Source organism: Eptesicus fuscus, chromosome 21 (assembly GCF_027574615.1).
Source record: "Eptesicus fuscus isolate TK198812 chromosome 21, DD_ASM_mEF_20220401, whole genome shotgun sequence".
In the NCBI taxonomy this organism is placed as follows: Eukaryota; Metazoa; Chordata; class Mammalia; order Chiroptera; family Vespertilionidae; genus Eptesicus; species Eptesicus fuscus.
This window is the reverse complement of record NC_072493.1, coordinates 49,469,898-49,532,886: the sequence shown is the minus strand read 5'-3', so window position 1 is coordinate 49,532,886 and position 62,989 is coordinate 49,469,898. Positions and strand designations below refer to the sequence as shown.

The following is a 62,989-nucleotide window of genomic DNA, read 5'->3' as shown; positions in this document are numbered from 1 at the left end:
AGAGAGAGAGAGAGAGAGAGAGAGAAATATCAATGTTGAAAGAGAATCATTGATCGGCTGCCTCCTGTACACCCCCTACTGGGGATTGAGCCACAACATATGCATGTGCCCTTAAATAAATAAAAAATTATTAACCATTGCATGTGCCCTTAAATAAATAAATAAAATTATTAACAATTGCAACACAGAATAGTAGAATTGTGACTATCTGACTGAATGACTTGCATACAATAGAAATCAATTAGAAAACAAAAAAAATAAATAAAAAGGCAAGAAGTTTGAGCAGAATTTCCAAAAATCACAAGATTTTTAGCCCTAGAAGACTTGTTTCACATTGGTGATTATGAAATTGTTATTTAAAACTTCAGGGCAGTTGGGAGGAACCAGGCCTGCAAGGGAGGGCAGTTGGGGGAGATCAAGCCTGCAAGGGAGAACAGTTAGGGGCCCTCACTGGTTTGGCACAGTGGATAGAGTGTTGGCCTGAGGACTGAAGGGTCCCGGTTTCGATTCTGGTCAAGGGCATGTACATCAATTGCAGGCTCCTCGCCGGCACGGGCCCTGGTCGGGGCGTGTGCAGGAGGCAACCAATCGATGTGTTTCTCTCACATGGATATTTTTCTATCTTTTCCCTCTCTCTAAAAGTCAATGGAAAAATATCCTCAGGTGAGGATTTTAAATAATAATATTTAAAATAAATGTAGGTACTCTGCCAAAAGCAGCCAATCGATGTGTCTCACACACAAAGGTGTTTCTCTTCCTGCCTTCCACATCTTTGGGTGAGGATGAACAAAATATATATGACCGCTGATGGCGCACTACTGATCATTCCACAAGAGGAACTCTTGACAAATAATATCTTACTTCTCCAAATAAAAAGTGTATTCTCTTCAAGGGAAAATAAATTAACAGGTATATTATTTTTATTCTTTGTGATGAATAAAAATATTTTCCTCCATTGCTTCTTTTCTCAATGTTGAGATTATGACTTTGTGTGGGTGTAATTTTAATCTTTTTTTTCACTTTCATTGAGACATAATTGACAAACCTGTAAGATATTTATAATATAATAGAGACCTGGTGCACGGGAGGGGGTGTCCCTCAGCCCGGCCTGCACCCTCTCCAATCTGGGACCCCTCGGGGGATGTCCAACTACCAGTCCTACAGGGATCAGGCCTAAATCGGCAGTTGGACATCCTTCTTGCAATCCAGGCCCGCTAGCTCCTAACTGCTAGCCTGCCTGCCTGCCTGATTGCCCCTAACTGCTAGCCTGCCCGCTGGCCTGATTCCCCTAACTGTTCCCCTGCAAGCCTGATTGCCCCCTATCTGCTCCGCTGCTGGCCTGATTGCCCCTAACTGCCCTCCCCTACCGACCTGATCGCCCCTAACCACCTCTGCCTTGGCCCCTGCCACTGTAGCTTTGTCCAGAAGGATGTCTGGTCTAATTAGCCTATTGCCCTTTTATTAGTATAGATATGCTGTGTTTTGATACACATATACATTATAAAAGGAAGATTAAAACTTTTGATTTGGGGGTTTTGGCTTCTTGGCAGGTTAAGCCTATCTAATAAAAAAGTAATATGCAAATTAACCATCACTCTGTTACACCCACCAGCCAACCAGGAGCAAGTATGCAAATTAACCCAACCAAGATGGCTGCGACCATGGAGAGAGCAGGAGGGAGGCTTGGGTTTCCCCGGCGATGGAGGAAGCCAAGCTTTTGGCACACCATGGCCAGCTCAGGCCTCCGCTTAAGGCTACAAAGTTTCGATTTTAGAAGATAAATAAATCCCAACAAAATGGCGGCTGCCACGGAGTTGGAGAGAGCAGGCTAGGGTTGCCCCCGGCGATGAAGCCAAGCTTCTGCAGTCCTGGCCAGCTTTGGCCTCCGCTTAAGGCTACAAAGTTTCAATTATAGAAGATAAATAAATCCCAACAGAAATGGCTGCTGCCACGGAACGAGCAGAAGGCTTGGCTCTGCTCCAGGCCACAAAGTTTCAGTTGTAGAGGATAAATAAATCCCAGATACCAGGGCCTCTGCTTGGGTCGCTGGGGGGCGTGGCTGGCCTGAAAACCACCACAGGCCCCTTGCCCAGGCCGCCCCACGCCTCAAGGGAACCCGCACCCTGATCAGGGACATCCTTCAGGGCAAACCAGCTGGCCCTCACCCATGTATCAGGCCTCTATCCTATCTAATAAAAGAGTAATATGCAGATTTACCATTACTCCAACACACAAGATGGCTGCCCCCATGTGGTCAAAGATCCTGCCCCCATGTGGACACAAGATGGCCAGCAGGGGAGGGCAGTTGGGAGGAACCAGGCCTGCAAGGGAGGGCAGTTGGGGGAGATTAAGCCTGCAAGGGAGAGCAGTTAGGGGTGACCAGGCCTGCAGGCGAGGGCTGTTAGGTCAATCAGGCTGGCAGGGGAGCAGTTAGATATCAATCAGGTTGGCAGAAGAGTTGTTAGGGGGTGATCAGGCTGGCAGGCAGAAGCGGTTAGGGGCAATCAGGAAGGCAGGCAGGTGAGCAGTTGGGAGCCAGCAGTCCTGATTGTGAGAGGGATGTCCGACTGCCCATTTAGGCCCAATCCCAGTAGGATCGGGCCTAAACGGGCAGTCGGACATCCCTCGAGGGGTCCCAGATTGGAGAGGGTGCAGGCTGGGCTGAGGGACAAGCCCCCCGCCCTGTGCACGAATTTCGTGCACCAGGCCTCTAGTAATTTTATAAAAAGACTGAAAGAAAGTGGAATTCATGAACTGCTAAAGTTGCAACTATGAAAGGCCAATGTTCTATTTATCTGGCAAACTTAGAAGGGTCTCATTAGAAGTCAGAGGAGTAGGAAGTATAGTTTTTACACATGTCTGTTTTGTAGACATTTGGATTATTCAGGGACAACTCGAGATTTTATATTACACAAGAAATATTGAACCAACTATATAAAACATTAACACTTTAATAAGCCATCTTTCAGTGAGCACAGAGGTGAGTGCTACACATAGGTCAATAGACTTAAACACACACCATCTAATAAAAGCCACACAAGTAACGCTTGTCGGCTGGTTTGGGTCCATTCTCTAGTCGGAGTGAAAGGAATGAGGATGCTGTCAAGCAGAAATAACAGAGGGCCCTGGCCAGTGTTGTTCAGTGGACAGAGCATCGGCCTGTGAACTGAAGGGTCCTGGGTTCAATCCCAGTCAAGGGCACATGCCCCAGTTGCAGGCTCGATCCCCAGTAGGGGGTGTGCAGGAGGCAGCCGATACAAGATTCTCTCTCATCACTGATGTTTCTATCTCCCTCCTCCTTCCTCTTTGAAATCTTTAGCCACAAAAATTGACATCAATCCGGTATTAGCCCTGGGCAGCTTAGAGAGTGCAATGCAGCTCATTAAAGGCGCACTAGTGCCCAGCCAGTGTCTCAGTGGTTAAGCATTGACCTGTGCACCAGGTAGAAATCTGACCTCGGAGGTCAGGGCACATGCCCAGGTGGCTGGCTGGATCCCCTGAAACTGTTGAGAAATCCAACACATTGTATGTTCCACTAAAAAATGTTTAAATTCAGATGAAGAGTTCTCAAAGTTTCCTCCAGTGTTGCTCCACTGAGTGAGGAAATATAACATCCTCAGCACATTTAAGGATTTTCTCCACTCTGAGCCCTCTGGTGTTTAAAGAGGTGGGATTTGCAGCAAAAATATCTCCCACATACACTACACTCATAAGGTCTTTTCTCCAGTGTGAACTCCCTGGTGTTGAGGGAAGCCCGACCTCTAGTTAAAACATTTGCCACACTCAGCATTTTCTGCCAAATGAACTCGGTAGTGTCAAACAAGGCAGGGGTGTTCTCTAAAGAATTTCCCACATTCACCCCCTTCATATGGCCTTTCCCCAGTACGAATGCTCTGGTGAAGAGCGAGGTCAGATTTCCACCTAAAACCTTTCCCACAAACACTGCACATATGCAGCTGCTCTGCAGTGTGTACTCTCTGGTGTTCAATGAGTCTAGTGCTTCGGATGAAGGACTTATTACAAAATTGACACTCAAGGCTTTTCTCTAGTGTGAACTCTCAGATGCCTAATGAAGTGACATTTGTAGCTAAAAGATTTCCCACATTCACTACACTGATAAGGCCTTTCTGTAGAGTGCACACTCAGGTGTTGAAGGAAGCTGGAGGTACTGCTGAAAGACTTCACACACTTGCCACACTCATAAGGCTTCTCTTCAGAATGAACGCGGAGGTGTTGAATAAGGTGGGAGTGTTGTCTGAATGGTTTTCTACACGTACTACACTCGTACGGCTTTTCTCCAGTGTGAACTCTCTGGTGATTAATGAGGATACATTTGTTGCTAAAGCATCTCCCACAATCACTACACTCATACGGCTTTTCTCCAGTATGAACTCTCTGGTGTTGAGTGAGGGCAGAGCGTTGGTGGAAGGACTTCCCACAATCACTACACTCGTAAGGTTTTTCTCCAGTGTGAACCCTCTGGTGTTTAACGAGGTTAGAGCTTTGGCTGAAAGAGTTCCCACAGTGACTACACTCGTATGGCTTTTCTCCAGTGTGAACTCTCTGGTGTTTAATGAGGGCAGAGCTTTCTCTAAAGTACTTCCCACAATCACTACACTCATATGGCTTTTCTCCAGTGTGAACTCTCTGGTGTCTAAGGAGGTCAGATTTGCAGCTAAAATATTTCCCACATTCACTACACCCATAAGGTATTTTTCTACTGTGTTGAAGGAAGCTGGAGGTATCGCTGAAGGACTTCCCAGATTCACCCCATTCATACGGCTCTGCTTCAGAATGAACGCGAAGGTGCTGAATAAGGTGGGAGCGTCGTCTGAACGATTTGCTACACTTACTGCACTCATATGGCTTTTCTCCAGTGTGGATTTTCTGGTGATTAACGAGGATACATTTGTAGGTAAAGCATCTCCCACAATCACTACACTCATATGGCTTTTCACCAGTGTGAATTTTCTGGTGTTTAAAAAGGGCAGAGCTTTGGCTAAAGGACTTCCCACAATCCCTACACTCATAAGGCTTTTCTCCAGTGTGAATTCTCTGGTGTATGAGGAGGTAACATTTGAAGCGAAAAGACTTCCTACATTCACCGCACTCAAAAGCATTTTTTCCAGAGTGAAGTCTTTGGTGTTGAATAAGGTTCGTGCGCTGTCTAAAGCATTTCCCACAAGTACTGCACTCATACGGCTCCTCTTCAGTGCGCTCTGTCTGGTGTTCAGGGAGGTCAGAGTTGTTGCTGAAGGACTTCCCATAACCCCTACACTCCTGAGACTTTTCTTCGGTGTGAACCCTTCTGTGCTGAAGGTTAAAGATGTGTCTAAAGGCTTTTTGACACTGGCTGCTCTCGTGAAGCCCTCTTCTAGAACAGTCGCTTTGACGTTGAACAAGGTTCTGGTGTGGGCTGGCAGCTTTTTCACATTCACCTGAATGGAGACGATTTTCTCCACTGGGAAAGGCCTGCCCGCTCTCACTACCATCGTGTGGCTCTTCAGTATCACAAGGGGCCTGGTGCTGATGAAGGCCTGAGGTGGCCGGGAAGCCCTCCCCAACCTTCCCACGGGCGGAAGGTGGCCCTGATACGCAGAAGCTGCACCGGGTCACACGCGAGGGCCTGTCCACGGCCTCTTCCCAGGGCTCCTCGGCACCGGCTTCCCTCTGCTGCCGGTGAGGGTTTGCAGGGAAACAGCAGCCTCTCACACGTGCTTCACTGGAGAAGGCTCTCTGCTCAAGGTTGGCTGCTTGGCACTCAGTCAGGCGCAGAACAGCTTTCAAGGCTGGGACACAGCGCTCACAGGGGCGGGTCCTCTGGGCTGCTGGAGCCGTCTCAGACGCCCTGACCTGTGACTGTCCTTCTACAGACACACTCTGCTCAGAAGGGGTCTCGCCATCTTCCGTCTTATGCCCACAACCTGAAAGCAGACAAGTGCTGGAAATGGTTGTGGACTTTGGTCTGAGGGGCAAGTCCCACTGCAAGATGTTAGACGTAACACGCTGGTTCCATGGGACAGTCTAAAAGTAAGGGCCCTGCCCGACCTACATGGCTCAGTGGCTGAGCACTGACCTATGAACCAGGAATAGTTCAATTGCTGGTTGTGGGCTCAGTCCCCAGAGGGGGGAGTGCAGGAGGCAGCCCGTCAGTGATTCTCTCATTGTTTATATCTCCCTCTCCCTCTCCCTTCCTCTCTGAAATCAATAAATATATATTTTTAAAAAACCAAAAGGCCTAGAAACAGGTTGAAAAAGAGGCTACTGTGCAGTACTGGTCCTCTGAAGATCCCAAAATTGGGTAGATCTCACCCGAAAAGGAATACAAAGACGGCCTGCACCACGTGGAACAAGAGCGGGCTCTCCAACTCCTTCTCCTAACAGCGCTCAGCAGAGTTTGTCTGTTGGTGACCTGGACAAGCTGTGTAAACGGTTGATTATGTCCCTTTCCCAATAAAATTCAATAAATAAGTAGCTGGTATTTGAAGACTCCTTAAGGATGTATGCAAAACTCCTAACACATGCTTAAGTCATGGGTGAAGAGCAGTGCAGAAGAACAGGTGGCGCCAGGAGGCCACAAACATGAAGGAAGCCTGAAGCCCTGAAGTCACAGATGAATGAGCAGTCAGAGAAAAGGGTCAAGTATAGGGAAGGAAAGGCAGAAATGAGGTGTGGCCAATGGAACTTGCACCAAAACACTATTGGACACGGGGGTGAGGGTGCTGTTCTTGGTATGATCTGAACATGGCCCTTATGACATGCTCAACCAGGCCTCTGAGACGTGATTACATGTCTACCCTGTGAAAAAACCAGGGAACTCCCTGCACCGCTACTGTATGACTACTCGGAACCCAAATGATCCGAATTTTAATGAAAGATGACAGAGGTTGTAGGGAGTGGTTATAGGGTTAAACCTCAGACTGACCTTTTGGCAAAGCCACAAACAAGTCCCAGCTTAGAGGGCACAGCCCTCTTAGCATAATTAAACTTGATCTTGTGACGCCCCCTAGATCCTTCCTGGGTAGCTAATGGGCTGTGGGAGGGGCAGCAAGTGCTGCCAAAACAAGTGAAACTCACAAGAACATTGTAACTATGGTGACCACTACCTTGTTTACCTCTGGTTATAAAATAAAGGCTCAGCTTGCCGTCTGGATCTGTTCTGTGGCCTCAGCCAGGCACAGAAGATCCACCTAGACCCAGCTTATTCTCTTGTCTGTCTTTTCTTCATCCTTCGCCGGCCCCCCTCAGGCTCACCGAACCCTTGGCTGTGCTGGCGCGGCACAAGAGGTGAGCAGCACCACAGGCCGAGAGCAGCTTGGCACACACGAGCATTCAGGGAATTCCTTGTTCAGGGCATGCCACCAAGCTCAGCACTGGCAGTCCCAGCATGTATGACAAGAAAGTGGGTTTAGATGAGCAGAGCCCATGATCTAGCTATGAGACACACAAAGATACATGTGGAATGAAAAAGAGAAGGCAGAACCTCACCTCAGGAGACTGGGAGAATGTGAAGCTCTTACCTACGGATGCCACGAGTGCAAACACTTCCAGCATCACCTCGCAGTACAGAAGTCTCTGAGCCTCATCCAGGAGCCCCCACTCCTCCTGGGAGAAGGCAATGGCCACGTCCTCAAAGTCCATGTCCTGTTGTAACGGAGACAGTTTACTCCAGTCACCTGGTCTCCTAGGGTTCCAAGTTCGTCATAAGCCCCACCCTCCACATCCATCTGCTCCCTCCACTCCCCACGTCACATAAGAGTCCAGGTCTTGGTACCATCGGAGTCGCGCTCTGCTTATAGTCATTGATTCTGTGTCTTCCCTCAACAGCAATGGGCGGATGGATGATACCTGAGCTCTGGGCCTGGCATGTCGGCCAAAATGCCTCTTATCATGTGAATACAGTGGGTGTCACAAACACTGCTTAGAGAGAGAAGCTGGCCATAGAGACGGTGTGAGTGATTTGATACTGGTCTTGTCAGGCAATAACCCAGTGGTCTCCCCGTCCCTCCAAGACACAAAAAACATGGCACCATCCTTCACCTTAAAATCCCAATCCCAGGGCCCCGAGGCTGTCGGTTTGCACTGTCCTCTACAAATAATTCTTTACACACACACACACACACACACACACACACACACACACACCGAGTGGCCAGATGATGATCTCTGAATGCATAATAATCTGGGCACTCAGTGTCTATCCTATAGAATAAAAGGCTAATATGCAAATTTCCCCCTTGAACAGGAGTTGGACCAGCAGGCAGGCTGGCCAACCGCCCATGTCCCCTCCCCCGGCCAGGCTGGCCAGACCCCACCCATGCACGAATTCATGCACCGGACCTCTAATATACATATACATATACATACACACACACACACACACACACACACACACACACACACACACACTGAGTGGCCAGATTATGCCTTCAGAGATCATAATAATCTGGCCACTCAGTATATATATTTTTATTGATTTCGGAGAGGAAGGGAGAGGGAGAGAGAGACAGAAACATCCATGATGAGAGAGAATCACGGATCGGCTCCCTCCTGCACGCCCCACACTGGGGATGAGCCCGCAACCTGCACATATGCCCCTACCGGAAATCGAACCGTGACCTCCTGGTTCATAGGTTGACACTTAACCGTTGAGCCACGCTGGCCAGGTTGCAAGTAATTCTTTGAATCACACCTCTCTCACACAACAACATTCAGAGGTAACACAAACATCCCATGACAAGGACAACTTGTTTTCTGGTCATCTCCCAGGATTCTAATTTTACCACCGCCCTTACTTACCCCTGCTTAGCACTCCCCCCTCCCCCACGCCCGTGGAGATTTTCAAGCCCAGGTGGCACTCACATCTGCCGTCCCATTGAGGTCCTACTGATCAGTGTATCCGCCCTCAGCAGCGATGGGCAGGCGGGCAGATAAATGGCACGTCAGCTCTCGAACCTGGCATGTAGGACCACAACAGCAGCCCCCCCCCCTTTTTTTATTGTATTATTATGAGGCTTTTGTAAAATTTTTAATGCAGTCTTGATAACCTTTTATTTTTACACAGAAATATGACTGCTTTGGATTCATCGCACGTTTAGCAATTTTACTATGAGATGAACCATCAATAAAAGTTTTTGTTAATACTTCAGAAACAGTTTTTGTCCAGTACAATTAAGGTTTTATTTTTGAATATTCATTTATTTCAATTAGCTAATTTACATTAGTCTGAAATAAGGTTAATTTATTTACTAACTTTAACTTTGTCTTAGGTTATGAACAGTAAATGACATTAAGTTTCTGCAATTAATCTTTAACTTTACATAAAAATGTATCAGGGAGGCAAAAACACAAATTATTTACTTTAGTTTAAGAGGCCAAATATATAGACTTTTAATTACAGTTCTTCAGATGTTTGAAGGAAACTTCTCTTTATTTCCTTCCAAAATAATTTTCAGGCTACAGAGAGTTTCGTTTAAAAATCTCTCTCTTTCTTTACAGCAATAATCAACAGCCCCCTTCTCAGGTAACTCTCGGCCTGTCTATACTGTTTCCGCCAGACCCGGCCTCACCCTTCATTCTCTCTGATGTCACTGCCAGGGCCCTGTGGCCATGACGTCACGCTCTCTCTGCACGTGCACGTGGCTCTTCCGACCGCTCCTCTCTCCCGCCTGCACGCCATGGCCCCTGCCTGCTCTTGCCCGGCACCACGGACATCTCCGTGGCCCTCTCCACGTTCCCCAGCGGGTGTGGACCAGACACTGCCTGGCAGATTCCGACAGGATCAAGGAGGACGCTGAGTGAGGGTCCACACGGACACAGGCAGCCTGGAGTCCCGCTCTGAAGGCCTGCCTCCCTGACTGGGCCTTGCTTCACCCTCCGCCCTCCGGCCCGGGTGCTGCCCTTGGTATCCATTCACCTCTCTGCACCTCACCCGCCGGGCAGGCCCAGCCCCGGCCGCTCTCTGCCCCGTGCCCAGTGAGTTACCCAGGAGACCACTTATGCCCATGAGCAAAACCCCCCGCCAGACTGCAACACCCCGTGGAGAAAAGCTGGTCTCGGCCAGAGAGGAGGCAGCAACTGTTCCCCCATTTCCTCTGGGGCCCGGATAGGTTCACAAAGGAGTTTAACTGTGAGAACAAGTAGTTCTGGCTATTCCGACCTCTTCCAATTAATACACCCACTGGTTTTGGAGAGCAAAAGCAACAGAGAATAACCGAACAAGGTTCGCAGGAAAGCTCCAGTAGAGAAGTCTGTTCACCTTAAGAATAATTATGGGAGCCCTGGCCGGTTTGGCTCAGTGGATAGAGCGTTGGCCTGCTTTCTGAAGGGTCCTGGGTTCGATTCCAGTCAAGGGCACATGCTCAGCTTATGGGCTCCATCCCTAGTAGGAGCTGTGCAGGAGGCAGCCAATCAATGATTCTCTCTCATCATTGATGTTTCTATCTCTCTCTCCCTCTCCCTTCCTCGCTGAAAGCAAAATATATATATTTATATATGTGTATATATGTATATATATACATATATATATATAACCATAATTTTAAAAATTAAAGAATTATGGGAAACTAAAATGGGATTTTGAAAGAAAAACAAAACAGAAGCATGAGAACTATGACAAGGTGTTTCCCCTTCTCTTTATTAATAGTTTAGGAAAAATTAAAATTACCATAAAAAGGGGGAAATGACCAAGGACCTTGAAATAACACAGCTATTTTATCTGTTCTTAACCACACCTAACTAAGCTGGAGTAAAGCTTGCCTAACCAACCAATATCTGTTTTTTTAAATCAGAACCTGTCCCCTTTATACTGGGAATGTTATGGGGCAATTTAAATGTATTTTTGCTAGTCAAATCTGGCCCAATTCACCTGAGAGGGCAAGATGTTTTAATTTTTTTTTTAACCAATGATGCTCACACATCCTTTCTCCAGAGGGGTGAAATGTATTTAGAAATACGGTAATCAGATGCTGAACCAACTGGGGAAATAAGAACCTTCAAGTGCCTTTCACACCTGGTTGGTGGGGCTCAGCTCGCTGAGCGTCATCACACGTACCGGGAGGATGGTTTCATTCCTAGTCAGGGCACACGTCTAGGTTGCGGGCTCCATCCCCAGCAGAATCTTAAGACGGAACATTCCTTACAAGACATTCAATGCCAGCCCTAACCGGTGTGGCTCAGTGGATAAAGCGTAGGCCTGTGGACTCAAGGGTCCCAGGTTCAATTCCGGTCAAGGGCAGGTACCTTGGTTACAGGCACATCCCCAGTGGGGGGTGTGCAGGAGGCAGCTGATAGATGTTTCTAACTCTCTCTTCCTCTCTAAAAAATCAATAAAATATATATTTTTAAAAGACATTCAGTGCCACTTGAGGTCTTTCCAGTCACCAATATCCTTAATGCACCACCTGGAACCAGGCCCAATACACAAAATTACTTTTAAAAGGGGGCTTTTAATTCCAAGTACAAGTTCCCATAATTCTCCTATCCTTCCATTAAAGAAGATCAATGAGAAAGAATGGAGATTTGTACAGAATCTCATCACTATAGTTATTCCCAAGTACCCTATGGTTCCAAATCCACATAACCTATTATCAGCTCTTCCTGTGAATTGCTAATATTTTTCAGTGGTGGATTTAGGTAGTGCCTTTTCCAGCATTTCTGTAAAAAAAGACAGAAATACCTCTTTGCTTTCACCTGGGAAGATCACAAGTGTACTTGAACAGTAATGCCCCAGGTATATGAGGCAAGTCCCACCTATTTTCTTAGGTACTAAATGATTTCAATTTTTTTCTAGAACTTTCACAAGATTTCACTCTAATTCAATATGTAAATAATTTGCTCTTAGACTCTAAGACAGTGGTTGGAAAACCGAGGGTCTCGAGCCACATGCTGCTATTTGGCCCCTGGAGTTTTTAGCAAAGGCCAGCTTAGGAGGACCCTAATTAAGTTAATAACAATGTACCTACCTATATAGTTTAAGTTTAAAAAATATGGCTCTCAAAAGAAATTTCAATCGTTGTCCTATTGATATTTGGCTCTGTTGACTAATGAGGTTGCCGACCACTGCTCTAAGGCATTACTGAACTCCCAAAAGGACACCTTTTACCTATTACAACAGCTAGCTATAAAAGGACATAAGGTCTCAAAAGATAAGCTTCTGCCCTAACCGGTGTGGCTCAGTGGGTAGAGCATCGGCCTACGGACTCAAAGGTCCCAGGTTCGGTTCCGGTCAAGGGCATGTACCTTGGTTTTGGGCACATCCCCAGTAGAGGGTGTGCAGGAGGCAGCTGATGGATGTTTCTCTCTCATCGATGTTTCTAACTCTCTATCCCTCTCCTTTCCTCTCTGTAAGAAAATTAATAAATATATATTTAAAAAAAGAGATAAGCTTCGATTTTCCTTAAGTCAAGTAGAATACCTTAACCACCTTACATCTAAAAATAATAATCCTAAACGACTCACAGGAATCCTACCTTTTCCTCTTCCATAAACAAGCAAGCAGCTTGGAGGACTACTGGGTTGGACTGGATATTGTCACAAATAGGTTCAAATTTTTCATTAAATGCCCCGTCTCTATATGTCCCATTAAAATCAAATTGAGCTAGCCCTAACCAGTCTGGCTCAGTGGATATAGCGTCAGTCTGTGGACTGAAGGGTCCTGGGTTTGATTCCGGTCAAGGGCATGAACCTTGGTTGTGGGCACATCCCCAGTGGGGGGGAATGGGGGGGGGTGCAGGAGGCAGCTGATCGAAAACTTTTTTTTATTATTGACTTCAGAGAGGAAGGAAGAGGGAGGGAGAGAGAGAAACATCAATGATGAGAGAGAATCATGGATCGGATGCCTCCGGTACGCCCCGCACTGGGGATCGAGCCCACAACCAGGCCTGTGTCCTTGACCGGAATCGATCCGGGGACCCTTCAGTCCGCAGGCCGACGCTCTATTCACTGAGCCACACTGGTTATTAGGGCAATAAAAAAGTGTTTTAAAAAGTCAATAAAATATACTTTTTTTTTAAAAAGAGAAATGTCTGGGTACCTTGTCACTTCCCTTTCTCTGGACGCCTGGGGCACAGCCTAGGGCGCGGGGCGCCAGGGCAGACCAGAGTCCCTCCTATTTCATTACCATCGTGTGACTGTCCCTGCGCCCATCGTGTTCCTCTTCTCCCAGTCCCGGGGGTCCCCCCTCCCCCGCTTGGCCGGCTGCCGCCTCTCCGGTCCATGGTCCAGGCCCCGTGGGGGCCATCACCCCCTCCCTCCCTCCTCTGACCGCGACCTGTGAACACGGAGGGGGCCCCGTTCTCCGGAGCTTCACCCCAACCCCCGAGGTCCTGCTCCCGGCGCGTGTCCCCAGTTTGGCTCCCACAAACCCGCACAATTCTTCACAGGTTTCCGTGGGTTTTACGTTAAAATGGAGAGCGCCCCGCGCCCAACCTCCCTCGCCTGCTCCGCTGCTTTCAGACGCAGAACTGGGCCTCAGTTTCCCGAGTCCTCCCGCCTCCGCCCCCCTGCGCAGCTCCCCCGGCGGCCCCTCAGCTCCACCCCCGCCCCCTCACACCGGGGGTCACACCGGGGTCAGCCCCGAGCGCCCAGCGGTCCTGCGCGGGGCCTGGGCCGCAGGAGGAACGGCGCCCGCCCCGGGCAGCGGGGTTGGGGGCGGCGGGGAGGCCCGGGGGACGCGCTCACCTCCGCCGGGCGCCTCGGCGCGGCCGCCGCCATCGGACTCTGCGGGCGGAGCGGGGCCTGCGAGGCCCCCGAACCCGGACGGTGGCGGCGGCACGAGCCCGGGACCCGCCTCGCACAGCGGGGACGACCCGCCGGCGCTCCCTCCGTCAGGACCTGGCGCGCTAATTCGTGGAATCCGCCAAACAGGCCCAGCTGACAGCCCAGAGGGGGACGCCGGAAGTCCCGCCCTAAGCTCATGTTCATCATTGAAACGCCGCGTTTCCTGGACTCTCATTGGCTCAATCCGCCTTTGTTGGACGCGTGGCCTTCTGGGCAATGTAGTTTCTCCAGCCGAAGCGGTGCGTTACTACCGGCGTTAGGAATCGCAGAGAATAAGGTTTGCTGTAGTTCAGAGGTAAATCCTGAGACTAGTGAGCATGAGGTCACTGGTTTGATCCCTGGACAGAGCACATATCTGTGTTGTGGCTTCCTTGCTGGCTGCTTCACAATGTCTCCTTTGTTTTTTTGGGTTTTTTTTTTTTTTTTTGATCCACGATGTTTCTCTATCCCCCTCCCTTGCCCTCTCTCAAAAAAAAAAATCGATAAAATATAATAAAAGTAATAAGGTGTGGCCTAGACTCTGGCTGAGTAGGTCAATCTGTTAGAGGGTCTTCTCCTCAAGCCAAGGTTGGGGGTTGGGCCCCTGGTCATGACTGAAATGACACCTTTAGGTTTGGGGGAGGTTGGCAGGTTTGTGGGTAGTGTTGTATGTAATACTGATATTCCTCCAGAGAGGTCCTTAATGTTAGCTCTTTTCTGAAATTTTTTAAATATAGTTTTATTGATTTCAGAGAGGAAAACATCAATGATGAGAATGAATCATAGATTGGCTGCCTCCTGCATGCCCCCTACTGAGGATCAAGCCTGCAACCCAGGCATGTGCCCTGACCTAGAATTGAACCTCCAATTTCCTGCTTCATGGGTCAACGCACAACCACTGAGCAACACGGGCTGGGCAATGTTAGCTTTTTCTAAAATGATTCACGGAGGCTCTTCTGGGCTGAATTGTATACGGATGATTCATGCACAGAAATTGTAACCCCCAGTAACTCAGAATGTGACTTTATTTGAAAACAAGGTCTATAAAAATGTAATTATATGGTCAATAGATTGGACTGGTGTCCTCACAAAAAGAGAATAAAACACACAAACACACACACACACACACACACACACAGTGTAGCACTCATGTGAGGACACAGAAGCCAGCCATCTGCAAGCCAAGGAGAGAGGCCTCAGGAAAAACCCACCCACTGACACCTTCATGTGACTTCCAGCCTGGAAATACGTCAAAATAAATTAGTTTCTGCTGTTTAAACTGCCAGCGCGATGTGCTTTGTTATAGTAGCCCAAGCAGACTGACACAGGGCCCATCATCGTCTCCGAAAAAGGGAGAATCTGCAGGGCACCCTCAAGATAAAGGGGCCGAGCTGGCGTGGCCCAGTGGATAGAGCGTCAGCCTGCGGACTGAAGGGTCCTGGGTTTGATGCCAGTCAAGGGCATATGCCGGGGTGCGGGCTCGATCCCCAGTGTGGGGTGTGCAGGAGGCAGCTGATCCATGAGTCTCTCTCATCATGGATGCTTCCCTGTCCCTCCCTCTCTGAAATCAGTAAAACTATATATTTTTAAAAAAAACAAGCTCTGATTTCTATAGCTACAAGGCTCATGTTTCTGAAAATCAAAACATTAAAAAAACAAACCAAAAACATTAATGCCGCCCTGGGCTGTAATGAACATTGAACAGTATGGCAATGTTTCCCACCTGACCTTGGAACGGGGACCCCTGGTGGATGCACAGGAGAGTGACCATCTGGAAGCTGTTGGTCAGAGTCCCTGCGGGGGACTAGCCTTCCTCTGCTCACACCACCAGGGGCGGCCGCCGGTGAAGGAATGCTACTTCTTCCCAAGACTCACCACAGAAACTTACAGCTGGTTCCAACTGTCAGCATGGTCCAGGGAAAAATGGACACAGCAGAAGTATCGTATTTAGTTGCTAGTATTTATCAGAAAACTGGCGAGCAGCCCTAGCTGGTGTGGCTCAGTGAATAGAGCGTCGGCCTATGGACTGAAGGGTCCCAGGTTTGATTCCGGCCAAGGGCACATGCCCAGGTTTGGGGCTGGATCCCCAGTGGGGGGCGTGCAGGAGGAGGCAGCCGATCAATAATTCTCTCTCATCATTGCTGTTTCTATCTCTCCCTCTCCCTTCCTCTCTGAAATCAATAAAGAAATATGTATTTTTTAAAAATAAATCAAACCAGGGCAAGGTAGCAGGAGACTGGGGGCTACCCTATGCACCAGCGCCGGCCAGAGTGGTCTTTGCTTCCGGCCTTGCCTTTCTCCAGGAACCTACCAGAAAGGCTGGGGCCATGGTCTCCTCACTCTTGCCTGCCGTGTGGCCCTCACTGTCACTTTCCCCTGTGGCCACGTGGGACACAGCCTGTCTCTGCTCTTGGGCACTGTGAGCAATAAAAACGTCTCATAGAGGCATCAACTCTCCCAGTCCCCATTCGGTCACCTCTGTAAAATAAAGCCCCGTGGGGAGCCTGGCTGGCGTGGCTCAGGGGCTGATCATCGACCTATGAACCAGGAGGCCACAGTTCGGTTCTGGGCCAGGGCACGTTCCCGGGTTGAGGGCTTCATCCCCAGTGTGGGGCGTGCAGGAGGAATTCGTTAATGATTCTCTCTCATCATTGATGTTTCTCTCTTTTCATTCCCCTCTGAAATCAATAAAAATATAGTTTAAAAAATAAATATATATATATATATAGCCCAGCTGGTCTGGCTCAGTGGTTGAGTGTTGATCCAGGAACCAGTAGGTCAGGGTTCGATTCCTGGTCAGGGCACATGTCCGGGTTGTGGTCTCCATCCCCAGTAGGGTGTGTGCAGGAGGCAGCCATTCAATGATGTTCCTCTCTCATTGATGTTTCTAGATCTCTCTCCTTTGCCTTTCCTCTCTCTTTAAAAAAGATCAATAAAGCCCTAATCCAGTGGTCGGCAAACTCATTAGTCAACAGAGCCAAATGTCAACAGTAGTTCAACGATTGAAATTTCTTTTGAGAGCCAAATTTTTTAAACTTAAACTTCTTCTAATGCCACTTCTTCAAAATAGACTCGCCCAGGCCGTGGTATTTTGTGGAAGAGCCACACTCAAGGGGCCAAAGAGCCGCCCGTGCTCACGAGCCGCAGTGTGCCGACCACGGCCATAGCTGGTTTGGCTCAGTGGATAGAGCGTCAGCCTGTGGACTGAAGGGTCCCAGGTTCGATTCCGGTGAAGGGCATGTACCTTGGTTGTGGGCACATCCCCAGTGGGGGGTGTGCAGGAGGCAGCTGATCGATGTTTCTCTAATCGATGTTTCTAACTCTCTGTCCTTCTCCCTTCCTCTCTGTAAAAAATCAATAAAAACATATTTAAAACAAAACAAAGCCGCGGGTATAATCAAGATCATGCTGTAGGGGGCAGGCTGACTGCTCCAAGGAGACCATGCATTCCTGCTTGCTCTTGGCTAACTGGGTTCATTAAAGGGCCTACCCTGCGGGGGTTGGGGTGGGGGTGGGGGTATATGCTGTGCCTGTGTACACGGCCTCAGGACTCCCACGCCAATGAGAAGATCTCATCCTGGGCCTGTTGCTCAGTGGTTAGAGCACCAGCCTGCACATGGAAGGGCTGAGGGCTGGGTTCCCAGCCAAGGGCAATACCTGGGTTTCGGCTTCGCTCCCCTCTCCATCGGGGTGGGTGCGGGAGGCAACCAAAGGATGTTTCTCTCACATCAACGTTTCTCTCTCTCTCTTCTTCTCCCTCCCTCCCTCCCTCCCGCCCAGTCCCTCTGAAAAGCAATGGGAAAACATCCTCAAGGAAGGACTAAAACAAAAAAGACCTCAAAGGCATGGGCCCTTCTGGACACCTTCATTCAGTCTCCAGTGCGGAGATTTCCGGGGATGTACAATGGATCCACGGGGGCCCCGGTTCCCTGCCCGACTCTCCCGGAGGGCCTACAGCAGCGGTTCTCACCCTTCCTAACGCCGAGGCCCTTCACAGCTCCTCATGCTGTGGTGACCCCCAACCATAACATTATTTTCGTTGCTACTTCATAACTGTAATTTTGCTACTGTTATGAATGTAATGTAAATATCTGTGTTTTCCGATGGTCTTAGGCGACCCTGCTAGCGGTTCTCAACCTGTGGGTCGCCTAAGACCATCGGAAAACAGATATTTACATAACGATTCATAACAGTAGCAAAATTACAGTTATGAAGTAGCAACGAAAATAATGTTATGGTTGGGGGTCACCACCACATGAGGAACTGTATTAGAGGGCCGCGGCGTTAGGAAGGCTGAGAACCACTGGCCTAAGGTAATGGGTTACCAGACCAGGCCCAGCCCAGGCGTTAGGAATGGTTCCCCTAAAGCGGGTGTCTGGGGCCCTGGCCAGTGGCTCAGCTGGTCGGAGTGGCCCAGGACACGGAGAGGTCACGGGACGGAGTCCCAGTCGGGGCGCACACCCCGTGTGCGGGTTCCGACCCCGGGTCTGGGTGCCTAAGGGAGGCAACCAACGTCTCTTATCCCGATGATTCTCTCTCATCATCTCTCTCTAAAATCAACAAAAATATACCCTCAGGTGGGAGAAAATTTAAAAAAGAATAAAGTTCCTCTTTCATTAAAAAAAAAAAGTTGGGCCGAAACCGGTTTGGCTCAGTGGATAGAGCGTCGGCCTGCGGACTGAAGGGTCCCAGGTTCGATTCCGGTCAAGGGCACGTACCTTGGTTGCAGGCACATCCCCAGTGGGGGGTGTGCAAGAGGCAGCTGATCGATGTTTCTCTCTCATCGATGTTTCTAACTCTCTATCCCTCTCCCTTCCTCTCTGTAAAAAATCAATAAAATATATTAAAAAAAAAAAAAAAAGTTGGGGTCAGATGACCCCGCACCACCAGTCAGTGTGGGCCAGCCCGCCGCCTCCCGCCTCCTGGTCTGTGTGTCCGGAGGACGTCCTGCCGACGGGGACAGAGCGCGGACCGGAGAGTCCAGGGGACCCGGTGGCCGTGCGGGGAGCGTGCCTCCTGAGGAACCAGGGCACACGGACAGCCGGCGTGTGGCCTCAGGGGCGACTCTCTGCTGCTGTGTACGCTGTGAAAAGCATGTAAAACACACACTTCCGCCCCGCTGGCCCGGCCTCGTGCTTAACCCTATGAACCAGGTCACGGTCCGGTTTCCGGTCCGGGCACACACACAGGTGGCAGGCTTGATCCCCCCAGTGGTGGGGGGTGGGGGGTAGGAGGCAGCCAATCAATGATTCTCTCACCATCGATGTTTCTAATTTCCTCTCCTCCCTTCCTCTCTGAAATCAATAAAACTATTTAAAAAAGCACCGAAACTGTTCCATCGGGCAAAGAAGTCCCTCAGGTCGTTGGGGAATGAGTGACATTCCAACACGTGTTTGGACGCCACGCTGTCATCCCGTCCATTCAAACAAGGAATTCACAGAAAGGGAGCGGGCGGGGATGCTGAGCAGACATTGTGCCAAGGAGACAGAGGCAGCGTGTTCATGGACAAATGCATGGCTACATGCTCACCCTCGTGAGCTGTTAGGGAGCTGGACCCGAAACAAACAAGCCACCACTCCGCTGCCATCCGGGGAACTCAAACCCGGAGCCCGGGAAGGGCTGGCCCAGGGGCAGGGGAATCGGTCTTCACACACCGTGGGGGGGTGGGAGGCGAAGGGCCAACGCAGATCACAGCTCCGCGTTCTGTGAAAACGGAAACGTCTGTCCACGCTGTAAGCGTGGGAGACACAGCACGATCGACAGGAAGCACGGAGAGCACACGTTCGTAGCAGCTTTATTTGTGATACCGCAAACCCGGAAGTAACCCTAAGCACAGGCAGATCAACGGGTAAAACAAGGGGCTATTTACAGAACAGACTACGCCGAAGAGTGAAAGAATCAGCGACTCACGTCGGCATTCCTGTTGGAATCTTGACAGAATTGTGCTGCGTGAAGGAAACCGTTATTTTCTCGAGAGCATACACCTATGACGTTATAGGAAATACGAACTAATCTATCTATTGTAAATAAAGGCGATCAATGGCTGCGTTTAGGGCTGTGGCAGGCGGGAGAGGTTATAAAAGGGCAGGTGGTGAACAGGTGGAGCCAAAGTAGATGGACAGCATGGGAATCGCCACCATGATTAATAAATAATACAAGAATAAACTCCATGCCTCACGTACTCACCACCTGACACCTACATCTGTCCCCCCTGCATGTGAGCGACAGGCCAGTCCATGTGCTGGATGGTTTCAGAGCTTTATCCGTTCGTCCAAGCTCACCGAACAGTACACGTTGGGTAAGTGCACTTGGTTGCATGTGGATTGTACATATTTACATGAATAAAGCTTTAAACTCCGGTTCCGGTGAGACCGAACAGCCCTCTTTTCTAAGGGAGTCCGGCCCGCAAGCCTATGCGGACCCCACCTCTCTCCCCTCGGGTCCTATGCGGACCCCACCTCTCTCCCCTCGGGTCCTATGCGGACCCCACCTCTCTCCCCTCGGGTCCTATGCGGACCCCACCTCTCCCCCCTCACGTCCTATGCGGACCCCACCTCTCTCCCCTCGGGTCCTATGCAGACCCCACCTCTCTCCCCTCGGGTCCTATGCGGACCCCACCTCTCCCCCCTCGGGTCCTATGCGGACCCCACCTCTCTCCCCTCGGGTCCTATGCGGACCCACCTCTCTCCCCTCGGGTCCTATGCGGACCCCACCTCTCTCCCCTCGGGTCCTATGCGGACCCCACCTCTCTCCCCTCGGGTCCTATGCGGACCCCACCTCTCTCCCCTCAGGTCCTATGCGGACCCCACCTCTCTCCCCTCGGGTCCCGGGAGGCGCAGCCTTGCGGGAGGGCGGCGGATACTGGCCTGCGAGGAAGACTCCTGCCCTTGAGCCACAGGAATGCCGATGGAGTCGCAGACGTCCTGGGAGTGGCTACATACGTCACCTTCCTTCCCGCTCGGTTTGCTCGTCTTAGAGCAACGGCCTGGAGCGCACCCCTCAGAGGCGGGGGTCCACAAAGCTGGTAGAAGCAGTTACAGAGGTCACAGAGGGTCCGCGGCCACGGACCACGGAAGCCACAGGCCCCGGGACATCTGTGGCTGAGCTCCCAGAAGAGACACCCTCGTTCTAATCTGCTGGTCTCCCCCTCACGGTGAACACAGCGCTTCTGTCCCAACTGTGGTCCCCCCTCACCCTGAGACTCACAATCACTCCACCTCCGACGGCCCATCCTCCACGGCCCGTGGCTCCCTTGCCGGACCCCAGCACAGGCGGAAGTACGCAATGTACACAGTAAAAAAGGGAATAAAATTCATATTGTCCACAGAAGCACAAAAAAATGCCCCCTCTTCAGAGTGACCTCTGACCCCCCCCCCCCCCCCCATAATCGTGGCGCCAGGATTTACACCAGGACCACAGAGTCATGCAGTCTTTGTTGCGAGGCCCTGGGCAGCAACACACACTTAGCCAACATGGGACAGAGCGACTTTCTGCTATCACCGTCCCTTCGGGGACACAGACAGCTAGGGATCCCCACAAACGTGCCCCTCCGTACGCTGGCAGATCACAATGCTTATTCCACATCACCTCACGCAGTGACTATACAACCAAGATGAAAGGTACCGAGACCTTCACAAACATACCACGATCCAGAGAAGCTTACACAAGTGTCCAGGCTGGCGAAGCAGAACCTGGGAGAATTCATCACAGCGTCCCTGTGAGAACAATGTCCGTGAGGAAGGTAGCTCTTCTTAGCCGAGGGCGGGTCCTCTGACCAGCACCGGGCCAGGTCCGCCCCCAGCGGAGAGGAAGGAAGGAGGGGGCCCCCCAGGAGGCCTGCGGATTCCTCATTTCCTCCCGCAGGAGAGCACGGAGGGCGGCTTCCCTGAGCACGCAGGGGCGTGACTGTGAGGCGAGCCCGGCGGGGAGGCCTCGGCTACAAAACCTAGCAGTGCCATCTGCTAGGAACAGCCCTGGGCAGGTGGGAGAGTGCAGTGGCCCTCCTTAAAGCCTCACTCGCACCGACGACTCACGAGGAACCTAGCACACTGTGTGTTCGCTAAAACGGGTTTTAATTCACCTAAATTGGTCTCTGAGGGTCTCCCCCAGTGCTGTTAGCCTGAGAGGAAATACAGCATTCCCTGCACCATTAAGGCTTTTCCCCAGTGTGAAGTCTCCGGTGTCTGAGGAGGTTAGACGTGCGGGTAAAAGACTTCCCGCACTCATTACACTCATAGGGCCTTTCTCCAGTGTGCACCCTTTTGTGCTGAATGAGGGCGGAGCTGTGGCTGAAGGACTTGTCACAATAAGCACACTCATAGGGCCTCTCTCCAGTGTGAACTCTCCAGTGTCTGAGGAGGTTCGACGTGCGGGTGAAAGTTTTCCCGCACTCGTTACACTCATAAGGTCTTTCTCCAGTGTGCACCCTTTTGTGCTGAATGAGGGCGGAGCTGTGGCTGAAGGACTTCCCACAATCACTACACTCATAGGGCCTCTCTCCTGTGTGAACTCTCCAGTGCCTGAGGAGGTTAGATGCCCGGGTAAAAGACTTCCCGCACTCATTGCACTCGTAAGGTCTCTCCTCACTGTGAACACTCTTGTGCTGAATGAGGGAGGAGCTTCGCCTAAAGGCCTTCCCACAATCGCTACACACGTACGGCTTCTCGCCAGTGTGGATTCTCTGGTGTTTAATGAGGTTGAAGTTGTAGATGAAGCGTTTCCCACAAGCACCGCATTCATACCGCCTCTCTCCAGTGTGAACTTTCCGGTGCTGGATGAGGATGTAGTTGTACCGGAAGCACTTGCCGCAATCCCCACACTCATACGGCTTTTCTCCCGCGTGAACTTTCTGGTGATAGATGAGGGCGGAGCTCTGCCGGAAGCACTTCCCACACTCACTGCACTGATACGGCTTTTCTCCAGTGTGGACTCGCTGGTGCTGAATGAGGGCCGAGCTGTTTGTGAAGGTCTTCCCGCAGTCACTGCACTCATAGGGCCTTTCTCCAGTGTGGACTCGCTTGTGCCGGATGAGGGCGGAGCTGTGGCTGAAGGACTTCCCACAGTCACTGCATCCGTACGGGTTTTCCCCGGTATGGATTTTCTCGTGTCTCATGAGATTGAATTTGTAGCTAAAGCATTTCTTACAAAAACTGCACTCGTAAGGCTTTTCGTCAGAGTGGATTCTCTGATGCTGGAGGAGGGTGTACTTGCAGCTGAAGCACTTCCCACACACACTGCACTCGTAGGGCTTCCCGTCCGTGTGCACACTCTGGTGCCGGAGGAGGAAGAACTCACAGCTGAAGCACTTCCCGCACACGCCGCACTCGTAGGGCAGCCTCTCCCCGGGGTGGACGCTCCTGTGCAGCAGGAGGTTGAAGATCTGTATGGAGGCCTTCCCACACTGGCTGCACTCAAACAGCCCCTCTCCCGTGTAGACGCTCTGCTGCTGCCCCAGGTCCGGGCTGTGGAAGGCGGCCTTCTCACACTCCCCCCACTGGCGCGGACCCGTCCCACTGTGGACGGCCTGCCAGCTCTCAATGACGCTGTGCGGCTCCTCGGCGCTCTGCGTGGGCTGGTGCTGGAGGAGGCCGGGGGCGGCGGCGAAGTCCTCCTCGGCCTCCCTGGCGGCGAACGGCGCCCCGGACACGTAGAAGCTGTTGCTGGTCATGAGCGAGGCCCCGTCCGCGTCCCCCTTCCAGGGCTCCTGGGCACCGGCTTCCCGCGGCTGCTGGTGAATGTTTGCCCGGAAGCAGAAGCCCCTCACACACGCGTCGCTGAAGAAGGCTCTCTGCTCCGGGTTCCCGGCCTGGAGCTCCGTCAGGTGGAAGATAGCCTTCAGGACCAAGACGCACTGCTCACAGGAGTGAGTTCTCTCCGCGGCCGGCGCGGTCTCGGGCACCCCGACCTGTACCTCTCCTTCTGCCGGCACCATCTGCTCAGCAGGCGCCGCCGCGTCCTCCGGTTTGTGCCAATAACCTGGAAGCAGAGAAACGCCGAGGAGAGGGTGAGGCACGGGGGGCCGGGGCAAGCCCAGCACGAGGGCCCGTCGGACCCCACGCGGGTGTCCTGGGACCGTCGGACAAGAGCCGGGAGGCAGGCTGAAGCGTGCCGCTGGCCTCTGAAGACCACAAAATAGGGGAGACCTCACCAGAAACCCCACTCAGGCGGCATGCCCCACACGGGAGAGAAGCAGGGTCTCCAGATGTCCCTTCCGCTGACGGCTTCCAGCGAGGCCTGCTGGCTGGTGACACGGCCAATGAAACTCAGTAAATGGGCGGCGTGGCGCCCACACACCAGCTGAGGCCGTGCGCCCCTCCGCGCCCGTGGCAGGTCAGCGCTGGAGGCAGCAGGCGATGCGCAGGGGCCAGAGGGGAGGCGGCTGGGAGGCACAGGTCACAGGGCAGGACCGCCCGGTGTCAGCACCGGTGCGGCCGGCGGCACAGGCACCACACGCGACTGGAAATGGCAGACTCCTGGCATGATCTGAACCAGCCCCCAGGGCACGCTCTTCCCCAGTCGCCACTCACCCGGGAGCCCCCCTGAGACCACCTGGACATGCGCCCCCGGTGACAAAACCAGGGCTCCCGGCACCCCCGCTGCCCATCTCCTCAGTGACCCGGGTCCGAATGAGGACAACAGGGGTGAGCAGCCAGCACGGGCAAGAGCAGCTCGCAGACATCGGCATCGCGAGACCTGACAGGAAGTCCATGGCTCACGGAAGTGATGACCATGACCCGGCACAGGAACTCACAAAGAACGCTCAGAGAGAGGAAGGGGCAGCAACGGGGGCCACGGATCTGGACACGGCCACCCTCGGGGAGAGGCTGAAGAGGCGGGTGCGTTAAGCTGTCTGCAAGACTCCTGACTCCCAGACTCTCCCGCACTTGTTGAGGCAACAGGTGTTAGGGCCGCTCGGGGTGTCCACGGGGCAGGGCACTCCACAGCTCAGCACCGGCACACGTGACAAGAAATGGGGTAATGCCCTGGCTGGTTTGGCTCAGTGGATAGAGCGTCGGCCTGCGGACTGAAGGGTCCCGGGTTCGATTCCGGTCAAGGGGCACATGCCTGGGTTGTGGGCTCGATCCCCAGTAGGGGATGTGCTGAAGGCAGCTGATCCATGATTCTCTCTCATCATTGATGTTTCGCTCTCTCTCTCTCCCTCTCCCTTCCTCTTTGAAATCAATAAAGAAATACATTTAAAAAAAGAAAGAAAGAAACGGGGTAATAAGCAGAGCCCCCGGCCGGGCTGTGGGATGACAGCTATTTCCGGAGAAGAAGGGAAGGCAGGGTGTGACCTCAGGACACCAGGAAAGCATGCAGGCCTTACCCACGGTCGCCACGAGCGTACAGATCTCCAGCATCACCTCGCAGTAGAGAAGTCTCTCGGCCGCATCCAGGAGCCCCCACTCCTCCTGGGAGAAGGCGACGGTCACGTCCTCAAAGCTCATGTCCTGTCACAGAAAGCACAGTTCAGCCACGTCAGCTTCTCTCCCAGGAGTTTAAGTTCTCCAGACCCGACATCTTCACTCATCTGCTGCCGCCCACCTGAGGAGACACCAGGCCTCGGCCCCATCCAAGTCCCTCTCCGTCTATTCCCACGACAACAGGGCGATGGGCGGAGGTGACACCTGTGCGCTGAGCCTGGCCGTTAGGCCACCTCCCCCGTGAACACAGTGGGTGTCACCGACATGGGGAAGGGGAGCAGCTGCCACTGAGCAGGAGGGAGTGATCGGACACTCGTCTCGTCAGGCAGCGAACGCCCTGTGACCTGCACATGGTCCCTCAGGAACAGGAAACACAGCCTCAGCCTCCACGCTCAGCACCACCCCAGGCGCTGAGGCAGCCCTGCGCTCTGCACGGAATGCTGCCCCATGAACTCTGCACCACACGCTCCACTCCCAGAAGCATGACTGTGAAGGCACAGCCTGCGGGACAGCACAGCCTGCGGGACAGGGACAGGGACAGCCTGCGGGACAGGGACAGGGACAGCCTGTGGGACAGGGACAGCCTGCGGGACAGGGACAGGGACAGGCACAGCCTGCGGGACAGGGACAGGCACAGCCTGTGGGACAGGGACAGGCACAGCCTGCGGGACAGGGACAGCCTGCGGGACAGGGACAGCCTGCGGGACAGGGACAGGGACAGCCTGCGGGACAGGGACAGGCACAGCCTGCGGGACAGGGACAGGGACAGCCTGTGGGACAGGGACAGCCTGTGGGACAGGGACAGGGACAGCCTGCGGGACAGGGACAGCCTGCGGGACAGGGACAGGGACAGCCTGCGGGACAGGGACAGCGTGGTCCCATCAGCCTTGTTCTCACCATATGATACGAGGGAACCACCTCCCTGACGCGCCCCGGCTCACCTGCTCCTGTCCAGTGAGATTCCAGCCTCAGTGCTCTGACACCCTGTCTCCCCAGGCCCCCCTCACTGTATCCGCCTCAGCTACAGGCGGGCGGGCGGGCGAATGGCTCCAAGCTGTGAACCGGAATGAGGACCTCCCCCCTCCTCGCAGGCAGTCCCCGGGGAGCGCCGTCACCTTCCACCAGATGCAACAGACCGGGCTCACCTTTCCCTCGGTCAGTGCCAGGGCCCCTGGCCATGAGCTCACATCGCTCTTCCCACCACACCCCTCCCGCCCGCACTCCCACAGCCCCGCCCCCTCCTGTCCTGCCCCCCCCCCCCCCCGTCTTCTCCTCGGCCCCTCTCTTCATTACTCAGCAAGTGGGGTCCAGAGAACGTTTGGAAAATTCTAGAGGATCGAGCACTGCCCGGACGCTGACGGTCCACACTCACAGGGGCGGCTGGAGTCCCGCCCCGAAGGCCTCCCTCCCTGACACTCCTTGTTCCCACATCACCCATGAGAACCACATGGCCTCCCGGGTGCCCACAGCCTCCCCATGGGGCTGCACCTGACGTCCCCTCACAGTGACAGCCTCACCTCTCCGCACCCCCACAAGGCCCAACCCTGGGCCCCCCCCCCAGGCCACTGAGCCTCCCAATGACCACAGCGCACTGGGCTAGTCTGCCAGCCGGTGCCACTCCCCAGCCACGCCGACGGTCACAGCAACGTCTTGGGGAGTCTTGGGGAGACCCTAGAGCCGTGACTGCAGACCAGCGCCCCCCACCCCATCCTGTGTGAGTTACTCCTCTGCCTCCAACCATCAAATGGCCACGCACCCCTTGGAGGCCGTGACCACTACCCAATCGGAGTCTCCCACCCTCCACATGACCGCCTCGTCCGTCACCCATGTGTGACAGCCCACAATCAGAGGCCCGCACGGGAAGCCGGGGCCTCAGCCTGGGCCTCCTCGTCCTGAGCAGCTACCACCACCCTCCTCCCCACCAGGAGTCCCCGTATTACAGTGAGCTGCGACTCCTTCCGGTCCAGACACCTCCACTCCCTTCTGGGGAGTCTCCACCCTGAACCCCTCCAGGAACTGCTCCCAAACATCTCATCCCTCACAGGCCAGAAACAAACCTGATACCCTCCACGCACACTGCTCTCCCTGCTCCGGACTTCCCATTCGGCCAGGAGCTGAACCCACATTTCCCTGCCATCCCTGCCTCCTCTCTCTCTCTCAAACCCAGGCAGTGCCCTTGGCGGGTTGCTGAGTTGGGAGGAGAGCTGTCCCGATATGACAAGGTTGCGGGTTCAGGGTGTGATCCCCTGCCCGGGGACATACAAGAATCAACCAGTGAATGCATAAGTAGAACAAATCAATGTCTCTCTCTATATATCACTCTTCCTGTCTCCCTAAAATCAATACATAACATTTAAAAAACACACACAAAAAAACAAAATCCAGGGGACCACACCTAAAACGCCGAAACCCAACTGTGTCTCCCATTTCTACCTCCACCATCACGGCCCCGTCCGTGCCCATCACACTCTCCCAGGCGATCCCAGCTGCCTCCTCCCTGGTCTTCCTGCCCCGTCAACCACACCCACCCCGCCCTTCATGCTGCAGCCACCCGGAGCCTCACGGGCCCTGGGTCAGATCCCCTGCCTCCACGGCTGCCAACCTCCCACGGCCCCATCACCTGCAGACAGAACCCTGACTGTCACAGAGCTGCTCCAGGTCTGACTCCTGCCCTAGCCGGTGTGGCTCAGTGGATAGAGCATAGGACTGTGGACTGAAGGGTCCAAGGATTTGACTCTGATCAAGGGCACATGCCTGGGTTGTGGGCTCGATCCCCAGTGGGAGGCCTGCAGGAGGCAGCCAATCAATGATTCTCTCTCATCCCTGATGTTTCCATCACTCCCTCTCCTTCTCCCTTCCTCTCTGAAATCAATAAAAACATATTAAAAAAAAAATTGGGCTCCTGTCCCAACTGTTCCCAGTTCCCATAAGAAAGCAAGGACAGCCCTAGAAGGTTTGGCTCAGTGGATAGAGCGTGGGCCGCGGACTGAAAGGTCCTGGGTTCGATTCCGGTCAAGGGCATGTACCTTGGTTACGGACTCATCCCCAGTGGGGAGCGTGCAGGAGGCAGCTGATCGATGTTTCTCTCTGTCTTTCTTTCTCTCTTCCACTCTCCCCAAAAATCAATGGAAAAATATTCTCGAGGGAGGATTTATATATATGTGTGTGTATACACACACACACACACACACACACACACACACACGTATGTAAATTAATTAAAAATAAAAATTATTTTTAATATATTTTTATTGATTTCAGAGAGGAAGGGAGAGGGAGCGAGAAAGAGAAACATCAATGATGCGAGGGAATCATTGATCCGCTGCCTCCCGCACGCCCCCTACTGGGGACCGAGCCCGCAACCCGGGCATGTGCCCTGACGGGAATGGAACCTGGACCCTTCAGATCAGAAAGGCCGCCGCTCCATCCACCGAGCCAAACCAGCTAGAGGTTAAAATTATTTTTTTAAAACTCTCTTACTTCCTACATATTCAAATATTTGTAGGAAGAATAATATGACATCTGGGGTCTCTCGCAAAAATAATCCAGTGGGATGCCCTGACCGGTGTGGCTCAGTGGGTAGAGCATCAGCCTGCTTTCTGAAGGGTCCCAGGTTCGATCCTGGTCAAGGGCATGTACCTTGGCTGCAGACGCATCCCCGGTAGGGGGTGTGCAGGAGGCAGCTGATCGATGTTTCTAACTCTCTATCCCTCTCCCTTCCTCTCTGTAAAAAATCAATAAAAAATATATTTTTTTAAAAAAAGCAAGGTCACCTGCACCTGCGGGTGCCTGAACCAGCTCGGCCGCCCCTGGATGCCACTGCACATCCTGGCACCTGTGCCGGGGAGGACCCCCCACATCTCACTCCACTGGTGGCCAAACACTGAAACCAGTTCCTACCACCTTGGACCTGGACTCAGGGTCCCAGGGCAGGAGGAGGGGCGGGACAGCCCCAGGACCCCACAACCTCAGAGGCCCCACAGCCCAGCCCCCTGAGCGGCTCTGCACCTGCAGGGACCTGTGGGAACTGAAGGTCTGTGGAGGGCCCCGCACCCACCGCCAGGACCCGGGGATCAGGCTGCTCAGGGCCCTGGCCCAGCCCTGGGGCCGGGCGATGCCCGCATCCGCTCAGGGCTCGGTCCGCAGTGCAGACTCTTGCCAATTCCGTTCTTTTTTTAAAATATATTTTTATCGATTTCAGACAGGAAGGGAGAGGGAGAGACAGACAGGAAATCAATGATGACAGAGAATCATGGATCGGCCGCCTCCTGCGCTCCCCGCCCCCCTACTGGGGATCCAGCCCGCACCCCGGGGGCGTGCCGGGCCGGGAATCGACCCTTGACCTCCCGGTTCCCAGGTCCAGGCTGGACCCCGGGGCCCCGCCGGCGGGGCTGCCAGTCCGTCCTCGCTCCCGGGGCGCCGCCTCCCGCCCCGCCCCGCCCCGCCGCCCTCTCTCCGCGGTCCTTCCTCCGGGCAGTTTGGGGGGACCCTTAGGACCGCATCCGAGACAATGTCCCTCCTTTGTTCCCAGCCCCCCGCGGCCCCCGCGCGCTGAGGATGGAAGTAAAACTCCTCCCGCACAACCGCGCCGCACCTTCCCGCCGCCGGTGGACACAACCCGGGGCCGGGCTGCCCGCATCTCCCGGCTCGGCCGCCCCGGCGCTGTCCCCGCCCCGCGGCCGGTGCCCCCTCGCACCCCGTCACGCCGGGCGTCACCCCCGAGCGCCCCGCCGACCGCCAGGCTGGAGCCCGGGCTGCGGGACCTGACAGGCGCCCGCTCCCGGGGGACGCGCACTCACCTCCGCCGGGAACCGCAGCGAGGCCGCCGCCATTGGACTTTGTGGGCGGAGCGGGGTCTGCGAGGCCGGGAGGCCCGGATCGCCGACCGTGATGACTCGCCAGGCCTCCGGTTCGCCTCCGCACAGCGGGGACGGCCCCTCCGGCGCCTCCTCCATCGCGAACCGGGGGCTCTGGAGCGCCGAGAGGCGAGCCGATGGAGGGACCCGAGAGGCCAAAATGACCGCCACGAGGAGGACCCGGAAGTCCCGCCCTGACCCCTGGCGCAGCCCAGCAACGCCCCTTTCCTGAGCTTTCGTTGGCTCCGCCCGCCATCATTCGGCGCGTTGCCCTCTGGGTAATGTAGTTTCCTCGGCCGGTGGTGGACGCTACTGTCCCAGTCACTGACCTTGGCGAGCACAGGATTTGCCGCTGCCCTGGCCAAGTGAGCCGGTTTGTCAGAGCGCCTTCTCCTTACGCCTCCGTCCCGCGTTTGATCCCAGGTCGTGGTTCAAATGAGTTTTAGGTTTGGGGGGGGCGGGGTCTGCATGTTTGTGGGGCGTGTTGTTTGCTACTGATTACTTGTCTGCAACTGATTACTTAGGTGTGTGTGTGTGTGTGTGTGTGTGTGTGTGTGTGTGTAAAAAATATTTTATTGATTTCTTACAGAGAGGAAGGGAGAGGCTTAGAGAGTTAGAAACATCGATCAGCTGCCTCCTGCACACCTCCTACTGGGGATGTGCCAGCAACCAAGGTACATGCCCTTGACCAGAATCGAACCCTTCAGTCCCCAGGCCGACGCTCTATCTCACTGAGCCAAACCGGTTACAGAGATTTCTGATGTTTTTGAAAACATTATTATCTGACTTTGTGAAGCTCAGAATGTTTTTGAGGCGTATTATTATGTTTTAAAAATCTTTTTAAAAATACATTTTTATTGATTTCAGAAAGGGAGAGGGAAGAGATAGAAACATCCATGATGAGAGACTCATGGATCAGCTGCCTCCTGCACACCCCCAACTGGGGACCGAGCCCAAAACCCAGGCATGTGCCCTTGATCAGAGTCAAACCCCAGGACTCTTCAGTCCCCAGGCTTATGCTCTATCCACTGAGCCAAACCGGCTAGGGCTATTATTATTTATTTTAAATGTGTAGCTTCAGGACATTTTATTACAAAAAGCTGGTTCTCATATACATAACGAATGAGAACTGAAAATTCATCATACATTTGCTTCACTTTTTAGCTTGACATTCCAGTAAAGCTTTAGCTCCATTGATTTTTGGCTGCTATATAAGGAGATCCGCCTTGTCTGGGTGACTTAAAAGCATAATTGGTCGATGCACATCTCTTGTTTTTTCCTTTATTGGCAGTAGGGCACTGTAATAGCCACTGCGGAAGGCAGATTTTGGTAAGATTAAAAAAAAAAAAAATTGTTTGGCCCTAAACAGTTTGGCTCAGTGGATAGAGCGTCGGCCTGCGGACTGAAAGGTCCCAGGTTTGATTCCAGGTCAAGGGCATGTACCTTGGTTGCAGACACAACCCCAGTGGGGGGTGTGCAGGAGGCAGCTGATCAGTGTTTCTCTCTCATCGATGTTTCTAACTCTCTATCCCTCTCTGTAAAAAATCAATAAACTATATTTTTTTAAAAAGAATAAGAAACTTGTTTGACCTGAGGCTCCATATGCTTCATGGCTTGCAAAACATCTCTCTCATCACTGATATTTCTATCTCTCTCTCTCCGTCTCCCTTCCTCTCTGAAAGCAATAAAAATCTACGTAAAAAGGAAAGAAGTTGGTGAAAATGAGGCCTTGGGGACAGGTTGAGGGGGTGTGTGCCCTGGTTGCAAAGCTCCTGGGGTCCCTTAGGGTTTAGGAGGTGCGTGCCTGTGGAGAAAGAAGGGGCGAGGGAGGCTCAGGTGTGCTCTGGGGAGGAGAGAGCACACTGGGTCCTTTGTCTTGTTTGTGGCTTCTCTCTCTCTCTCTCTTGCAGGCAGGATTTTAAAAATATATATATTTCTTTATTGATTTCAGAGAGTAAGGGAGAAGGAGAGAGCATCAATATGAGAGAATCATTGATTGGTTACCTCCTGCACGCCCCCCACTGGGGATGGAGCCCGCAACCCAGGCATGTGCCCTCGTCCAGAATTGAACCCAGGACCCTTCAGTCCGCAGGCTGACGCTCTATCCACTGAGCCAAGCCGGCTAGGGCCAGGCAGGAATCTTAGGGGAGGTCTCAGCAAAATATTCACCAGTTTTCTAGGCAGCCTTCCTCTGGGGGGGGTCTCCACTGAGTGGTCACTGCAGCTGGCCCTGGCCAAGTCACCCACCTGGTTTTGCTGCTTTTCTGGGCCTGGAGCTGAAGTACCGCTGAGGCCTAGGTGTTGTCTCCAGGGAGGGGGCCTTCTGCATCTGCTGTAAGTCGCTCTGCAGGTTTGTTCAGCTCTCTGCCTCAGTTTCCCTATTCTGATTGCCCCTGCGTTCTGGCCTGTCTCACTCTTAGCTGGAACGTACTAACCATCTCCTGCCCAATTCTAATGTGTGAGTAAGAAGCTGTTCTGGATGTTGTAACCCTATGTTCAGTGTGGGCCAGGACGTGGAAAGATAAGGGGGAGCCCGGGCAGCGTGGCTCAGAGGTGGAGCGTTGACCTATCAGCCAGGAGGTCACGGTTTGATTCCCGGTCAGGGCACATGCCCGGGTTGTGGGCTCGATCCCGTGTGGGGTGTGCGGGAGGCAGCCGATCCATGATCACTGATGTTTCTATCTCTCTCCTCTCTCCCTCTCTGAAATCAGTAAAAATATATTAAAAAAAAAAAAAAAAAAAAAGCCCTAGCCGGTTTGGCTCAGTGGATAGAGCATCTGCCTGCAGACGGAAAGGTCCCAGGTTCGATTCCAGTCAAGGGCACATGCCTGGGTTGCAGGCTCGTCTGGGGATGTGCAGAAGGTAGCCAGTCAATGATTACCCCTCATCATTGATGTTTTTATCTCTCTCCCCCTCCCCCTTCCTCTCTAAAATCAATAAAAATATATTAAAAACACACACACACACACACACACACACACACACACACACACACACAGAGAGAAAAGAAGGCGAGCTCTGCCTAGGGGCGGGCCCACCTCGCCTAAAGGTGGGGGAGCCTCTCGGATTGGATAATGAGCAGCCCCAGGAGGACAGGTGCCTCCCCCTTTGACCTAACGACGCAGAGGGGTCCCGGGAGCTGCCTGTGCAGGAGAAAACAAAGGCACTGCTGCGCCCCGAGGTCCTCCCGTCTGGACAGTGGCTGCTGCCCACACCTGCCCCCTGGCCGAGGGGGACCAGGCAGTGTGGGCCTGAAGGGCCCTGGGCAGCCCCCCTCTCCCCGTGGGGGAGCGGGTACGACTCTTAAAGCTGCAGGTGCACCCCGTGACCCAGCCCCGGCGATGGAGCCGGCGCCCGGCGGGAGATGGACGGTGAAGTTCCATCCCACGCCCCCCTCGGAGGTGGGAGGGATAGGCCGTCGGGGACATGGCGTCGGGCATGCTGGGGTTTCGCTATTAGGGCCGGAGGACTGGGCCTATAACATGCTGCAGTCTGTATTGTGGGTGTGGGTTCTGTGTTCACGGAGCTGACCAACGGGCCAGGGTACCCCAAAAAGACCAACCAGCTTAAGGGGTGGAGGGTGGGAGCCCTAGTCAGAGTCCGCCGGGCGGTCAGGGCACTGACACGGCTTTACTGTCCGCGCTGCGCGGGCGCAGCTCTCTGCACTCCAAACGCTGCCGCCACTGCCTGGCAAGAAGCCTCTCTGTCTGAGTTGGCATAAAGACGTGTGGCTGTCCCTGATAGGTGTGGCTCAGTGGATAGAGCATCGGACTGCAGACTGAAGGGTCCCAGGTTCGATTCCGGTCAAGGGCATGTACCTTGGTTGCGGGCACATCCCCAGTGGGGGGTGTGCAGGAGGCAGCTGATGGATGTTTCTTCTTTTTTTTCTTTTTTAAAATATATTTTATTGATATTTTACAGAGAGGAAGGGAGAGGGGGGGAGAGAGAAACATTAATGATACGAGAGAATCATCCACTGGCTGCCTCCTGCACACCACCTACTGGGGACTGAGCCTGCAACTGGGCATGTGCCTGCAAACAGGCATGGATGGAAGTGAACCTGGGACCCTTCAGTCCGCAGACCGATGCTCTATCCACTGAGCCACACCATCGGGGGCAGGGGTTTCAGCCCCTGACAGGGTCCCATTTGCCCATGGACCCCGCAGGGTTGGCAAGTCCTGTGACAGACTTGGGCCCGGTCACCCAGGACCTGAGCCAACCGGCTGCAGGGCAGGCAGTCTTCCCGAGCACCCTGCTCTGTGCCGGGACTGCCTCAGGCCTGCAAGGCCACAGGAGTGGCTACCGCCTGTTTCTCAGTGAGGGAGCCCCGACTCTCGGCCCCTCCCACAACCGGGACCAGAACCCTACGGGCACCCTTCTCTTCCCATGCTGTTGCCACAGACCCCAACCAGACCCTGGGGGAGTAAGAGTCACGTCCCACTGGCATGGCTGCGTCAGGTCTACAAGCTGCAAGGCAGCTGGAAAGGCCTCCTCCACTTGTGGAATCCGGTCCCACGTCGCCCCCTTCCGGACAACTGGAACAATGGCCGTCACAACTGCGCCAGGCGGGGAGGGAACACTCGCCAATACCCCAAAACACCAACACAGGCCTGTAACCGTTTCCCCGTCGTAGGTCGGGAGAAGCCCTCGTCAGTGACTGCTGCGGGCATCACCTTGGTCTTACCCAACCCGACGACCTGCTTTGGTGGAGAGGCCCTAGACACCTGTAGCATAGGGGGACGGGAGTACCAGGTTTAGCTGGTCTGCAGGGGAAGGAAGAGGCCATTATCACAGTGGAAGATGACGAGGAGGTGAAGGAGAATGTGAGGAGGAGGAGGGGAAGGAGGAAGCAGAGGAAGAGGCCTGGGGGGCCCGCAGCTACGGCCTACCTCTTTGGGGCAATCCATCAAGGAGCCCCGGAGTACCGGGTCTCGCACGATTTTGCACACGGGGTCACTAATCCTATCTAATAAAAGAGTAATATGCAAATTGCCCATCACTCCAACACACAAGATGGCTGCCCCCATGTGGATACAAGATGGCCGCCACAAGATGGCCTGCAAGGGAGGGCAGTTGGGGGAGACCAGGTCGGCAGGGAAGGGCAGTTAGGGGCAATCAGGCTGGCAGGGGAGTGGTTAGGGGGTGATCAGGCTGGCAGGCAGAAGCAGTTAAGGGTAATCAGGAAGGCAGGCAGGTGAGCAGTTGGGAGCCAGCAGTCCTGGATTGTGAGAGACACCACCCTCCCTCCCCCATGCATGAATTTCGTACACCAGGCCTCTAGTATTATAATAAAAAATAATACAAGAAGAAATGGTTTCACTCCCAACAGTAAGCCTGTTTTTACCCCACCTGTATGTGACAGCCTGGCTTATTTCTTGTATGTCACATCACAGCACACCAAAGAGCACACATTAGATAAGCACACTTTGTTGCATGTGAGTAATACACAGACATTTTATTTTTATTTTTTAAATATATATATTTTTAAAGTATATTTTATTGATTTTTTTACAGAGAGAAAGGGGGAGGGATAGAGAGCTAGAAACATCGATGAGAGAGAAACATCGATGAGAGAGAAACATCGATCAGGTGCCTCCTGCACACCCCTCACTAGGGATGTGCCTGCAACCAAGGTACATGCCCTTCACCGGAATCGAACCTGGGACCCTTCAGTCCACAGGCCAACACTCCATCCACTGAGCCAAACCGGTCAGGGCTTTAAATATATTTTATTGATGTTTTTACAGAGAGGAAGGGAAAGGGATAGAGAGTTAGAAACATCGATGAGAGAGAAACATCCATCAGCTGCCTCCTGCTCGCCCCCTAGTGGGGATGTGCCCACAACCAAGGTACATGCCCTTGACCGGAATCGAACCTGGGAACTTTCAGTCCACAGGCTGACGCTCTATCCACTGAGCCAAACTGATTAGGGCTACATAGACATTTTATTTTTTTAAAAATATATTTTCTTGATTTTTTACAGAGAGAAAGGGGGAGGGATAGAGAGCTAGAAACATCGATGAGAGAGAAACATCGATGAGAGAGAAACATCGATCAGGTGCCTCCTGCACACCCCTCACTAGGGATGTGCCTGCAACCAAGGTACATGCCCTTCACCGGAATCGAACCTGGGACCCTTCAGTCCACAGGCCGACACTCCATCCACTGAGCCAAACCGGTCAGGGCTTTAAATATATTTTATTGATGTTTTTACAGAGAGGAAGGGAAAGGGATAGAGTTAGAAACATCGATGAGAGAGAAACATCCATCAGCTGCCGCCTGCTCGCCCCCTAGTGGGGATGTGCCCGCAACCAAGGTACATGCCCTTGACCGGAATCGAACCTGGGAACCTTCAGTCCACAGGCTGACGCTCTATCCACTGAGCCAAACTGATTAGGGCTACATAGACATTTTATTTTTTAAAAAATATATTTTATTGATTTTTTTAGAGAAGAAGGGAGAGGGATAGAGAGCCAGAAACATGGACTAGCTGCCTCCTGCACACCTTCTACTGGGGTTGTGCCCGCAACCAAGGTACGTGCCCTTGACCGGAATCAAACCCCGAACCCTTCAGTCCGCAGGCCGACGCACTATCCACTGAGCCAAACTGGTTAGGGCTACATAAACATTTTAAAACTTTAAAAACTGGCTCCAAATAAAGGCCTAGATATCCCCCTTTTTAGAAATTGAGGTTGGCAAGCCGATATGGACGCTGCCATCTCTCTCCTCAGGTCCTGAGAGGGGCAGCCTGCCGCAGGGGCAGCAAATACTGGCACAGAGAAGACGACTGCCCCCCGAGTCAACAGGGATGCTGACTGGTGACTCCTGCGACTGACTAAAGGAACAGCCTCTTTCCGGCTCTGCTTTCTTGCTTGAAGAGCAACAACCTTGAGGGGAACACCCCAGAGATTCCAGGGGAATCCACAAAACCGTTAGATTATTTTCCTGGCCCATAACCTCAGCTACAGGAAACAGTAGTGGAGGCCCTGAGACTGTGTGTAACCACAGATCACAGAAGCCAGTGTCTGGAAGATTTGTGGATGAATGTTCAAAAAATGCACCCTTAATTTAACGTGCTGCCATTTCCTTTTCCTTTTCTTTTTTTCTTTTTTAATCCTCACCTGAGGATATTTTTCCATTGGTTTTTAGGGAGACTGGAAGAGAAGGAAAGACAGAAATGTCAATGTGAGAGAAACACATCAATTGGTTGCCTTCTGCATGAGTCCTGACCACGGCCTGCAATGGGAAAGAGCCTACAACTGAGGTACGTGCCCTTGAGCAGAATTGATCCCAGGACCCTTTGGTCCACAGCCGATGCTCTATCCACTGAGCCAAACTGGCCAGGGCTACTGCAGTTTTCCACTCAGTAATAATACAGTGATTCTGTTCCAGTTGCATTTCCACCTAATCCTCAGTCTTACAACAAAAAACACCAGCCTATGAAATTTTGTACTTCACTACCTCAAAGTTTCTGGGCACTATTTAATATGTACTGCAAACAAAGCAACCTATCCTCTCTAATAAAAGAGTAATATGCAAATTAACCATCACTCTGCTACACCCACAAGCCACGCCCACCAGCCAATCAGGAGTGAGTATGCAAATTAACCGAACCAAGATGGTTCCAGCCACTGAGTGAGCAGGAGGCTTGGGTTTCCCCGGCAATGGAGTTAGCCAAGCTTTCCGCACACCCTTGTGGCCCAGGCCTCCACTCAAGGCTACAAAGTTTCAATTATAGAAGATAAATAAATCCCAACAAAAATGGCTGTGGCCATGGAGCTGGATAAAGCAGGAGTTTTGAGTTGCCTCTGGCGATGGAGGAAGCCAAATTTTCGCAGCCCTGGCCTGCCTTGGTCTCCACTCAAGGCTACAAAGTTTCAATTATTGAAGATAAATAAATCCCAGATACCAGGGCCTCCGCTTGGGTCACTGGGGGGTGTGGCCAGCCTGAAAACTACCACAGGCCCCTTGCCCAGGCCACCCCATGTCCCAAGGGAACCCCCCCCCTGATCCGGGACCCCCTTCAGGGAAACCAGCTGTCCCCCACCCGTGCACCAGGCCTCTATCCTATCTAATAAAAGAGTAATATGCAAATTGACCATCACTCCAACACACAAGATGGCTGCCCCCATGTGGTCAAAGATGGCTGCCCCCATGTGGACACAAGATGGCCGCCACAAGATGGCCAGCATGGGAGGGCATTTGGGAGGGACCAGGCCTGCAAGGGAGGGCAGTTGTGGGCGATCAGGCCTGCAGGGGAGGGCAGTTGGGTGGGACCAAGCCTGCAGTTGGGGGTGATCAAGCCTGAAGGCGAGGGCAGTTAGCGGTGACTAGGCTGGCAGAGGAGGGAAGTTGGAGGTGACTGGGCCTTCAGGGAAGGGCAGTTGAGGGGGACCCAGGCCTGCAGGGGAGAGCAGTTGGGGGGGACCAGGCTTGCAGGGGAAGGCAGTTAGGGGTGACCAAGCCTGCAGGGGAGGTTAGATAGGGGTGACCAGGCCTGCAGGGGAGAGCAGTTAGGGGCAAACAGGCTGGCAGAGGATCAGTTAGGCATCAATCAGGCTGGCAGGGGAGTGGTTAGGGAGTGATCAGGCTGGCAGGCAGAAGTGGTTAGGGGCAATCAGGAAGGCAGGCAGGTGAGCAGTTGGGAGCCAGGAGTCCTAGATTGTGAGCGGGATTTCGTGCACTGGGCCTCTAGTAAATATATAAAAGCCTAATATGTAAATTGTCTCCTCAGTAGTTCGACCAGGACACCTGGAGTTCGATCACTCACTATGACGTGTGCTGACCACCAGGGAGCGTTGTGGAACAAAGGAAGGCCCCAGCTGGCAGCCAGCAGCCTGGGAAGGAAGGCCCCAGCCGTGGCCTAGGGACTCTGCCTGTGCACATATTGCATGCACCGGGCCTCTAGTAAAATTCACATGTTTATAGAAACACAACAAAGGCCCCCTCTTCAAGGTGACCTATGACCTCCCCAATAATCTTGCAAATTAGGGGCCAGAGTCATATAGTCTTACACTGAACGCTTTGGGCAGCAATGCAATAATAAAGCAATAGTAAACAAAGAGCAATCTTCTTGCATCCTACAGTCCCTTAAGAACCATAGAAATTTTGGGATCCCCACATACCAACAGATCACAATGTTCCTTTCAAAGCATCCCACAAAGTGAACAGAACCAACAAAATTAACACGTTAAGCACCAAGCCTGTTCTTTCTTTCCGTTTAGCCCTGTATATGCAGGGAAAAGTTTAGAAAAAGAAAATACGACACCAACTAATGTTGTAATGTCTCTTTGTAGAGATGTATTCAATTAGGGACACACGCTGTACACAGACAACGGTACATGAGATTAGATTTAGCATATAAATTACTCGACAATTTAGCATATAAAATACTCATTCAGTAGGGACATTACGTTCAAACTGACGGGGAAATCCTCAGGAAGTAATGTCAAAGAAACTAAAATGGGGAGAAATTATAGCAAAAGAGAACAAAAAAGGAATAACCATTTTAAAATGGAAAGATAAGCGGGACATCTTACTTGTTTCAACAAAACATATGTCAGAGATGGTGAATGTTGAAAATAGATAATGTCACTATCTGCAACCTAAAATTGTAGTGGATTATAATGCAGGAAAAGCAGCAGTTGATATATCTGATCAAATGAGTGCCTATAATAATCCATTACAAAAACCCATGAAATGATATAAAAGGCTAGCTTTGAGCTCCTACTAAATCCTGCTGTTCTCAATGCTCACATTTTATTTAAAAATATTAGCAAGAAGAACATAAGTATTACAGAATTTCGGAAGAAATTAGCTGTCCATATAATAAATTGTTGGGATTGAGAAATTCCAAGTAGCAGTACTATAAATATATCTTAAATATCTCGTCACAAACTGCAACAAAAAACTGGGAGAGTGGCTAATGCTCGAAGCAGCAGTTGATATATCTGATCAAATGAGTTAAGAAAATAATAATCCGTTAAGAAAATCCATGAAATGATATAAAGAGCTAGCTTTGAGCTCCTACTAAATCCTGCTGTTCTCAACGCTCATATTTTATTTAAAAATATTAGCAAGAAGAACATAAGTATTACAGAATTTCGGAAGAAATTAGCTGTCCATATAATAAATTGTTGGGATTGAGAAATTCCAAGTAGCAGTACTATAAATATATCTTAAATATCTCGTCACAAACTGCAACAAAAAACTGGGAGAGTGGCTAATGTTCGAAGATATTGTTAAAAATGCTATGAAGATAATGCAGCACAATTTGGATGAGATATTGCCAGAAAGTTGACAAAACAAGTTATAACGTTCTGTGAAACCTGCACAGGACAACCATTTTTGTGTACACCATGTTTTAATAATATTCATTAAGAAATTTTTTTGGTAACAAGTAATATTTAGGCACATTTTTTAAATTTCTTTATTGATTAAGGTGTCACATATTTGTCCTCATCCCCCCATTCCCATCCCACACCCCTCCCCACGGATGCCCCCACCCCCCTGTTGTCCTTAACCATTGGATAGGCTCGTATGCATGCACACAAGTCCTTTGGTTGATCTCTCCCTTTATCCCCACCCTCCCCTCCCCTCCCTCTGAGGCCCGACAGTCCGATCGATGCCTCCTTGTTTCTGGTTCTGTTCTTGTTCATCAGTCTATGTTGTTCATCATTTCCCCATAGATGAGTGAGATCATGTGTTACTAGAAATGTACTTATAAGAACCGAATGTGAGACGAGCAATAATAGTTATGCTGACAGGCAAATGAATCAGTCTGTAGTGAGTTTCTTTCTGGACCAAAAGTTCTTTTGAGACCCAATTTCAATGTCCACCAGTTCCTTATGTGTACATGTCAGCAATGACTTTTCAGTTCTGGATGGTGGACAAATGGTGGTAATGCAGGTCCGACTCCCTCTGGTTTGGTCTCGCCCGGACCCAGGGGTGCAGCCTCACCCAGACTCAGGGGTGCGCGGCCTCACCCAGACCCAGGACCCAGCATCACCCGGGCCCCAGGGCACGTGGCCTCACCCGGACCCAGGGGCACGTGGTCTCACCCGGACCCAGGTACGCGCGGCCTCACCTGGACCCGGGATCCAGCCTCACCCAGACCCAGGGGCGCACGGCCTCACCTGGTCCCAGGGGCACGCGGCCTCACCTGGTCCCAGGGGCGCACGGCCTCACCCGGACCCGGGGGCGCGCGGCCTCACCTGGTCCCAGGGGCACGCAGCCTCACCCGGACTCGGGGGTGCGTGGTCTCACTCGAGCCTGGGATCCAGCCTCACCCGGACGCAGGGACGCGCAGCCTCACCCGGGCCCGGGACCCAGCCTCATCCGGACCCAGGGGTGCATGGCCTCTCCCAGACCCAGGGGCTTAGGCACATTCTTTTATGATCTCCAAATTACTTAAAAATTATTAATAGAAGAATATAATTTTTAAAAAATTTCTTTATAAAGGTGTTACATATGTGTCCTTATTCCCCCATTATCCCCTCTATTCCCCCCACTCATGCCCTCATCCCCATTGTCTGTGTCCATTGGTTAGGCCATTGGTTGGCAAACCGCGGCTCGCAAGGCACATGCAGCTCGTGAGCCGTGGTTTGCCGCTCTGTTGACTGAGTTTGCCGACCACTGTCATATACTACCCTTTACCTCTTTGCACACAATATGCCACAACTGCCTAATCCTCACAGCTTCCAACTACACTGTGACATTTAGTCTAGCAGTGGTCGGCAAACTCATTAGTCAACAGAGTGGCAGGATGAGTGGAAATTCTATAACTAGAAGGAAGGGAAGAGAAAAGCACACTGAGACTCAGAGGAGGTGCAGAGTTGCGGAAGTAAAGTGCAGAGGTATGGAGGCGTGAGCACGCATGGAAAGGACTGGCAACTGAAGACGCGGCTGGCTTTTTCAATCGGGAGGGAGACATAAGCTCCCGACTGCTCTGAACCCCAGTTCCGGATGAGACTCTGGGGACCCAGACTCATACGGGGAGAAACTGGACTGTCTGGCAGCGGGCTGGAACACAAGGGCGGCTTTCTCTCAGAGGTGCTTGCAGCGATTACCACGGGACCCTGAGAGAGGGGTCCTCTTAGGGCAGGGTTGATGGTCAGCCATTGATGTTTGCTCCGCCCTGTTGATTCTGAGACCCCACCCCACCCAATTTACAACCCCACCCCCGCTGTGCGCAGAGGCTTTTGCATATAAATGGCCTGGCCCTTTGGGATCTAAAATTACCTAACAAGCTGCAGCTGGGTCAGAGAGCCCCAGAACATCCAAAAGAAGGCCCAAGGCCCCACAGCAGCTTGCATTGCTTCACAGCTGGGCTCATCTGGGTACCTCCAAACCCCAAAGAAGTGAAATCTGCAGATCTCTCCGTAGCTCCTGCTGGGTGGCCTCAGGCAGAGGCTAAATTTGCACCTCCTTGGAGATCCAAGAGCCAGTGTACCCAGTGGTTAGAGTGGGACCATCCAGATTACAACTCCTCAGATCCATAAGGGACACACTCAGTGAGCACCAAAGCCCCACTGAAGCAAGTCTTGCCCTATACGGGTGTCCCCAGCACAGTTTTCCCAACGTAGACACAACTGATCCTCACAGCCAATTGGCCTGGAGGTCAATTCCTCCCAGTGACACCAACAACAATCAAGAATGTGCACACAGCCAAAACCGGTTTGGCTCAGTGGATAGAGCGTTGGCCTGCGGACTGAAAGGTCCCAGGTTCGATTCCGGTCAGTACCTTGGTTGCGGGCACATCCCCAGTAGGGGTTGTGCAGGAGGCAGCTGATCGATGTTTCTAACTCTCTATCCCTCTCTCTTCCTCTCTGTAAAAAATCAATAAAATATATTTAAAAAAAAAAAAAGAATGTGCACACAGCCCACAAAGGGGTGCACCAAGAATGTCCACCTCAGGTAACTGGGAGGCTGAGCCACTGGGCCCTATAGGACACCTAGCACACAAAGCCACTCTATCAAAATGCGGAGATAAAGAAACAGGTCACAATAAACTGGTGAATATGATAGAATCAGGGGCATAGAAAAGGAGTGGACTGAAAATTCTCAGGTGGAAAGGAGTGTGGGAAGAAACTGGACAAAAATCGTACACCTATGGATGAGGACAGTGGGGGGGAGGTAAGCCAGAGGGTGGGGTGGGAACCGGGTGGAGGGGAGCTATGGGGGGAAAAAAGAGGAACAATTGTAATAATCTGAACAATAAAGATTTATTAAATTACAAAAACAAATAAAAGAATTTCCCACAATCACTACATTGTGAACGCATTTCGCCGGATGAACTCTGTGGTGTCGGAAAAAGATAGAGCTCTCTGTAAATAACTTGCCACATTTACCCTGGCTGGTTTGGCTCAGTGGATAGAGTCGACCTGCAGACTGAAGGGTCCCAGGTTTGATTCTGGTCAAGGGTATGTGTCTGGGTTGCTGGCTGGATCCCCAGTAGGGAGCGTGCAGGAAGCAGCCACTCCATGGTTCTCTCTCATCATTCATGTTTCTATGTCTCCCTCTCTGTTCCTCCCTAAAACCAATAAAATTATATATTTAAAAAAGAAAAAACTTCCCACATTCACTACACTCACACGGCTTTTGTCCAGTTTGACATCGCTGGTGTTCAACGAGGACAGAGTTTGTGATGAAGGACTTCCCACAAACACTACACTCATAAGGCCTTTCACCTGTGTGACCTTTCGGTGTTGAAAGAGCCAAGAGCTTTTTGTGAAGGACTTTTGACAAGATCGATACTCATATGACTTTTCTTCACTGTGAGTCCTTTGATATTGAATGAGTTTATAACTAAAGCATTTTCCACAATCACTACATTCATACGATTTTTCTCCAGTGTGAACTCTCTGGTGACGAATGAGGCCAGAAGTATTGCTATAGGAATTCCCACATTCACCACACTCATAAGGCTTTTTGTTTTTAAATATATTTTATTGATTTTTTTACAGAGAGGAAGAGAGGGATAGAGAGTTAGAAACATCGATGAGAGAGAAACATCGATCAGCTGCCTTCTACACACCCCCCACTGGGGATGTGCCCGCAACCAAGGTACATGCCCTTGACCGGAATCGAACCTGGGACCCCTCAGTCCGAAGGCTGACGCTCTATCCACTGAGCCAAACTGGTCAGGGCTCTCATAAGGCTTTTTTTCCAGAATGAACGTGATGGTGATAAGTAAGACTGCTGCGTAGTCTAAAGCCTTTCCCACAAACACTGCACTCAAAAGGCTTTTCTCCAGTGTGACATCGCTGGTGGTCAGTGAGGATAGAACTACGGCTGAAGGACTTCCCACAATCAGTACACTCATATGGCTTTTCTCCAGTGTGGACTTTCATATGTTGGAAGAGGTTACAACTTTGTCCAAAGGTTTTCCCACATTCGCTACACTTATAAGGCTTTTCTCCTGTGTGAACTCTCTGGTGAATACGGAGGTTAGCTTTGCGTGTAAAAAACTTCCCACATTCACTACACTCGTAAGGCCTTTCTCCAGTGTGAACTCTGTGGTGTGTAATGAGCTTAGACCTATGGCTGAAAGACATCCCACAATCACTACACTCATATGGCTTTTCTCCAGTATGAATTTTCTGATGTTGAATGAGTCCACTGTTACAGCTAAAGCATTTCCCACAATCATTACATTCATATAGCTTTTCTCCAGTGTGAATTATCTGATGTCGAGTGAGGGCAGACCTTCTGCTGAAGGACTTCCCACAAACACTACACTCATAAGGCTTTTCCCCAGTGTGACTTCGCTGGTGTTCAATGAGTGTTGAGCTCTGGCTGAAGGACTTTCCACAATAACTACACTCATAGGGCTTTTCCCCAGTGTGAACTCTCTGATGTTGAATGAGTCCATTTTGATAGCTAAAGCATCTCCCACAATCACCACATTCATACGGTTTTTCTCCAGTGTGAACTCTCTCGTGGTTAAGGAGGTAATCTTTGCGTCTAAAAAACTTCCCACATTCACGACACTCATAAGGCCTTTCACCAGTGTGACCTCTGCGGTGTTCAATGAGCTTAGACCTATGGCTGAAGGACATCCCACAATCACTACACTCAAATGGCTTTTCTCCAGTGTGAATTCTTTGATGCTGACTGAGGGCAGAGTTTCCGCTGAAGGACTTCCCATAGTCACGACAGTCGTCTGACGTTTCTCCATTGTGAATTCTCTGATGTCGAATGAGGACAGCTTTGTAACTAAAGCATTTGCCACAAACACTGCATTCAGATCGCTTTTCTCCAGTGTGAATTCTCTTGTGTTGAATGAAGCTAGAGCTTTGGCTAAAGGATTTCGGACAGTCACCACACTCATAAGGCCTTTGTCCAGCGTCAAGTCTCCCATGACGAAGGAGGTTAAACTTTTGTCGAAAGGACTTCCCCCATTTGTGACACTCAAAAAGTCCATTTCCAGTGTAGACGCTCTGCTGTTGAACAAGGTTCTGGTTGTGGAAGGCAGCCTTTTTACACTCACCCCACTCATGATGATGTTTTCTACTAAGAACAGACTGCCCACTCTCACGACCACTGTGGGGCTCCTCAGTGCTGAGAGTGGCCTGGTGCTGAAGAAGGCCTGAGCTGGCTGGGAAATCCTCCTCAACCTCCCTATACATGAAAGGCTTCTGTGATACATAGAAGCTGCACCTGGTCACCAACGAGGCCCTGTCCACAGCTTCTTTCCAGGGCTTCTCTCCACTGGCATCCCTCTGCTCCTGATGAGGGTTTGCACTGAAACAGAAGTCTCTCACACATGCGTCACTGAAGAACGCTTTCTGCTTAAGGTCTGCTGCTTGTGACTCAGTCAGATGCAGAATAGCTTTTAAGACTGAGAGACACCAGTCACAAATGGTCTTCTGGGTTGGTAGAGCTGTCTTAGAAGCCTTGACCTGTGACTCTGCTGCTATAGATACACTCTGCTCGGAAGAGGTCTCCGCATCTTTAGTTTTATGCCAACAACCTGAAAGCAGAGAAATGCTGAGGAAATGGTGTTGGCATTGGTAGGAGGAGCAAGGCCCATTACAAAGGTTTGTCAGACTCCGTATGTTGGTTTCATGGGATCATCTGAAATTAAGAGCCCTGAAATTAAGGTTGAATAACGTGCTGCTGTGCAGTACTGGGCCTCTGAAGATCACAAAATAGGGGAGACCTCCCCAGAAAAAGGACACAGAGATGGCATGCCACCACACGGAATAGAAACAGCATCTTCAACCAATTCTTCTGCTAAAAGTATTCAGAAGGGCTTGTCTACGGGTGGAATGGGCAAGTTGTACAGAAGGTTGGTTATGTTTTTCCCCCAGTAAAATTCAATAAATGAGGACCTGGTGTCTACGCACTAGTTAAGGATATATGCACACCTCATACCATATGCACAGGTCAATGCTGGAACATATGCCAGAGGAACCAGTGCAGAGGAGCAGCTGATGCCGGGAGACCACAAAGGGGAAGTGGCCAGGAGCTGAGAGTCACCGATGAAATGACAAGTTAGCAAAGGATCAAAGGGGGGAAAGAGAAGATAGAAATGTGTTGCGGGCAGGGGAACTTGCACCACAGCACTATGGGACACAAGGCAGAATCCTGGCATGATCAGAACACAGCCCTTCGGTCATGCTCTTCCCGTCGCCACGCACCAGGGCCAGCCCTCTTCTGAGACCATCTTTCTATGTACACCCTGTAACAGAAACGGTTCTCCCTGCACCTCCAATGGAACAACCATTCAGAACCTGAATGACCCAAGTCTTAATGACAGACAACAGAGGTGAGCAGCCACTACTGGCCCAGAGCCAACTCAGCATACAGTAGTGTTCAGGGAAGACAATATTACAGACAACTGAGGTAGATCTTATAAGTACAGTCCATGGTTCATATAAAGAATGACCATGACCTGGCACAGGAAGTCACAAAGGATTGTTAGCTAACGGAAGGGGCCAGAACTGGAAGCCATGGTCACCTTTCCAGGCAGAGGGTGAAGGCCTGGCATATACCGGGCTGTCTGCAGCTGAGGCCCATTCTCTGAACTCTGAGACAACAGATGTAAAGGATGCTCAGAGTGTCTCCGGCAGAGGGCACTCACACCACACAGCTCAGCACCAGCAGCCACACACTTATGACAAGAAAGTGCGGAAATTAGCAGAGCCCATGGTCTGGCTGAGGGACTAAGCTACTTCAGGAGAAAACAGGAAAGGGAGGACATGACCTGGGACACGAGGAGTGATGTGAAGGTCTTACCAACAGATGCTACAAGTGCAAAGTTCTCCAGCATCATGTCGTGGTACAGAAGTCTCTGAGCCTCATCAAGGAGTCCCCACTCCTCCTGGGAGAAGGCGATGGCCACGTCCTCAAACTTTATATCCTGTCATAAGGGGGACAGTTCAGTTCATGATCAACTTCTTGCCTAGGATTTTACATTCCTCAACCACCCAGCCTCCACATCCATCTGCTCTCTCCTCCCACAACAGAGAAGATACCAGGCCATATCACTGGAGTCACTCACTTCTTATAATCTCATTTATACTGTGTTTTCCCACAATAATAGGCATACGGGCAGATAGATAACTGAGCTCTGCACTTGGTACCTAGGCCACACTGCCCCTGTTAACACAGTGGGTGTCACAAACATACAGTAGAGAGAGAAGTCGGCCATAGAGAGTGTGTGAGTGATGAGACACTCAACTGGTCAGGCAATACCCGTGAGCCCCCCAGTGTCCCTCCAACACATAAAAACCATGGCATCACCCTTCACCCTCACGACCCAAATCCCTTCCCTTTCCAGGAGCCTCTGCACATAATGATGTGGATCACACCGCTCTCACACAGCTCCATTCCCAGAAGCACAGCTTGAAAGCAAAGTCCAACATGCCTTGCCAGGGACAATTTTCCCGTGATTCGCTTCTTTCCCAGGATTTTAATTTTACCACCTCCCTAATCTATCCCCTGCTCACCCTCTCCCTTCCCCACGCCAGTGGAGATTTCCAAGCCTGGGTGGCACTGAGGTCTGCTATCTCATCGAGGCCCTACTGATCACCGAATCAGCCCTCAACGAAAGGCAGGAAGGGACATAAATGACATCGAAGCTCTGGGCCTGGCACGTAGGACCACAACATCCCCTCCTTCCAGGCAATTCCCCGGGGGAGCTACATTGCATTTCCACCAGATGCCAACAGACATGGGCTCGCCCTTCATTCACTCTGATGTCAATGCCAAGACCCTGTGGCCATGAATTCACACGCCCTCTCTACATGCACATCACTCTTCCGACCACACCTCTCCTGCCTGCACTCCCACAGCCCAGCCTCCTCCTGTCCTGCACCACACTTATCTCCTTGGCCTCTTTACTTATTATGCAGCATAAATGACAGAATGTTTGGTAAATTCTAAGAGGATCGAGCACTGCCCGGATGCTGATGGTCCACACTCACAGAGGCGGCCGTGAGTCCCGCTCTGAAGGCCTCCCTCCCTGATGGCTCCTTGTTCCCACATCACCTATGAGAACCACATCGGCTCTCAGGTGTCCACAGCCTCCCCCACTGGTGTCCCTTCAGAGTCACAGCCTTCCCCTCTCCTCACCCCACACAAGGCCCAACCCCAGGGGCCCTCTAGCCTATGCCCAGGGAGTCTTCCAGATGATCACAATGCCCCTAAGCTAACAGCCAACCTGACGGCCACACCCCAGCCACACCAAAATTCTGGAGTCTTTAAAGCACCAGCCCCTCTCATCCTGTGTGAGTTCCTCTTTCACCCCTAATCTGTTTCACATCCACTCATCCCTTGGAGGCCTTGTCCACTTGCCAAACCAGAGTCCCTCCCTCTACATGACCACTTCTGCCTGTCACTTCTGTTGTGACACCCACTTCCCACAATCGGGGTTCCTAGCAGGAAACCCAGTCCTGAGGCCCACACTCCTCATCCTGGGCTATTACCATGATCATCCTGACCAGGGCTTCCCATATTAAAGTGAGCTGCCGCTCCTCCCTGGTCCATCCACTCTCCACTCCCTCTTGGAGAAGTCTCCATCCTGAACACCTCCTCCTCAGAATTCCAGACACCTATGAACTGCTCTCTCAAACATCTCGTACCCTCATCAGGCTAAAAATAAAACTCCGGCTATCCTCAATGAATAGTGCTCTTACTACAGTGTACTTCGCCATCTACATTGAGGCGCTTCAATTCCTCCAAACCTTCATGTCATCCCCGACTCCTACCTCTCTCTCTGCCAACCTTAAAATTAGAAATGCAGAAGGCACCCTGGCCGGTTTCCTCAGTTGGGCGGAGCGTCAGGCCCCATACACCAAGGTTGTGGGTTCAATCCCCTGTCAGGGCACATACAAGAATCAATCAGTGAAGGGATAAATAAGTAGAACAAATCACTGTCTGCCTGTCTGTCTATCTCCCTAAAATAAATACATACATACATACATACATACAGACGTACGTAAAGCTTAAAAAAAAAAAAATCCCGGCATCTTCACCTAAAACCCTAACTTATAATCAAACTGCTTTTCTCACCTCCATGGCCACCATCCTGGCCCAGACACCATCACAATTACTCAGACTATTGCAGCAGCCTCCTCCCTGTTCATTCCACCACCTCCCTCCCTCCATTCTGTCTAAGCTGCAGCCACATGGAGTCTCATGCGGCCTGGGTCAGATCACCTGCCTCCACTGCTCCATGCTCCCATGGCTCCCATCACCGGCAGAACAGACACCCAGCTTGTCAGAAAGCTGCTCTAGACCTGACTCCTCTCCCAGTGTTCCCAGTCCCCATGGGAAGAAAGGACACCTGTGGGTCTCTGAACCAGCTCAGTGTCCCCTCTAAGCCTTTGCACATTCTGGTTCCTGTGCCTGGGAAGACCTCTCACATCTCATTCCACATGTTGCCAAAACCAGGGACCAGATCATAACCCTAGACCGGGACTTAGTATTCTGGTCTTGGTGTCTGTTCCAAGTCCCCAGGTCCCGGGGCAGGAAGAGGGGCTGGATAGCCTCAGGGCACCACAACCTCAGAGGCCACAGGAGTGTGAGGCCCTGACATCAGCCCCACAGCCCAGCCCCCTGAGCGGCTCTGCACCTGCAGGAACCTGTGGGAACTGAAGGTCTGTGGAGGGCCTGGCACCCACCGCCAGGACCCAGGGGCTCAGGCTGCTCAGGGCCCTGGCCCAGCCTCGGGGCTGGGTGATGCCTGCATCCCTCAGGGCTCAGTCCAGTTACCTCATCACCTACAGGGTCCTCCTGCCCGCCCCTCACTCTGTCCTCTCCCTTCTAGTCTGTTCTTCCTCTGGGAAGTTTTGGGAAAACCTGAGACCCCTGCCTCACACAATGTCCCTCTTCTGTTCACAACCACCCATGGCCCAGCGCCCTGAGAATGAGAATAAAACCCTGCACACACAACCTCTGCCTCACTTTCTCCGTTGCCTTTAGACACAAAACAGGGCCCCAGTTTCCTGAATCTCCCAGCTTAGCAGCCCCTGCACATGTTCACCAGGTGGCCCCTCACCCTCTCCCACCCCCGTCAGTCACCCAGGAGGGCCTCCAGGTCCTGAGGTGGGGCCTGGGCTGCAGGGTTGGGTGGGGGAGGCGGGGAAGCCCCGAGGAAGTGCTCACCTCAGTCGGGTGCCTTGGCGCTGCCACAGCCATTGAACTCTGTGGGCGGAGCTGAGTCTGTGAGGCTGGAAGGCCTGAACCCCAAGAATAGCAGCTCAGCAAGCCTCGGACCCGCCTCAGCATGGCAGGGCCAACCCTCTGGCGCTTCCCCATCACCACCTGTTGCTGTGGAGCCTCTGGCTTGCTGAACCACCCTGAAAGGCAAATATGAAGCGTCTGAGGACACCGGAAGTCCCACCCTGACCCCGCCAAAATCGGGCGCATTCCCCTCTGGGTAATGTAGTTTTCTCAACCAGGGGCATCAGTGATCCAGTCACTGACCTGAGGAGATTTAGGGTACTGTGGCAGCCCTTCCTGGCAGGTTAGAGCATCCTGCCAACGCACCAGGGTTGTGGGTTCCATCCCAGTCAGGGCACATACAAGAAGCAACCAATGAATGCATACGTAAGTGGAGCAACAAGTTGATGTTTTTCTCTCTCTTCTAAAATCGCTGTCAAAAATTTCACTTTTCCATCTGGTTTTTGTTGTGTTTCGTTAATCCTCACCCGAGGATATTTTTCCATTGATTTCTAGAGAGTGGAAGGGAGGGGGAGAGGCAGAGAGAGAGAAACGTCAATGTTTCTTGCCCCAACGGGGGACAGGGATGGGACTTCCAACCAAGGGACATGCCCTTGACCTGAACTGAACCTGGAACCCTTCAGTCCTCTGGCTGATGCTCTATCCACTGAGCCACACCTGATAGGGCTCAAAAAATTAAGTCATCCTGTTAGATGATAACTGGTGTTCCATTGTGGTTTTGATCTGAAACTTAATTCACATCTTAATTTGTTTCCATTTTCCATCACCTTTTCTTTTTCCCCTTTTTTGTTTTTTTTTATGGTATGGCAAAGGTGGAAATTTATTGAAGAACAGTAGACTCCCACCAACTTCCTGTTTCCAGGTTTATAAAGGCTGCAGTTCCTGTGTCCTGATATCCCCTATGATTGGTCAATATCCCCTTTGATTTGGTCACTATAGCAACTCCTGAGTTCAAAAGTCAAACCTGGGGGGGGGGAGACACACGTGGCCCCCCCTTGCTCATTGTCCTATTCCCTCTGGGCTTTCTGCCTCCTTTATTTTGTAAATAGAGATCTTAGGCTACTCCAGTTCCCTTATCTTGTGGAAATGTAATTTCTGCCTTTCCCTTGTCTTATGGAAATCTAACTGTTATGGCCCCCCACCCTCCCACCCCTGTGTCCATGATCTTTTCTTCATGACGGCTACTCATCAGTGTATAAACAAGGATGGACACAGCCTCCATTTAAAGGGAACTCTGCCTCCACCCCTCCTTAAAGCTCTATTCCAGTGCCGGAGGCTTCCTCGCTCCTCTTCCCCAAGGCCCCTTCCCATCAGGCTGGCAGCCCACACATTATATTCCTTCACCCAGTCTCTTCGGTCCCCCAAATGAGGTCAGGGAAACCCGTCTTTCTTCCCAGGAGTACACTCCGCAGAGCAGAAAGATCTACAGGAAGTGGACACATCCTGCTAGACACAGTGGTAACGTATCCTATGACTGGATTCTGCCATTTTAGGATTTTCCTCCTCTTATTTAGCTCACACACAAAAAATTGCCCTACTCATGCAAGTCTCTTTCCTGCTTCAAATAAGGTTTTCTCTTCACCTTAAAACAGGTTTGAGGTTTCAGGATGGATTCTGGATTCCCATGGACTCAGAGCTTAGGAGGAGGTTGGGTCTGAAAGTGGAAAATGGGCCCTGGCCGGTTTGGGTCAGTGGATAGAGCCTCCGCCTGCGGACTGAAAGGTCCCGGGTTCCATTCCGGTCAAGGGCACATGCCCGGGATGCAGGCTCCATCCCCAGCAGGGGGCGTGCAGGAGGCAGCCGACCAATGATTCTCTCATCATTCAAGTTTCTCCCCCTCTCCCTTCCTCTCTGAAATCAATAAAATAGAATAAAGTGGGAAATGGGCACCGAAGGCGCATGGGCTCACCAGGGTGTCGGAAGGGAAGGAAGCAGTGCGTGTGCAGGGTGCGACAAGGCCTGGGGTGGGCAGTCCTGGGATCCTGGCCCGCCAGAGGGGAGACGCCTCCCCAACACCCTGCTTGGCCAGTGGGGACCCCAGAAAGTCCTCACCTCAGGGATGACAGCGCCCACTATTCACGGTTTTATACCGACAGTCCCCTGATTTGAAGAAAGCTGCGGACCCTTTGCCCTGGTTTGTGTTTTGTTTTGTTGTTTTGGAGGCATCCTGGCCAATGCTTTCCGCCCCGGGAGACGTGGTTCAAGCCAGCGGAGCCAGTTCGGCTCTCAGGAGCACGTTGGGGGGCAGCAGGGGGGACGAGCGGGAGGAGGTCCAGGCCGCCCCCCGCCCTGCACGGGGCTGGCGGCATCGCGGCCGCAGACACCCACCGGGCGTGGGCACTTCCCGATGGCTTTAGGGGCACGCCCGTCGGGTTTAGTCTGGACCTTGGACCCGGAGTCTGCGTCCCCCCTTTTCACCCCAAGGGGCGAGTCCCCGAATTTCACGCGCAGCCTCAGGGGGCGCCCACCTGGTCCCCGGAGAGCTTCCCGGTGCGGCCCAGAGCTGCCCAGACCCCTCCCGACGGCTCCCGCGTCCCTCAGGCCCCTCGCGGCGCCAGGCACGTCGTCCCGCTCGCTCCTCCCCGAAGGTCGCACTCCGGCCGCCCGCCAGGAGCAGGCCGGGCCCGTTCCCGCTCAAGTCCCCACGCGTCGCCTGAGAAGTCGAATCCCCACCTTTTCAGACGACGCTCGGGGCTCCCGCGGCCCCGCCGGGACGCGGTCCCGCTCACGCACCGCCCGGGGCCTCTCGGCGAGGGCCTGGAGGGCGACCACCGCCCGGCCTGACGCGACCTCGCGGGCGACCTCGCGGGCGACCTCGCGGACTCCACACCCATGTGCCGACGGCTCCCTCGCGGCGGCTCCCGGAGGTGTGGGAACCACCCTACCCATAATGCCCCGTGCCGAGTGACGTAGGCGTGCCTCTGGTGAAGGTATAGAAGGCGCCAACGACGCTGCGGGAACTACGTTACCCACAATGCCGCGCGGCAAACGCAGGCATGCAGCCAATGAGCGCACAGAAGTAAGGCGCAAACGGTCAGCGTAGGAACTACGTTACCCACAATCCCCCGTGCCGATCGCCGTAGGCGTGCCTCTGAGGAACACGCTGAGGTTTGGCGCAAACGGCACTGTGGGAACTACGTTACCCATAATGCCGCGCGGCCGACGTTCTAGGCGTGCCTTCCTCAAGCTCCTGGCAGCGGGGCGTTTGGGGGCTGTGGACCCCGGACCACGGCCGACCTGCTGGGGGCGCTGCGGTCCCTGCCTGACGGACGGCCGCGGCGCGACCTGAGTCCTCCAGGCGCGCGGGTCGGGCCGGAGGCGACCAGGCCGAGCGGACGCTCGCGGAGGGGTTGTGCCCCTGCCCGGCGGCGGGCGACTGTGTGCAGGGTCCGCTCTCCCGGGGGCCTCCCGCCCTCCCCGCCCTCCCCGCCCCCCGCGCTCCTACCCACCGCGTCCCCTCAGTCCCGAGTCCGCAGGCGGCGGCCGCGCCTCCCCGCCTCCCTGCAGCCCAGGCCCCGCGTCAGGACCTGGAGGCGCTGCAGGGGGGCGGGGGGTGGGGGAGGAACACCGGGGGGGGGCGGGGGCGGGGAGGCGGGCCGGCTGAGGAGCCGCTTGTGTCTGGTCGTGGAGGGGCCGCGGAGCCCGGAGCACTGGCGCCGGGGAGGGCGGAGGGCGGAGGGCGGGGTTCGCCCTCAGTCTCGGGGCCCCGGGCTGGCAGCGTGGAGGCTGGTGAGCAGAGAGGAGCGGGAGCCCCTCCGCCTGGCTCGGGGGTGGGCACCGACCTGTGACCCCGGAGGCCAGGGCCCGTGCCCGGGGTGCAGCCGGTCCAGGGCTCCCTCCCATCACCGAGGTCCCTCCCTCCCTCTCCCGTCCTCCCTCCGAAATAAAATGTCTGAAAAAAGGGGAGGAGGGAGATCCGAGCGCCCTTTTCCAACTTGTCCCGCGTCAGGACAGACCGGGGCGGGGGCGGGGCCGGGGCGCGGGGGCCGAGCTGTGTCCAAACCCGCGCGGCTGCGGGTCCGGAGCGCGGAGGGGCCGTGGCGGGTCCCCCCTGCTGGGCAGGCGGACAGCAGCCCCGCGAGGAGCGCCCCCCTCCCGGGACCCCGGTGGCCGTGCCGCGCTGTGGGCCGCGCGGCTGCCGGCGGGTGTTCCTCGTCTCCGGGATGGCGACCGGGAGGCCAGGAGGCCGGGGCCCCAGGGAACCAAGGCCGCGGTGTCACCCAGGAGGGGCCGCTCGGGCGGTTCCTGTTGCTGGCGACCCATCCGGTGCGGGGTGAGAACGGTTCCGCACCCGAAGGTGCGGACGCTGGACCTGCAGGTGCCGTCTGCTTCCTCCCGGGAGGCGAGGGAAGGGGCCTGGCCTGGCTTCCGGAGGTGGGGGAGGACCGGGAGGTGGGGGGGGGGGGGACCGGGAGGTGGTGGTGGGGGGGGGGGACCGGGAGGTGGGGGGGGGGGGACCGGGAGGTGGTGCGGGGGGGGGGGACCGGGAGGTGGTGGTGGAGGGGGGGACCGGGAGGTGGTGCGGGGGGGGGGGGGGGACCGGGAGGTGGGGGGGGGGACCGGGAGGTGGTGGTGGGGGGGGGGGGGACCGGGAGGTGGGGGGGGGGACCGGGAGGTGGTGGTGGGGGGGGGGGGGGGACCGGGAGGTGGGGGGGGGGGGACCGGGAGGTGGTGCGGGGGGGGGGACCGGGAGGTGGTGGTGGAGGGGGGGACCGGGAGGTGGTGCGGGGGGGAGGGGGGGACCGGGAGGTGGCTGCAGTGCCGAGAAGAGCCTGCAGGGCAGGAGGCGGGGGGAGCAGCGGGGAAGGGGTGACCCACACTTCGGCCGTAGAGGTGGGAGGGCCACCCAGACCCAGAGACATGGAGCGAGGAACAGTGGGAAATCTCGGAGGGAAGGTGGGAGAGGGTGGGTAGGTGGGAGGTAATCAACCAAGGACCCGTATGCATATATGCGTAACCCATGGACACAGACCATGGGGCGGTGAAGGGGGGCAGGGAGGCTGGAGGGGGTCATTGGGGGTGGGAGGTGACATATGTAATACTCTCAACAATACAATTATTAAAATTAGGGCCACCCAGAATTTAAGATTTTAAGGAAGGGAGAGAACGATAGGAGTTAGGGGTGACCCCGAATTTTGACCTGCAGCTGATCAATGATTCTCATCACTGATGTTTCTCTCCCTCTCCCTTCCTCTGAAATCAATAAAAATATATTTTTAAAAGAATTGAGTAGGGCCCTAACCAGTGTGGCTCAGTGAATAGAGCGTCGGCCTGCAGACTGAAGGGTCCCAGGCTCCATTCTGGTCAAGGGCATGTACCTTGGTTGCGGGCACATCCCCAGTGGGGGGTGTGCAGGAGGCAGCTGGTCGATGTTTCTCTCCCATCGATGTCTCTAACTCTCTATCCCTCTCCCTTCCTCTCTGTGGAAAATCAATAAAATATATATTTTTTAAAAAAAGAATTGAGCAGGGAGCCCTTCAGGCGGGTCTGTCCCCTCCTGCAGTGGAGACCACTGGGAGTCGGGCTGGATCCTATTGAACGTGTCAGGCACCATCTAGATGCCATGCGCTGAACTGGGCACCAGAGTGAGCGTGAGAGGGGTGTGGGAAGGAGGGCCGTGGAGAGAGCGTGGGCCCTCCCCAGGCCAGGCTGCGTGTAGATGGCTCCCCCTGCCCCTGTGCCTGTGGCCGCTGTGGGCGCACACAGTGATCCTGGTGCCGTGAACAGAGCACAGGCACCGGCCCTGGCGTCTCCTCTGGGGACAGGGGACGGGGGGGGGGGCATTGGGAGGAGGTGAGCAGGGTGTGGATTTGGGGTCCGAGGAGAGGAGTTGAGCATAGATCTGTCCCCATCAGGGCAGGGCTGTGTGACCTGTGAGGACGTGGACATTTTTTTCTCCCAGGAGGAGTGGGGGCTCCTTGATGAGGCTCAGAGACGCCTGCACCTCAACGTGATGCCCGAGAACTTGGCCCTCGGGTCCTCCCTGGGTACGGCCTGCACACCCACCTCAGTGTCCTGGCCCCGTCTGTCCTTCCCACAGACACCAAGGCTGGTTGCCTCCCAAACACAACCCGACTCGGCCCAGGGATCCAACCTGCACCCACGTGCATGCCCTTGACTGGGAGTTGAACCCGCAACCCTTCGGTGCGTGGGCCAACGCTCTTAACCACTGAGAAACACTGGCCGGGGCTCACAAATGTGGTTTAAACATAAATAAATAAATAAATAAATAAATAGCCTTTAACATTTACTAAAAGGCACCAGTGGCCAAATTTCAAAAATGTAATCACTGCTGGAGTTTAGTCTATTCGGGGACTCCAGCGCTTGTACACACTGCATCCCTGTAGGCCTGGGAAAGGGAATTAATCCAGAGAAAGCGAGAGAATCCTCACGGGAACTGTAGCCTTTCCTCCAGTTCCCAAAGTCATAGCGCCCCAAGTTCAGTCCACAGGGAAGACTCCTGCTGTGAGGACTCACTTGTCCAGCTCCGAGGTCACGCTGGAGAGAGGCCGCATGAGTGCCGTGCACGTGGGAGAAACTCTGGGTCCCAATGCAGACTTGATGGGCACAGCAGGGCTCACGCTGGAAGCTGCCACAGCTACAGCCTCGGTGACCTGCAGAGGAGTCAGAGGGGCGGCCTCGGAGTGCGGCCAGGGTAGGAAGTCCTTGAGCAGAAGAGCAGCCTCAGGAGACATCAGAGTTCACACTGGAGGAAGGCCACGTGAGCGTCGGGGGCGGGAACCCCTGGGGGGGAGAGCCAGCCTCACTCTGCGGGATGCACACGGGCCCAGGCCGATGAGTGTGGCCGATGTGGGAAATCCTTAAGGCAAGTCTGTTCCCAATCAGCTCACCAGTACACAACATAGAACACACTGGAGAAAGGCCCTATGAATGCAGCCAGCGGGACAGATCCTTCAGCCCACACCCCAGCCTCGTTCTCCACCCAAAATTCCACACCACGGAGAGGCCTCAGGAGCACCCACATCTGTTGTTCACACCGGAAGGGCCACACTTAGACCGGGAGGAACTGTGGGTCTCCTTGCTCGCTGTCGTGACACGTGACGGCGTCTGAGAAGCCATGTGCCTGAGGTTGACCCTCAGACTTCCAAACGTCCAGAAGGCTGAGCTGCCCCCCGAGTTCCAGGCGGGTGGGGCTCACAGGCGCTGCAGACCCTTCTCAGGTCCCAGGGCCCTTGCCAGCTCCATCCCTGCCCGTCTTCCGGGCAGAAGCTGTTTTGCCTCCAGGGCCTGGCACAGGGTTTAGGCCGTCACACCAGGTCCCTGAGGCGAGGCGGGTGCCTGTGCTGGCGCCACGCCCTGGAGGAGAGCCAGCAGGCTATGCCTGACCCTGAGCCCCCCTCTGATTCCGAGCCGAGCTGCCCCGGTTGCGCTGGGAACAGGATGTACTGGCGCCAGCGGGAACGGCGGCCTTGTTCGTGGAAACTGTTGGTCTGCCGGGACAGTGGGTTTTTCCAGCCGCCAAGTCCCGCCTGGAGGCGGCTGCCTGTTGCTCTGTTCTGTGCCCAAAGAGAGGTTCATTGTCAAGTCCACCTCTAATCGTGGGGCGCTGTGCACTGTGGGGCGGGCTCGGTTTGTAGGAAGGAAGGACTGCTCTTTACTTTCACTTTTAAAGAAGTCTTTCCAAGAACTCCCAGCGCTGGCAGAGTTGTGGATTCTTGCCATTTGCTGTGTGTTTTTTCCCAGAGGCCTGCTTGTTTCTTGGTCTCCACAGCCAGATCCAACGCAGTGACGGCTTCTCCATGGGGCCGGTGAGGAGTGGTGTGGAGAGAGCCTGCGCTTCAGTGGAAGTACAGGAGGTGCCACGAAGGGCAGAGGGATTGATTTTGAGGATGCGGCCGCAGCAAACCCAGAACTCTTACAGCGACTTCCCTCACAGCCAAAGGAGGATCTAACGGAACAGAACAGTCAGGCACTCACTCCCGCTGCAGAGGGAGCTCAGCCGCTCCACGCAAGCCCCCTCAGAGGCTCCGTCACCAGGCGGCAGGACCTCAGGGAGGTGGGGCTGCGGGGCCCGAGGACCCCCACAGCAGGTTCCAGTTCCTGCTGCCCCCCCCCCCCACGGGGGCTGAAATACCATTCACAGTGGTCGGCCAGGAGGCGGGGGGGGGGGGGGGGAGGGAAGAGCGAGTCCGTGGAATGCTGTTTTGTGTTCGTTCAGATGGATCACCTGTTGGTCAGAGGGTCACATACTTTACAAAGTGCCCCTGGCATTCCCAGGGCCCCGACAGGATGTGTGTGTTCCCGACGCCAGAGTCTGCATGGCTGCCCAAGGCCTCCTGGGTGCGGCCAGGGTAGGAAGTCCTTGAGCAGAAGAGCAGCCTCAGGAGACATCAGAGTTCACACTGGAGGAAGGCCACGTGAGCGTGGGGGGCGGGAAGCCCTTTGGGGGGGAGCCAGCCTCAGCTCTGCGGGATGCACACGGGCCCAGGTCGATGAGTGTGGCCAATGTGGGATATCCTTTAGGCAAGTCTGTTCTCAATCAACTCACCATAGAACACACTGGAGAGAGGCCCTATGAACGCAGCCAGTGGGACAGGTCCTTAGCCCACACTCCAGCCTCATTCTCCACCTCCTGGAGCCAGGGCAGTGCGTCCTGCTCCTGACTTGTGGCCTCCATGTATTTTGAGACCACAGGTCGCCCTGAGGAGGGCTCACTCGTTTGGGCAGCTCCAGTGTCTTTGGGGGATTCCCAGAGGGTCCCACATAACGCTCAGTGCTGTCCAGGGGAAACTTTTCACCAGGTACTGTTAGAGAGTAGAAATTTTTGAGCATGCGTGAATCCCAGCTGACTCACAAAATAGCCTCGCAAGATAGAACACAGAACACTGTCAGCTTTCTGAAGAACAGGTGACCCTGTAAGTAACATGGTCGGCAATGGCGTGATCCTAACGTGGCTTAGGAAAAACTGTTTTGTCCTGGGTTGCTTGCTCTGCAAAAACAGGGTGTGGTAAATGCGTTTAAAAGCAGTCCTGCCCAAAGGGTCGGGGCTGCTCTCTGGACTCCCTGCGTGGAGAAAGGCAGAGCAGTCGCTGGTGGGCTAATGAAGGCTCCCTAAATTTTAATTTGGTCTGGACTCCAGTGGTTGTTCACTCACGTTCGCTCCACAACAGTTCTACAAAGGAGCCACGTGTAAGAAAAAGTTAGAAATTAAAAAATAGGGAAGAGCCAAAACCGGTTTGGCTCAGTGGATAGAGCATCGGCCTGCAGACTGAAGGGTCCCGGGTTCGATTCCGGTCAAGGGCATGTACCTTGGTTGCGGGCACATCCCCAGTAGGGGGTGTGCAGGAGGCAGCTGGTCGGTGATTCTCTCTCATCGATGTTTCTGACTCTCTATCCCTCTCTCTTCCTCTCTGTAAAAAATCAATAAAATATATTTAAAAAAAAAAAAATAGGGAAGAAAAGGAGCCTTGTGTCCTGATGGTCAGAATTCTGCACGTAGATGGGTGCCATGCCTCAGACCAGGGGAGCCAGGTTTCAGCCATCTTTGGAACTGAAACCCAAAGTCCAGTCCACAGGGAAGACTCCTGCTGTGAGGACTCACTTGTTCAGCTCCGAGGTCACGCTGGAGAAAGGCCACATGAGTGCCGTGCACGTGGGAGAAACTTTGGGTCCCAATGCAGACTTGATGGGCACAGCAGGGCTCACGCTGAAAGCTGCCAAAGCTACAGCCTCGGTGACCTGCAGAGGAGTCAGAAGGGCGGCCTCGGAGTGCGGTCAGGGTAGGAAGTCCTTGAGCAGAAGAGAAGCCTCAGGAAACATCAGAGTTCACACTGGAGGAAGGCCACGTGAGCGTGGGGGACGGGAAGCCCTTTGGGGGGAGAGCCAGCCTCAGCTCTGCGGGATGCACACGGTCCAGGCCGATGAGTGCGGCCGATGTGGGAAATCCTTAAGGCAAGTCTGTTCTCAATCAACTCACCAGTACACAACATAGAACACACTGGAGAGAGGCCCTATGAATGCAGCCAGTGGGACAGATCCTTAGCCCACACTCCAGCCTCATCTCCACCTCCTGGAGCCAGGGCAGTGCGTCCTGCTCCTGACTTGTGGCCTCCATGTATTTTGAGACCACAGGTCGCCCTGAGGAGGGCTCACTCGTTTGGGCAGCTCCAGTGTCTTAGGGGGCTTCCCAGAGGGTCCCACAAAACGCTCAGTGCTGTCCAGGGGAAACTTTTCACCAGGTTCTGTTAGAGAGTAGAAATTTTTGAGCATGCGTGAATCCCAGCTGACTCACAAAATAGCCTCGCAAGATAGAACACAGAACACTGTCAGCTTTCTGAAGAACAGGTGACCCTGTAAGTAACATGGTCGTCAATGGCGTGATCCTAACGTGGCTTAGGAAAAACTGTTTTGTCCTGGGTTGCTTGCTCTGCAAAAACAGGATGTGGTGCTGAAAACAGTTTGGCTCAGTGGATAGAGCATCGGCCTGTGGACTGAAAGGTCCCAGGTTCGATTCTGGTCAAGGGCACGTACCTTGGTTGCTGGCACATCCCCAATGGAGGGTGGGCAGGAGGCAGCTGATCGATGTTTCTAACTATCTCTCTCTTCCTCTCTGTAAAAAATCAATAAAATATATTAAAAACAAAACAGGATGTGGTAAATGGGTTTAAAAGCAGTCCTGCACAAAGGGTTAGGGCTGCTCTCTAGACTTCCTGCGTGGAGAAAGGCAGAGCAGTCGCTGGTTGGCTGGCCGGCCAGCCGGCTAATAAAAGCTCCCTAAATTTTAATTTGGTCTGGACTCCAGTGGTCGTTCACTCGCGTTCGCTCCACAACAGTTCTACAAAGGAGCCACGTGTAAGAAAAAGTTAGAAATTAAAAAATAGGGAAGAAAAGGAGCCTCGTGTCCTGATGGTCAGAATTCTGCACGTAGATGGGTGCCACGCCTCAGACCAGGAGAGCCAGGTTTCAGCCATCTTTGGAACTGAAACCCTGGGTGTAACTGACAGGCAGAGAGGAGGCGCTGAAAACCTGACAGAGGTGCCTCCTCTGAAAGTGCATCCAGAAATCTCCCAGAGGCTGTGAGCAGCCCCAGAGGGTGCATCCTGCAGCTGAAGCCACTGTCAGAGCAAATAATCTAAAGGTTTTGTGAGTCCTGGCCAGTGTGGCTCAGTGGATAGAGCGTGGCCTGTGGACCAACAGGTCTCAGGTTCGATTCTGGTCAAGGACAGGTACTTGGTTGAAAGCTCCTCCCTGGGCTTGTCGGGGCACATGCATGAGGCAACCAATCAATGTGTCTTTCTCACATCAGTGTTTCTCTCTCTTTGCCCCTCTTTTCCACTCTCTCTAAAAAGATCAGTGGAAGAATATCCTCAGATGAGGATTAACAATAAATAAATTTTTAAAAATGCCCTACCGGGTTTGGCTCAGTGGATAGAGCGTCAGCCTGCGGACTGAGGGTTCCCGGGTTCGATTCCCGTCAAGGGCACATGCCCGGGTTGCAGGCTCCATCCCCAGCAGGGGGCATGCAGGAGGCAGCCGATCAATGTTTCTCTCCCATCATTGATGTTTCTCTCTCCCTCTCCCTTCCTCTTTGAAATCAATAAAAATACATTTTTAAAAAAATAAAGGTTTTGTGAGTTCCTGCTGTCATTCTGGGCTTCAGCTCCAGTCCACTGCTTAGAGGCAGGACAGAGAATGGCGTCTGCTGTCTTGTGCTCCTGTTGTCACAGATCCGTTGCTCCCAATGTTTCTGAGAGGAGTCAGGGCCACCCCTCTCCAGGAATAAGGGAAATGGAGTGGAATCAGCTTTGGGTGGTTCGAACTTCTGCTTTCCAAGGCCTGTGGGAGACCCAGATTTTTTTTATGTTGAACTACTTTTTAGCGCCTTTACCAAAGCATAATGGACATGCAATAACCTGTAGATATTTAAGGTGTCCCCTTGGAAAACTTTTGTCAGATGTGTAAGCCCAGAAGACAATCATGAGCAGTTAGCATATTCACGACTTACCTTGTACCTTTTATAACCGCTCCTCGTCCTTCCTGGCCCACAGGAGTCCCGGAGTTTACTGCCTTTAACAACAACTTGGTGTGCATTGTCCGGAATGTCACGTGGATGGAATCCTAGTGTCCACTCTTTCTTCGGATGTTTGTACACCACGTCCTTGTTCTGAGATTCATCCATGTTGCTTGTGTGAACAGTCATCCTCGATATTGCTTAGTGTTCTTCTCTACGGAGATGCCACTCTGTGTTCAGCCGTTCTCCTGTTCACAGCCAGGGGTTGTTTCCAGTTTCGTGCTGTTAGA

At 53.2% G+C, this 62,989-nt stretch overlaps 4 protein-coding genes across 4 annotated transcripts; all 4 read right to left on the bottom strand.

Moving 5' to 3' along the window:
* Positions 1–2,931: 2,931 nt before the first annotated feature.
* Positions 2,932–13,750, bottom strand: LOC129147053 (zinc finger protein 883-like). Its single transcript, XM_054710218.1, has 3 exons — positions 13,681–13,750; positions 7,521–7,644; positions 2,932–5,924 (listed from the first exon to the last, which is right to left on the bottom strand). The coding sequence occupies exons 1-3, from the start codon at positions 13,711–13,713 to the stop codon at positions 4,033–4,035; spliced, it is 2,049 nt and encodes a 682-aa protein (XP_054566193.1). The 5' UTR covers positions 13,714–13,750; the 3' UTR covers positions 2,932–4,032.
* Positions 13,751–21,152: 7,402 nt separating this feature from the next.
* LOC103303851 (zinc finger protein 883-like) lies at positions 21,153–30,203 on the bottom strand. The gene is made up of 3 exons (XM_008160842.3): positions 29,981–30,203; positions 25,085–25,208; positions 21,153–23,733 (listed from the first exon to the last, which is right to left on the bottom strand). Exons 1-3 carry the CDS (start codon positions 30,134–30,136, stop codon positions 21,908–21,910), a joined length of 2,106 nt encoding a protein of 701 aa, XP_008159064.3. The 5' UTR covers positions 30,137–30,203; the 3' UTR covers positions 21,153–21,907.
* Positions 30,204–44,087: 13,884 nt separating this feature from the next.
* On the bottom strand, positions 44,088–45,840 carry LOC103303843 (zinc finger protein OZF-like). The gene has a single exon (XM_054710249.1). It carries the CDS (start codon positions 45,664–45,666, stop codon positions 44,188–44,190), a length of 1,479 nt encoding a protein of 492 aa, XP_054566224.1. The 5' UTR covers positions 45,667–45,840; the 3' UTR covers positions 44,088–44,187.
* Positions 45,702–51,108, bottom strand: LOC129147101 (zinc finger protein interacting with ribonucleoprotein K-like). The gene is made up of 5 exons (XM_054710099.1): positions 51,095–51,108; positions 50,651–50,844; positions 47,279–47,402; positions 45,897–46,010; positions 45,702–45,781 (listed from the first exon to the last, which is right to left on the bottom strand). The coding sequence occupies exons 2-5, from the start codon at positions 50,801–50,803 to the stop codon at positions 45,702–45,704; spliced, it is 471 nt and encodes a 156-aa protein (XP_054566074.1). The 5' UTR covers positions 50,804–50,844; positions 51,095–51,108.
* Positions 51,109–62,989: the final 11,881 nt, after the last annotated feature.

Coding starts and splice junctions, on each gene's coding strand:
- LOC129147101 (XM_054710099.1), bottom strand. CDS start 50,803: ATGGGGAAGCGCCAGAGGGTTGGCCCTGCCATGCTGAGGCGGGTCCGA. Junction 46,011..47,278: donor TGCACTTGTAGCATCTGTTG/GTAAGACCTTCA, acceptor CTCTGCTTTCAG/GTTGTTGGCATAAAACTAAA. Junction 45,782..45,896: donor ACCAACCCAGAAGACCATTT/GTGACTGGTGTC, acceptor CTTCTGTTTCAG/TGCAAACCCTCATCAGGAGC.
- LOC129147053 (XM_054710218.1), bottom strand. CDS start 13,713: ATGGCGGCGGCCGCGCCGAGGCGCCCGGCGGAG. Junction 7,645..13,680: donor CGCCGAGGCGCCCGGCGGAG/GTGAGCGCGTCC, acceptor CCGTTACAACAG/GACATGGACTTTGAGGACGT. Junction 5,925..7,520: donor TGCACTCGTGGCATCCGTAG/GTAAGAGCTTCA, acceptor GTCTGCTTTCAG/GTTGTGGGCATAAGACGGAA.
- LOC103303851 (XM_008160842.3), bottom strand. CDS start 30,136: ATGGAGGAGGCGCCGGAGGGGCCGTCCCCGCTGTGCGGAGGCGAACCG. Junction 25,209..29,980: donor CGCTGCGGTTCCCGGCGGAG/GTGAGTGCGCGT, acceptor TTTCTGTGACAG/GACATGAGCTTTGAGGACGT. Junction 23,734..25,084: donor TACGCTCGTGGCGACCGTGG/GTAAGGCCTGCA, acceptor CTCTGCTTCCAG/GTTATTGGCACAAACCGGAG.
- LOC103303843 (XM_054710249.1), bottom strand. CDS start 45,666: ATGTATAGGGAGGTTGAGGAGGATTTCCCAGCCAGCTCAGGCCTTCTT.